Source organism: Rana temporaria, chromosome 8, assembly GCF_905171775.1.
Source record: "Rana temporaria chromosome 8, aRanTem1.1, whole genome shotgun sequence".
NCBI classification, from domain to species: Eukaryota; Metazoa; Chordata; class Amphibia; order Anura; family Ranidae; genus Rana; species Rana temporaria.
The window spans coordinates 99,363,356-99,435,444 of record NC_053496.1 but is presented as its reverse complement, the minus strand read 5'-3'; the positions used below and the strand labels follow the sequence as shown (position 1 = coordinate 99,435,444).

Sequence of the window (72,089 nt, the reverse complement as noted above, 5' to 3'; positions counted from 1 at the left end):
GTACACTCTTGGTGGACCTGAAAGTCATTGCATACAATGCAGACTAATCCATCTGATATGCATTTAGCATAAGTGATACAGGTAACACATGTATTCTACTCTAAAACGTTTTTCCACACAAAGTAATTCTAAGTATGTTACTGAATCTTAAAATCAATGTAATGCCTGCATCACAATTTAACCTTAACCAGTTCCCGACCGGTTTATGCCGATATATGTCAGCAGAATGGCACGTGTGCACAAAACCACATACCCGTACGTCGCTCGGGCCCACAGGCAGGGGGTGCGCACACCCCTGCCGTGCCCGCAGCAATCGGATTCATTGCAAAACTGATCAGTCTTCAGGTCAAGGCCAATGATTTCTGGACTGGACCTGCTGATCAGTTCTGACCAATGAAATGCCTCCTCTGCCTGTGTAATGTAAACACAGGCAGAGGAAGTGATGTCACCTCCCATCCTGGAATTCTTTTTGATTCCAGACTGCGGGGAGAGGACATCTAAAAGTTCGATCTACCAACTCTACACTGACACAGTCCACGTAGGCACACATTTCACCCCCCGATCGGCCCCCAGTTAACCCCTTCACTCCCTGTCATTGTGTCACCAATTACCGTTTTCAGATTTTTCACTGATCACTGCATTGGTGTCACTTGTGACACTAATCAGCATTAGGGCAGTTAGTAGTAGGCCCAGTTAGGTCTAGGGTACCCTCCTAATAAAGGTTTAACCCCTAGATCATCCCGTCACCAGTGATCACCCTATTAGTGTCACAGGTGACGCTGGTTAAATAGTTACAGATCAATATCTTTGATCTAAACAGATCTATAATAGTGTCCCAAGTAGTTTAGGGTTCCCAAAAATGCAGCATTAGCGGGATCAGCCCAGATACCTGCTAGCACCTCCGTTTATCCCAAGTGCAGTATCAATTGATCACTGTCACTTACAAAAACACAATACACATAACTGCAGCATTCGCAGAGTCAGGCCTGATCCCTGCTAACGCCAACAGTTTTTTGGTAGCGATTGATGCAGTCGCTGACAACCAGTTGCTGTTTTTGCCAGTGAGTCGCACTAGTTGTACCTGTAAATTTAGAGGCCAAAATATCCAGACAGACAGAGGTACACTAGTGAAGAGACCTACACGTTTCTGAGCATGACAGATGAGAATGAAGAGGAAGTCACCCATCTGTCAGATTCAGGCTCAGAATATGAACTAGTAGACAGCAGCAGCACCCTGACAGATAGCAGGGACCACTACTCTGTCGTCAGAGCTAAGGTCAGGCGTACCCAACCCCGTTCTTCTTCTGTTGTTGAGGTGCAAGAACCGCAGGGCTCTAGTATGGAGCAGAGAGCCAGTACTAGTGCTGTTCATCCTTATGGTGAACTGGCAAGCACCAGCGGCCTAGTACACCCTGGTCGTACATCCAGCACTGCAGTATCATGTGGTGACTTGGCGGGTCGTCCTCGGGGTGACCCTGGATAAGATCGGCTCCACAAAATTCAGCCCCTCGTAAATTATTTCAACCAACAGCCTGCAGACTTGTTTACTCCTGATCAAGTTGTTTGCGTTAATGAGTCCCTGATAAAATTTTCTGGCAGCTTGTCTTACAAACAGTATCTTCCCAGCAAGCGTGCCAGATCTGGGGTCAAGATGTATAAGCTCTGTGACAGGGCAACAAGCTATACATATAGTTTTATGGTTTACAGGAGAAAAGATAGTTAGGTGGAGCCTGAGAACTGGGAGAGAGAGCCTGCTTGAGAAGTAATAATTTGCTTGCAGTGAAGTGGAGTAATAATCTGAATGTTTTCATTCTGTCCTCTCTTTACACAGATACGACAGTCCAAATTCCAACAGCGACTTGTGTTGTGGAGAAACCCCTCTGTGCCAATGAATACAGCCTTAATATGGGAGGGGTGAACTTCAATGACCAGTTGATGGCGCTTTACTTAATTGCCCGTAAGGTCAGACGCTGGTACAAAAAAAAAGTGTCTGTATACTTATTCCAATTGGCTTTGCTGAACGCTTATGTGCTATACAAAGGATGAACTGGATCATTCCATAAAATTCCAGGAAGAGATCATCACAGCCCTTCTGTTTCCGGATGGTGCTGTGGCCCAACTTCGCAATCCAAATGCAGTGAGCAGGCTGCATGAGAGGCACTTTACAGAAGTCCTCTGTGGTACCTCAGGCCAAAGATCACCCCAAAGAAGATGTTGTATCTGCAGAAAATGTGGATATAAGCATGACACCCACTATTGTCCCTTCTGTCCTGGCCAACCTGGTCTCTGCATTGCTGAATGTTTTGTTTGCTACCACACACTTGTGGAGTATAGGTTACAGCACTGCACAGTCCTAGGGCACACTAACACAGAAAGATGAGATGACCATCGCATTTTGAGAGACTCTTATCTGCAATGTTTACAGTTAAAATAAAAGTGTAAAAAAAGCCAAAAATTGTTGTTTTATTTTTCTTCTCTATCCATTGTTACTGTATTTTATGCTTAACTGTACTGTTCAATTTTTACTGTGTTTTATTGTATTTGCTTTGTAGGTATGGTATGTCTTACTGTTACTTTATTGTATTGTAAACCATTATTTGCTTTGCAGGTACGCCATTCAGCTGCAGCATGGGTTTATTTATTCTGACAGCAACAGGATTGACTCTCACGATATGTAAAGCTGGGACTCCAGCGCTGTAGCAGGGGATTTCACCACCACAGTTAAAAAAAAAAAAAAGCATATATGCCGAAGCATGTGCGCAGGAGGTGGGGCGATTTGCCCCTATGCTATGGCATATATGTTTTACTCTTTTTTGGCACAGATTGTTGTTGTTTTGAGTTAATGTTTTGTTACCATTGTTTGCTTTTCAGGTACGCCATTCAGCTGCAGCATGGATTTATTTATTTTGGCAGCTGCAAGTTTTGCTCTGACGATACACAAGTCAGGGACTCCAGCGCTGTAGGAAGCGATTTCACCACCACAGTTATAAAAAAAAACAATGCATGTGTGCTCATCATTAGAAGTAGGTGGATGCAGGGCAGTATTCTAATGGTGGGCATACTCACCGATCAATCTCTTTTTTCAGGTAAAAGCAATCCTAGCAGCTAATAAGCCACTAAACTGCTTTTATAAGCAGTGGGAGGGAACGTCCCCCCCTCCGTCTTCCATGGTTTTCTTGGGCTCTCCTGTCCCACCGGAGAACCTAAGAATGCAGCCGGTTGTTCCACCAGCTGACCATAGAACTGATTGAAGACCAGAATGGCTCCAATCATCTCTATGGCATAAGAAACCGGAAGCTACGAGCATTTCATGACTTCGGTTTCGCTGCATATAAGGGTGTTTTGGTACCATTCTTTATTCATGGCTGTGTTTTTGGGCAAAATTGTGAGTGAGCCCACTCCCCTGGATGAGAAGCAACCCCACACATGAATGGTCTCAGGATGCTTTACTGTTGGCATGACACAGGACTGATGGTAGCGCTCACCTTTTCTTCTCCGGACAAGCCTTTTTCCTGATGCCCCAAACAATCGGAAAGAGGCTTCATCTGAGAATATGACTTTGCCCCAGTCCTCAGCAGTCCATTCACCATATTTTCTGCAGAAGATCAATCTGTCCCTGATGTTTTTTTTTGAGAGAAGTGGCTTCTTTGCTGCCCTTCTTGACACCAGGCCATCTTCCAAAAGGCTTCGCCTCACTGTGCGTGCAGATGCGCTCACACCTGCCTGTTGCCATTCCTGAGTAAGCTCTGCACTGGTGGCACTCCGATCCCGCAGCTGAATCCTCTTTAGGAGACGGTCCTGGTGCTTGCTGGACTTTCTTAGGCACCCTGAAGCCTTCTTCACAAATGCAGTGGAAATTTTTTTTGTGGGATTAAGTTAATTTTCATGGCAAAGAGGAACTTTGCAATTAATTGCAATTCGTCTGATCACTCTTCATAACATTCGGGAATATATGCAATTTCCCATCTCAAAAACTGAGGCAGCAGACTTTGTGAAAATTAGTATTTGTGTCATTCTCAAAACTTTTGCCCATGGCTGTACACTCACTACTTTACATTGTAGCAAAGAGTAATTTCTTCAGTGTTGTCATATTCACATGAAAAGATATAATAAAATATCTTGGGGTAAAAAATGTGAGGGGTGTACTCACTTTTGTGAGATACTGTAATTGTATATGGTCTGATAATGTACACATCCTTTATACCCCCATGCAACTTCAGGTGGTTATGCTACAGTGAGTCTATGTCTTTCTTTTTTCTTTAGAGTCTCTTTAAAGGGACTGACTTTTGACCTTCAGCCCTGTGTACAGGATTAGAGGGTCCTGCATACACTTCACAGTGTCAAGTATGGTTGCACTTCACTGATTTTTGGGGGGGGGAATTTTTTAGATTTTTTACCATAAACCCATGTAAATACTCTCCTTGCTGCCCTCTTGTGGTGAAAGGCTATATTACAGAGAGGAATATTTCCACAACCTAAGGAAACACACGGACAGCACTGTAGCAGAAACTGAATTTAAAATGTACTACAAACACAGATTAGCAAATACATTAGGAGGGAATCCTGAAGCTACATGCCACATCTCGAAAGAGAAATTGTGTGTGTGTGGGATGCCCCAGGGATTTTACGGGTATGTAATCAAACAGGATGTTTTTTTATAAAAAAATTAGTACAAGATTTATTGTCATATACAAAAATACACATAAATGTTTCAAACATCAATGGAACAAAAAACATGTAATGGCCCTACAAAATCGGTCAAAAAATCTTATCACAATTAAACCAAGAGATAAAGAAGGAAATATTGTCCTTATAGACAATGTACAATATAGTGGTATATGTGTATCAATATTCTGAGCAATCACAATTGGTATCGTCCAGTAGGCCCTGACATTGTTGAGGCCTTTAATCAGAAATTGTATTTGTATGTGGATGATGCCTTTTCCAATAGGACCAAGTTTATTCGTACCCCATATCCAAGATTGGCTACGTTTTACGCGCTCCCAAAGCTACACAAAAATGCCACTAACCTGCCAGGGAGACCTATACTGTCAGGAAATTGTTCCATTACTGAAAACGTATCTAAACTAATACGGACATATCCGTTCCTTTGTCTTTGCAATACCTTCTTATATCCGTGATACTATCCACCTATTGCAAATTATAGAAGATGTTCAGGTCCCTGCTAACTGTATCCTCGCAACGACTGATGTTGAAGCACACTTTAGCTCCATACCACAACCCTAGAGGGCTTGCCTGTATCCATTGAGTATTATCTCGAAACAGCCACCACAAGGCATCTTTCAACAAATTTATACTTCTTTCTTTAGACTATATTTTGAACCACAATGTATTCTCTTTTGATGGCCGCTTTTTCCTCCAGGTACAGGGCATAGCCAGGGGCACCTGCTGTGCCCTTGGCTACGCCAATCTGTACCTGGGGGAATGGGAAAACGCAATCTTCACCGACAAGGACCTCTCTATGTACCTGTGCCACAATGTCATGTGGCACATGTATATAGATGACATCTTCGTTGTCTGGGAGGGATCTCAATCCCTCCTGGACAAATGCTTAATTGCGTTAAACATTAACAAATTCAATCTTAAATTTATGATGAGTTCTGATACTTCTACAATCAATTTCTTGGATGTTGAAATTTTCAAAAATGATGCCAACTCACTGTGTTGCAAGTTATTTAGGAAGCCCACTGCAAGGAATACAATCCTCCATTCTTCCAGTTTTCATCCAAGACCACTCATCAATTCTATTCCCTATGGCCAATATTTGCACATTAAGCGAAACTGTTAAAATCCTCTTGATTTCAAACATGAGACTAACAACCTCAAAAAACGTCTACAGCCACAGATGTCTCAAAAAAGCATTCCATCGTGCAAAGGCCAGTGACAGTTTTGCTATGCAGTAATTTACCAATCTATATGGTATATACACACTGCGCCAAAAAATTAAAGGAACACTTTTGAATCTGAACTCCTGAGATATTGATCTGGTCAGTTAAGTAGTAGAGGGGGAGGGGTGTATACAGAGGGGGTTGTTAATTTCAATTAACAGCAAAGCAGCTGAAACTGATTAACAACAGGTGCACTAGATGAGCAACAATGAGATGACCTCTAAAACACAAATGGTTTTTCAGGTGGAGGTGTCTGACATTTTTTTCCCTACTCATCTTTTCTGACTGTTTTTCACTAGTTTTGCATTTGGCTAGGGTCAGTGTTACTACTGGTAGCACGAGGCGATACTTGGACCCTGTAAAGGTTGCACAGGCAGAGCAACTCCTCCAGGATGGCACATTAATACGTGTCATTGCCAGAAGATTTGCGGTTTCTCCCAGCACAATCTCAAAAGCATGGAGGAGATTCCAGGAGACAGGCAGTTACTCTAGGAGAGCTGGACAGAGCCGTAGAAGGTCCTTAACCCATCAGCAGGACCGGTATCTGCTCCTTTGTGCAAGGAGGAACAGGATGAGCACTGCCAGAGCCCTACAAAATGACCACCGTCCTCTACTGTGCTCTGTGCTCACTGCCGGACACTGTGGAGCTTGATTGGCATTTTCCATTGAACACCAGAATTGGCAGGTCTGCCACTGGTGCCCCATGCTTTTCACAGATGAGAGCAGGTTCACCCTGAGCATATGTGACAGACGTGAAAGGATCTGGAGAAGCGGCGGAGAACTTTATGCTGCCTGTAACATCGTTCAGCATGACCGGTTTGGTGGTGGGTCAGTGATGGTCTGGGGAGGCATATCCATGGAGGGACACACAGACCTCTGCAGGCTACACAATGGCACCCCGATTGCCAATAGGTATCGGGATGAAATCCTTGGACCCATTGTCAGACCCTACGCTGGTGCAGTGGGTCCTGGGTTCCTCCTTGTGCACGACAATGCCCAGCCTTATGTGGCGAGAGCATGCAGCCAGTTCCTGGAGGATTAGGAAATTGATACCATTGAATGGCCCCCACGCTCACCTGACCTAAATCCAAAAGAACACCTCTGGGACAATATGCTTCGGTCCATATAGTGCCGCCAGGTTGCATCTCAATTTTTTGATTGGTGTATATACTCTGCTGGTTTACCACTACAAATATGGCTCACTTGTTTTTTCTTTGCAGATTTTTGGTTTATGTATATACAAAAGTATCCAACATGTAAAGATGGGACTCTCAGATTCCTCCGGTATCACCTCATTCCAATTCTTTCCTTCCTTGTCCCTGGATTACTATTTATATTCATACAATTTACATCTTTGTATATATTTTAGTATTTATATACACCCTTTTTTTTATATATCCAAACCTGTGATGGGTGGCTGTGGTCCTGTTGTGGCTGGGTGGCGCATCGAGGCTCCCCAGCACTGGGGGGCTTTCGTGACCCCTTCTTATGGGGCTCAAAGGCCATTCCCTACTGTGGGCTGCAGCACACTGTGCCACCGCTATAGGGACCTAGCTGTCCCGCGGATGCGCACCGGCTGTTTCCATCTCGCCAGTAGTTGCCGCCCACTTCAAGTGTCGGCGGCCATGTCGACGTCTGGTGCCATTGCTTCATCGACGCAGTGACGTCAGACGCCGTGTCGGCCGAGGAGTCACTGATGGGTGGGTATGTCCGCCCCAACGTTATGAGGCACAGGTGTGTATACACACCTGTTCACATTAGGTGTTATTGTGGCCCCCTTCTACCAAGTGGCCACACTCTATTAACAGACCCAGGGATTGGTCATAGATTCTAACCACCCCCATCCAGTATTTAAGAGCAAGGTGTGCGGCATATCCTTGCTGCACGGCAATGTTTACCATTCCAGTTGCATGAACTCGAGAGGAGAATCATATGTAAGGTTTGGCAGACACTTAAATGCTGATCACCTTTACTCTCTTTCGCCCCCAGTGTACTTTTTCAATGCACAAATTGCTTTTAGCCCTTTGGGACTTTGGGAGCTATATGTCTACTGTCAAGGGTAAAACTACCTTTATCCTAAACATATATTCACTTCTATGTCCATTAGATCTGTGCCTCTGTGTTGCTACTGGTGACCCCTGCGACAGGAAATAAAGTGGGAGGCTACAAGCTTTAAATTTGTCTAACCTGGCAAAAATTTCCACTGAGATTTGGTGAAACTGCAGGACTGAAAATCCTCTCTAATTATCTGCAATGATGATGTGCAATATTATGCTTGAAAGGAACATCTAACATTAGCACTATAGACTATCACTATGCAGTTTCAGCTATTCTGCAAAATGAATATTAAGTTTGTAATTATGTTGTTAATCTCTTTATATATATATATATATATACACATACATACATACATATACACATACACATATACACACACACCAGTATATAAAATACTCCCCTTTTTATTTAATCAGAAATACAACAGCATGCTTTTTTTTCTCTTTGGCGTCATCCGAAACATGTTGGTTATTATGATCACAACTCTTGACTTTATGTCCATAAGTTGTTTGTGTCAGTAATTATTCAGCAGCTGTAAATTACATGTTTTTTGTTCCATTGAGGTTTTAAACATTTATGTGTATTGTTGTACATGACAATAAATCTTGTACTAATTTTTATTAGAAAAAACATCATGTTTGATTACCTACCCGTAAAATTCCTGGGGCATCCCCCACACACAATTCTGTAGAGATAGGGGTACAGGGACTGAGAGAACTGAGGTTTTAAAATTTAGTAAGGATAGTCCATAGCTGAGCCAGTACCAGGCAAATTTATTCAGTGTGGTGGTCTTGGGTCTCTGCCACCTCTTGGTAAGCTGCTGTGTGCTCATTAACTATTTTTTTAAGTTCATCTGTGCGTTCCTCCAAGTGGTCTACCCTGGAGTGTACAGAAGAAATGGAGTTCATTGCGTAGGTCTTTCTGTAGGGAAAGTAGCATGAGCTTCAGTGTGTGCTCTGAGGCAGGCTGGTCACTGGCAGGGTGTGCAGCAAGGGAGTCAGTGTCATGGTCCCCATGAGGTGGGACATCAGGGTTATCCCAGTGCTGTTTTTTATATGAGGGGGTTTTGGAGGAAGAGAGCACAGGGGATTGAGCAGCCCTCTTACCTCTATCTGTGGGTGAGCCTCGAGGGGGAGCCACTGTGGGCTCGGAGCTGTCCCATTTCCTCCTGATTATTATTGGAGTCCCGTGTGTCAGCCTCTGTAAGTGAGGAGGAAGGAGGGGGAGGAGGCGCTGTGTCAGCTCCATCTTGAGAGTGCTGCATTGTGGGTTGAGGGTAATAGTCCGTGATGCGGCGCGAGTTGTGTGGCTGGTCATTATTCTTTCTGGACATACTGTCAAGGTGCCGTATGTGCTGGATCCCCTCTGGTCTAGGAGAGAGGGGATAGAAGCCACTGTGACAGGCAGGAGGTTGTTGGATGTCCATGTCCGGCGGCTAAGCGGAGCTGGTGGATTAAGCAGCCATCTTACTCCGCGGCCAGCCACGCCTCCCCAGAATGGCGACAAACTTTTACCCTTAAAAATCTCGATATGCATTAAAAAAAATTCTACAGGTTGCATGTTTGGAGTTACAGAGGAAGTTATTGCTCTCTCTTTAACGATCGCGGCGATACTACATGTGTGGTTTGACCACCATTTTCATATGAGGGTGCTACTCACATATGCGTTAGCTTTTGCACGCAAGCTCGACGGGACGCGTTTAAAAAAAAAAATCGTATTTATTTTACCTTTTCTTTTTTTACTGTTCTTTAAAAAAAAAAAAAAAAAATTGTGTCACTATTACATGCTGTGTGTTAGAAATATTGTATAAAAACATTTTTTTTTCACATTTTCCAAAAACTTTTAGAAAAAAAATTACATGTTCAAAAGACTCATTATGCCTCAGATTATACATTGGGGTGTTTTATTTTCAAAACAGGGTCATTTTTTGGGGCGTTTTCATTGTCCTAGTGCTCCAGGGCCTTGAAAAGTTCAAGAGGTAGTCATGAAATGAGATGTGTAATTTATGCTCCTAGAACACCTGAAGGTGCTCCCCTGCATGTTGGGCCTCTGTATGTGGCCACACCGTGTATAAGTCTCACACATGTGGTATCGCCATACTCGGGAGTAACAGCAGAAAGTGTTTTGGGGTGTAATTTGTGGTATGCATATGCTGTGTGTGAGAAATAACCTGCTAATATGACAATTTTGTGAAAAAATAAATAAAAAAAATAGATTTTGCAAAGAATTGTGGGGAAAAATACAACTTCAAAAAACTCACCATGCCTCTTACTAAATACCTTGGAATGTCTACTTTCCAAAAAGGGGTCATTTATACTTTCCTGGCATGTTAGGGTCTCAAGGAATGAGATAGGCCATCAGTACTTAAGATCAATTTTCAGAGATTGGCACCATAGTTGTGGACTCTATAACTTTCACAAAGACTAAATAATATACACAGATTTGGGTTATTTTCTTTACCAAAGATATGTAGCAGTATAAATTTTGTCCAAAATTTATGAAGAAAAAATAGGATTTTTTGTACTCACACAGCTCCTTAAATCTTGACATGTGGGACGTCCCCAAGCAGTGTCAGAAAACGAGGGGTTGGGAACGGTAATCAAAAGACTTAACTTCAACCCAAACTCCTCAACGGAGGAGTTGCAACTTTAAACAGTCGCCTGCAAAACCTTGCGGCCAAAGGAAGCATCCGAAGATGCACTCACAACAACCTTGTAAAACTTTGAGAAAGTGTGAACAGACGACCAGGTCGCCGCCTTACACACCTGTTAGACAGATGCTTGATGTCGGAAAGTCCAGGAGGCACCAATTTCCCTGGACGAATGCGCCATGACAGTAAAGGGAGGCGCCCGCCCCTTAAGGGTATAAGCCTGGATGACGGTTTGCCTGATCCACCTTCGAAGGAAAGGAAGGTTGCGGGCGTAGCACTGCCTTATCCTTATGGAGGACCAAGTATGGTGACTTGCAAGACAAGGCAGCCAGCTCAGACATACGTCTGACAGATGTAATGGCCACTAGAAAGGCCACCTTCCGAGACAGTGTCAATTTCTCTGATGTTCTCAAAGGGAGGTTCCTGAAGAGCCGAGAGCACCAGATTCAAATCCCATGGAGGAGGTGGTTTAATTGGGGGAATCACATGTCGAACCCCCCCTGTACAAACGTAGCCACCAGTGAATGGGTCGCCAAGGGACATTGAAAGAAAACAGCCAAGGCTGAAATCTGACCCTTAATGGTACCTAAGGCAAGTTTCTGATCCACTCCACGCTGTAAAAATAGGATTTTTTTGTACTCACCGTAAAATCCTCTCTCTGTCGTCCATGGACAGACACAGCCTTCTCAAGTCTTGACAAGTGGGTTATGTTCCTGTTCATAGGAAAGGACTAGGCAGAACATGTTAGAAATTTAAATACGTTAATTTAACAGAGTTGAACAGCCCCGCCCAGGGGGCGGTCCCTCCGGACATAACCCTCCTCCCTGCAGCATGCAGCCTCAGTTCGTAAAACAAGCAGTACAAACCTAAAAAAGGAGGGGTGGGTGCTGTGTCCGTCCATGGACGACAGAGAAAAGGATTTTACGGTGAGTACAAAAAATCCTATTTTCTATTATCGTCCATGGACGGACACAGCCTTCTCAAGTCTTGACAAGTGGGACGTCCCCAAGCAGTGTCAAAAAACGAGGGGTGGGAACAGTATCAGTAAAAAACAAACAACTTCACCCCAAACAAGCAGACCTCCTCAATGGAGGAGGTACAACTTTAAACAGCCGCCTGCAAAACTTTGCTGCCGAAGGAAGCATCTGAAGATGCACTCACATCAACCTTGTAAAATTTGGAAAAGGTGTGAACGGACGACCAGGTCGCCGCCTTGCACACCTGTGAGACAGGCGCTTGATGTCGGAAAGCCCAGGAAGCACCAATTGCCCTGGTCGAATGTGCCGTGACCGGAAAGGGTGGCGTCTGCCCACTAAGAGCATAGGCCTGTATGACGGTCTGCCTGATCCACCAAGAAATGGTGGCCGACGAGACCGCCAGACCCTTTTGTGGACCAGACACCGACAAAAAGTGAGTCAGACCTCCGAAACTGAGCCGTAGCAGACAGGTACACCCGCAAAGCACGTACCACGTACAAAGTATGAAGCGCAACCTCCTTAGGATGCGCTGGCCGAGGTCACAAGGATGGAAGTACACAGTCCATGTTAAGGTGAAAGGCTAAAACCACCTTCGAAAGAAAGGAAGGAAGGTTGCAGGCACAACACCGCCTTATCCTTATGGAGGACCAAGTATGGCGACTTGCAAGACAAGGCCACCAATTCAGAAACACGTCTGACAGAAGTAATGGCCACTAAAAAGGTCACCTTCTGACACAGTGTCAAGAGAGGAATCTCTGTGATGTTTTCAAAGGGAGGTTCCTGAAGAACCGAGAGCACCAGATTCAAATCCCATGGAGGAAGAGGTGGTTTAAGAGGGGGAGGTATATGACGAACCCCCTGCACAAAGGTACCCACCAGAGAATGAGCCACCAAAGGCCGCTGAAAGAACACAGCCAAGGCTGAAATCTGTCCCTTAATGGTGCTTAAGGCAAGTTTCTGATCTACTCCACGCTGTAAAAACAGCAGGACCCTAGAAACCGAATACTTTCGTGGATGCCACCCCAACTCTTCACACAAAGAGATGTAGGCCTTTCAGGTGCGATGGTAGATCTTCCTAGAAGAGTTTCTGTGCCCTCAACATAGTTGAGATGACCGAGTCGGAAAGACCTCGGTCCCTCAACCCTGGCTTTCAATAGCCATGCCGTTAAAGCCAGCGACTGTAAAGCAGGATGAAGTATGGGACCTTGAGACAGAAGGTCCTCCCGTATCGGCAGCCGACAGGGTGCATCCGCCACCAGGCGCACGAGATCTGTGTACCAAGGACGCCGGGGCCAATCCAGAGCAATTAGAATCATTGGTATCCCTTCGGCCTCCATTCTGCGGAGAAGCCGAGGAAGCAACTTCAACGGGGAAAGGTATAAATTAGCCGATACTGACCCCACGGGGTATCCAACGCGTCTGGCCAGGGATCTCTGGACCTGGCCACGAACCTCGACACTTAGCGGTTGAGGCCAGGAGATCCACGTCCGGTGTGCCCCACCTCCTGCAAATGAGTTGAAACACCTCCGGATGCAATGACCATTCTCCCTGGTCCAGCATCTGGCGACTCAGGAAGTTTGCATGTCAGCCGGAATGTAGACAGCCGACACGCTTCTTTCCACCCACTGCAGGATGGGAGCGACCTCGGACGCTGCAGCCGAGCTCAGTGTTTCGCCCTGATGGTTAACATAAGTCACCGCCGTGTCGTTGTCCGACTGGATCCTGATTGGACGTCCTTGTAGCCTCTGCGACCATGAGGAGAGGCACAGCCTGATCGCTCAAAGTTCTAGTACATTGATCGGCAGGCGGGATTCGTCCAGAGTACAGCGACCCTCGGCCGACTGGACCCCCCAGACTCCCCCCAACCTGTGAGGCTGGCGTCCGTCGTGATCACAGTCCAATGGAAGGTAGGGAACGACTTCCTAGACTGAAGAGCCGGGGATTTCATCCACCAACTCAGGGAAGACCTGACCAGGTGACTTACCTGAACCTGACGATCCAGAGACAATGGAGATCTGTTCCATTTGGACAGGATCTCCTTCTGCAAGACTCGAGTGTGGAATTGAGCATACAGTACTGCCTCGAAGGAGGCTACCATGAGGCCCAGAACTCGCATGCAAAAACAGAGAAACCACCATTTGCGGGATGTAAACAATCTCACCACCAACTGGAGTGTCTGCAACTTTTCCAAAGGAAGGAAGACCTTCGCCTCCGAGGAGTCCAGAATTAATCCCAGGTACTCCAGACGTTAAGTCGGTACTAAGACCGACTTCTGAACATTCAGCACCCAACCAACCCAACCCGGAGGGTCTGACTGGCTATAGACACGTCATCCAGCAAGGTACCAAAAAACCTTCCACCTTTGAAGGGTAAATCACCCAAAGCTTTCTTGGAGGCTTGATCAGCGGACCAGCATTTCAGGCAAAGCAGGCGGCGTAATACCACCGCCGATACAGAGGCTCTGGAGATCAAGGGAGTCGCATCCAGAGTGGCATCACAGACATACACAAGGCCCTGTACCAACTGGTCGGCCAGTCTCACACACTCAGTGGGGAGCCGATGCTCCTCCACTGTCTGGCGCGAAATCTTTGCCCATTCAGTAAGTGTCTGAGACACCAAAGTTGCAGCCAAGGTAGGCCGCAACGCAGACCCCAGCATGGTGAACATGAAACAGGTCACTGCTTCGAACCTCCTATCAGTAGGGTCCTTAAAGGCAGGGGCTCCTACTACAGGGAGCATGGTTACATTATTTAGCCGAGAGACTGGGGGGTCCACGACCGGAGAAGAGGACCATTTTTTCAAAAGGCTCTCCCCAAAAGGATAACGAACCGCGATGCGCTGAGGGACCACAAAAAGGACTTCTGCGGCCATTCCCATTCCTTTTCTATGAACTTTTTAAAGAAAGTAACATAAGAAAAAACATTAACAGAGCGGTTTGATTTGTGTGACCCGAAAGAGACAGACCCCTCTGTGGAAGTCACAGCTGTATCCTCCAGCTTCAGAGAGTCCCTCACAGCATCAATAAGTGCACAGCAGGGCATGTTTGGGGAAGAAAGGCCAGGTACTGACTCCATAATCATCCACCGACAGCCCTCAGGGACCAAGTGAAAACACTCAATAAGTCCACCCTCCTTGCTGCCCAGGGGACTCACTACCCAGAGGGAGACCGCTCAGCGGCACTGCTCGCCTTCCGTCTGTATACAGCGTGTGACGGAGGAAAACTGAGGTGAATTGTGCTGCGTGCCGTTCAGGAAGCCAGTGCTAAAGGCCAAAACCCACTCCAAAATGGCCGCCAGATGCCTCAGAGAAAAGGGCACGGACCACAAGAAAATGGCCGACCTGTGTCAGCGCGGCCACGGCAAAATGGTCGCCAATAGAATATTCAATAGAGAAAGCAGGCACCTAAAAATGGCGTTGTGGCTGCAAAAAATGGCTCCTGAGCACCGCGATGTGGACGACAAGGCCGTGGCAGAGACTTCCCAGGAGACAGACCACCCCCCACAGAAAGCGGAACCCTACACCCCACAGTCCCCCCACAGGTACGCCCCGGTCGCAGCGGCCCCAAAAGCAGGAGGGGAAAGGGTGACAGAGCAGGGAAAGGGAGGACAGGAGAACCCCTTAATCCCGGGAATGCCCAGCTGTTCCATCCTGTTGAGACAGGAGGATCCATACTTACCCGTCCTTGAGAGGACTTGCTGGCGCGTCCCTGACAGGCCTACAACCGAGTGGAACGGAGTAGCTGTCGGCCCGGTCCACTGTGAGTGAGACAGCAGCAGCCCAGTCATATGTGGACCCCGGAGCATATGTTCACCAGCCACCCCTGGAGCCATGGGGCATGTCGTGGCCAACCCAGCGCGTAGCTAAGGTCTGCTCACGCTCGATAGCCGGACTGGGGGGGGACTACAAGGATCTATAATATCCAGCCTGTCAACCAGCCGGCAGTTGATAGAAGAATCACAAAAAAATAAAAATTCTTCAGGACTCTGGGCAAAACGGGAGCCAGGTCCGTCTCCTCTGCTAGGCAGTAACAAACTGAGCTGAGCTGCATGCTGCAGGGTGAGGGGTTATGACCGGAGGGACTGACCCCTCGGCGGGGGTGTTTAAATCTGTTAAAATTACATGTTTTAGGATAACTAACATGTTCTGCCTAGTCCTCTCCTATGAACAGGAACATAACCCACATGTCAAGATTTAAGGAGCTGTGTCCGTCCATGGCAAAAAGAGAAACTAACTTCACCCCAAACAAACAGAGCTTCTCAACTGAGGAGTTGCAACCTCAAACAGCCGCCTGCAAAACTTTGCGGCCAAGGTAAGCATCCAAACATGCCACACATCAACCTCATAAAAATTGGAGAAAGTGTGAACGGACGACCAGGTCGCCGCTTTACATACCTGTGAGACAGATGCATGATGTCGGAAGCCCAGACACCAATTACCCTGGTCGAATGCGCCATAACAGGAAAGGGAGGCACCCACCCTTTAAGGGCATAGACCTGGATGACGGTCTGCCTGATCCACGAGAAATGGTGGCCAGACAGCCAGGCCCTTTTGTGGACCAGTCAGCGACACAAACAGTGAGTCTGACCTCCGAAACTGAGCCGTAGCAGACAGGTACATCCGCAGAGTACGTACCAGATCTAAAGTATGTAGCGCAGCCTCTCTGGGATGCGACGGCCGAGGACACAAGGATGGAAGTACAATGTCCTCATTTAGGTGAAAAACTGAAACTACCTTCAGAAGGAAGGAAGGCAGCGGGCGTAGCACCACTTAATCCTTATGGAGGACCAAGTATGGAGACTTGCAAGACAAGGCTGCCAATTCAGAAATCCTTCTGACCGATGTAATGGCAACTAGAAAGGCAATTTTCTGAGAGAGTGTCAAGAGAGGAATCTCCCTGATATTCTCAAAGGGAGGTTCCTGAAGTACCGAGAGCACCAGATTCAAACCCCACGGAGGAAGTTGGTGGTTTAAATCGGGGGAACCATATGTTGGACCCCCTGCAAAAACGTACTTACCAGTGAATGAGCCCCCAAGGGTCTTTGGAAGAAAACAGCCAAGGCTGAAATATGCCCCTTAATAGTGCTGAAGGCAAGCTTCTGATCTACTCCACGCTGAAAAAACAGCAGGATCCGAGAAACCGAATATGTCCTCGGGCGCCAATCCATCTCTTCACACATAGAGATGTAGGCCTTACAAGTGCGATGGTAGATCTTCCGCCCTCAGCATGGTGGAGATTACTGAATCCGACAGACCATGGTCCCTTTAGTACCTGGCTTTCAAAGCCATGCCATTAAAGCCAGTGACTGTAAAGCAGGATGAAGTATGGGACTTTGCAACAGAAGGTCCTCCCGCATTGGAAGACACCAGGCGCACAAGGTCGGCGTACCAGTGATGCTGGGGCCAGTCTGGGGCTATTAGGATCACCGGAATCCCCTCGGCATCCAAACAGCGGAGCAGACGAGGAAGCAACTTCAGTGGGGGAAAGGCATAAATTGGCCGCTACTGACCCAATGGAGTCACCAACGCGACTGCCCAGGGATCTCTGGGCCTTGCCACAAACCATCACACCTTGCGATTAAGTCGAGAAGCCAGGAGATCCACATCTGGCGTGCCCCATCTCCAGCAAAGGGTTGAAACACTTCTGGGTATAGCGACCATTTCCCTTGGTCCAGCATCTGGCGACTTAGATAGTCCTCCTGACAGTCTTCTATGCCCAGAATGTAAACATCCGTTGTTAGAGCCGGCACGCTCCCTTCGGCCCACCTTAGGATGTGAGCGACCCCGGACACTGCAGCCGAGCTCCTTGTTGTTTGACATACACCACCGTCGTAGCGTTGTCTGACTGGGTCCTGACTGGACGCCCTTGTAGCTTCAGTGGCCACGTGAAGAGGCACAGACTGATCGCCCGAAGTTCAAGGACATTGATCTGTAGAAGGGATTCTTCCGGGGTCCAGCGACCCTGGGCCGACTGAACCCCCCAGACTCCCCTCCAACCGGTCAGGCTGGCTTCCACCGTAATCACAGTCCAGTGGAAAGGAAGGAACGACTTCCCGGACTGAAGGGCCGGGGATCCCAGCCACCAACTCAGGGAGGCCCTGACTAGGTGACTCACCCGAATCTGATGATCCAGAGACAATGGAGAATTGTTCCCTTTGGACAGAATCTCCTTCTGCAAGACTCAAGTGTGTAATTGGGTATACGGTACTGCCTCGGAGTCTACCATGAGGCTCAGGACCCGCATGCAGAAACGGAGACGACCATCTGCAGGATGTTGACAACCTTACCGCGGTCTGGAGCATCTGCAACTTCTCCAGAGGAAGAAAAAAACTCTTGCCTCCGAGGAATCCAGAATCAACCCCAGGTATTCCAGGTGCTGAGTCGGTACTAACACCGATTTCTGGAGGTTCAGCACCCAACCAAATTCCCGGACTGACTGACTGACTGGTTAGAGACACGTCCTCCTCCAATTCTGAGCTTGAAACAGCTCTCAGAAGAAGAGCATCTAAGTAGCCCACGATAGCAATGCCTCGGAGTCTCAGCAAAGCCAGAATCGGGGCGAGCACCATGGTGAAAACTCTTGGTGCCGGCGCTAGACCAAAGGGGAGAGCCACAAATTGAAAGTGGTATTCCCCGACCACAAAACGCAGGAGCCTCCGATGTCCGTCGCAGATGAGGACATCCAAGTATGCGTCCTTGATGTCCAAGGACACCAGAAAGTCCCCCGGATGGAGAGCAGCGACCATCGAGCAAACCCATTCCCATCCTGAATTTCCAAACCTTCACAATGCATTGAGGTCTAGGATTGGACGATTGTACCGCCCCCGTTAGGGCATTCCGACGAGCCGGAAGGAGAGGAAGATGTGAGTGAAAGAATCTGTTTGGTGGACAAGAAATAAACTCGATCTTGTACTCTCAGGTGACCACTTCGCAAATCCACTGGTCGGAAGGCAGGGAGGTCCACCGAGCTGCAAACTCACGAGGACGCCCCCCCCACCCAAGAATCGGGTGGGGGCAAAACTTCATGCGGTAGCAGACTTGTCAGCGAGCTTGGTTTGCTTACACACCCAGGGATGCTTCCATCCCCCAGCTGGTTCTTTGTCGGCTTGGGAGGGTCTGCCACGGGCCCTGACTGACGAAAATACAAATTTTGTGTGGAAAAGGAGGACCCCGTCTTATGGCGCGGGTGCTTACTTTTAGTGGACTGAGGGAAAAGTGTGCTCTTACCTCCAGTGACAACCTTAATATGTCCTCCAGCGAGGCACCAAAGAGTCTCCCACCTTTGAAAGATAAATCCGTCAGAGCCTTCCTGGAAGTTTCGGTCCACGGACCAGCATTTTAGTCATATCAGGTGGCGCAAAACCACCGCAGAAACAGAGGCCCTGGAGATTAAAGGGGGCCACATCCAGGGTTGCATCACGGACGTACACAAGGCCCTGCACCAGCTTGTCAGCTAGTGTCACACATTCTGGGGGAGCTAATGCTCCTCCACTGCCTGGTACAACATTTTAGCCCATTCAGTGAGTGTCTGAGACACCAAAGTCGCAGCCATTATTGGCCACAACACTCTAGCATGGTGAACATGGAACGACTCACCGCTTTGGACCTCCTATCAGTAGGGTCCTTAAAAGCAGGGGTCCCCTCTACCGGACTAGTGTTACCTTGTGCTGGCTCACTGATAGCCCTAGGGACAAGTCAAGGCACTTTTCACAAAAAAAATTCCACCCTCCTTGCTGCACTGACCAGGAGGGTTACCCAGGAAACTCGCCACCCAGCAAGAGACTGCTCAGCGCTGTTGTCCACTCTGCAATTTACACACAGCGTGTGACTGCGGTGCTCTGTGGGGTGATATGCGCTATTCACGTCATACAGGAAGCCATCCAGCGCTAGAGACCAAGCCATACAGAGGAAAACCACTCCAAAATGGCCGCCGGGCACCTCAGAGGAAAGGGTGCGGGCTACAAGAAAATGGCTGCCTGCAATGAAATTTCAATGCTGAAAAAAAAAAACGGTGCAGGCGCTACCCAAAATGGCGCCCAAGCACACTGAGGTGGACGAGAAGGCTCCAGAGACCCCGAACGGAGGCTTCCAAGTGACATACCACCCCCCACAGAGAGCGGACCCGGACACCCCCACAGCCCCCAAATAATAAAAAAAAAAAACTCAGCCGTGATTAAATACCACTAAAAGAAAGCTCTATTTGTGGGGGGAAAAAAAAGGACAAAAATTACAGTGCATGACTGAGTAATTGTCATTTAAAATGTGAGCACTGAAAGCTGAAAATTGGTCTGGTTAGGAAGGGGGTTTAGGTGCCCAGTGGTTAATGTGTAAGCCACAGACAACAAAGGTACACCCCTACATAAAAAAAAATCCAAATTGGGCCCAAAGTGTCACTATTTTGTGTGGCCACCATTATTTTCCAGCAGAGTGACAGGAGAGGCGCTTTTTTTATCGCTATATCGCCTGTAAAGTGTCTCAGTGTGAAAGTAGCCTAAAACACTAATAAGTTCCTGTACTGAATACACCCAGCTAGTTAGTCTACTCTACTTCCAGGAAATCCCACTAGGAAGCATCCATGCACGTTAACCGGTTAAGACCCGGACCAATATGGACCTGGCCCCTTTTTGCGATTCGGCACTGCGTCGTTTTAACTGACAATTGCGTGGTCGTGCGACGTGGCTCCCAAACAAAATTGGCGTCCTTTTTTCCCCACAAATAGAGCTTTCTTTTGGTGGCATTTGATCACCTCTGTGTTTTTTATTCTTTGTGCTATAAACAAAAATAGAGCGACAATTTTGAAAAAAATTCAATATTTTTAACTTTTTGCTATAATAAATATCCACAAAAAAAAAAGATATAAAAAAATCATTTTTATTCCCCCAGTTTAGGCCGATACATATTCTTCTACCTATTTTTGGTATAAAAAAAAAAAATATGTCAATAAGCGTTTATTGGTTTGCGCAAAATTTATAGCGTTTACAAAATAGGGGATAGTTGTATGTCATTTTTATAATTTTCTTTTTCTTTTACTAGTAATGGCGGCGATCAGCGATTTTTTTCGTGACTGCGACGTTATGACGGACACATTTTTGGGACTATTGTCATTTTCACAGAGAAAAGTGCTATAAAAATGCACTGATTACTGTGAAAATGACAATGGCAGAAAAGGGGTTAACCACTAGGGGGCGCTAAAAGGGTTAAGTGTGTACTAATGTGTTTTTTCTAACTAGAGGGGGGCGTTGCCTGGACGTGTGACGTCACTGATCGTCGTTCCCTATGACAGGGAACAGACAATCAGTGACAAGCCACAGAGAAGGAAGGGGAAGGTTCGTTTACACTCACCTCTCCCCGTTCTTCAGCTCCTGTGACCCGATCGCAGGACACCAGCGGCGATCGGGTCCGCGGTTACGGAGCTGTACCTGTACGTCTATGTGCCCAGCCGTGCCATTCTGTCGACGTATATCGTCGTTGCGGCGGTCCTTAAGCGGTTGTATACCCGCAATGATTTTTTATTTATTTTTTTTCGCCTGAAAGGCAAAAGCCAAAATGAGCTAGTATGCACTGCATACTAGCTCATCATGAAATACTTACCTCGGAACGAGGTGTAGAGAACTACCTGGTCCCACGCCGAGCGAGATGTCATCTTGCCTTGGCGTGTCTTCCGGGTATCGCCGCTCCAGCGCTGTGATTGGCTGGAGACGGCGATGTCATCACTTCCACGCATGCGCGGCCCTTTAGCCAAGGCTCCCCGCTGCGCATGCGCCGCTGCAATCAGCGGCGCATTGCGAGGGGAATATCTCCTAAAACCGTACAGGTTTAAGAGATATTCTTTATACCTACAGGTAAGCCTTATTATAGGCTTACCTGTAGGTAAAAGTGGTAGTAAGACTTTACTACCACTTTAAGTGGTTAAAAGGTAGACAAACCCACAAAAACCCCTGCTGTTTGCCACATCCGAATCAAGTGTGACCCAGCCTAAAAGTTTATGAGCTATATCCAGCAAAATGGGAAATGCTTGGTAAATACCCATATACCACCTGTCTAACCATCAATTTACAAAAAAATAAATAAATAAGTATTTAACCACTTCATTACTGGGCACCCTAAACCCCCTTCCTGCCCAGACCAATTTTCAGCTCTTTCAGCGCTGATGCATTTTGAATGACAATTGCGCGGTCATACAACACTGTACCCAAATTATATTTTTATCATTTTTTCCCCACAAATAAGATATTTCTTTTTGGTGGTATTTTGATCACCTCTGCGGTTTTATTTTTTGCCGCTATAAACGAAAAAGACAGAAAATTTGAAAAAAACACAATATTTTTTACTTTGTTATAATAATCCCTATTTAAAAAAAATAATCCACCATACACGGACAATACAGAACTCAGGGACACGACAGCTAGGTCCCAGTCTGACAGAGCAGTCCCTAGGGCAGGGATAAGCAATTAGCGGACCTCCAGCTGTTGCCAAACTACAAGTCCCATCATGCCTCTGCCCTCTGGGAGTCATGCTTGATGCTCTCAGAGTCTCGCTATGCCTCATGGGACTTGTAGTTTGGCAACATCTGGAGGTCCGCCTAATTGCTCTATCCCTGCCCTAGGAGATGGTGGGAGAAGGGGGCACTATTTAACCCCCCTTAACACCCACATTGCCGCTCTAACAAAGTGTCCATGAACCGACATGCGGAGCTCCAGCAGCCACCTTCTGGCATATTTTGAGAGGAAGAACCAGACATTGACTCCAACTATAACAGCTCTCAGGGACCCATTTCAGACCTGAAGAAATCCCACCCTCCTTGCTGCGGTGACCGGGGGTTACCCAGGGGACTCAATCACCGGAGGAGACCGTTCAGCGCCACTGCCTACCCTCAGAACACAGCATGCTTGTGAGGAGAAATGCTGTGAGGTAAAGCTGCTCAAAACATCATGAGGATTTTTGTGCTGCGCACTTAGAAGCTTAGCACTAGAGGCAAAATCACCTCCAAAAATGGCCACCGGGACGCCTCAGAGCAGGAACGGCTACAAAATGGTTGCCAATGGGAATCTCTAATGGAAGCAGCAGGCTACAAAAAAACTGCGCGCGGTGCCGAGTAAATGGCAGAAAAATGCCGCGACATGACTGAGAAGGCCTAAGGAGGCCCTCCCAAGCAAATACACCCCCACAGAAAGAAAAAAAAAAACACAGGCCAGACACTCCACAGCCCCCTGGTGGGAATATGAGCCCCCCCACAAGTCCACCCCCGCAGTAATAGACAGCAGAAGGAAATATGACAGAGAGCAGGGAAGGGAGAACAGGAGGACCCCGAACCCCAGAATGCGCAGCTGTGTACCAACCTGCCTAAGCAGGAGGGACTGTACTTACTCGTCCATGCGAGGACCCACTGACGCATTTCTGACAGGCATACAACCGCGTTGGAGGTAGCTGTTGAGTGAGACAACACCACAGCCCAGTCATATGAGGACCTCGGAGCAGAAGCTCATGGCAACCCCAGGAGTCATGGGGTATGTCGTGGCAGACCCAGCCTCTTTGCAAAGGTGTGCTCACGCTCGAAGGCCAGACTGAGTAGACTACAAGGATCTATTATATCCAGTCTGTCTCTCAGCTGACAGTTGATAGAAGATTCTTTCATGAAAAAAATAAAATAAAAACAAAATAAAATTCTCCACAGGGCGCTGGGCCCAAGGGAGCCATACGTCCTTCTCCTTGCTAGGCAGAAAGAAACTGAGGCTGCATGCTGCAGGGAGGAGGGTTATGTCCGGAGGGACCGCCCCCTGGGCGGGGCTGTTCAACTCTGTTAAAGTAACATGTATTTAATTATCTAACATGTTTCTGTCTAGTCCTCTCCTGTGAACAGGAACATAACCCACTTGTCAAGATTTAAGGAGCTGTGTCCGTCCATGGACGATAAGAGAAACAAGATTTTATAACAGAAACAAAAGAAAAACTTTTTTTTCCCCAAATTTTTTTTTTTTTTTTTTAGTTTAGCAAAAAAAAAAACCCAGAGGTGATTAAATAGCACTATTTGTGGGGGAAGAAATTATAAAAATGTAGTTTGGTTACAGCGTTGCACGACAATTGTCATTCAAAGTTCAACAGTGCTGAAAGCTCAAAATTGTCCTGGGCAGGAAGGAGCAAAAGTGCCTGGTATTGACGTGGTTAAAGGAGCTGCAGGAATATCTGGCAAGTACTGGCTGTATGGTACAGGTGACAACAGTCTCCTGTATTCTTTATATGTATGGGCTATGGGGTAGAGTGGCAAGACGGAAGCCTTTTCTTACGAAGAAAAACATCCAGCTTCACTTCCCGATTCCCTTACTGAAGAGGCTGGTGCCTCCACCTGGAGCGGAGGGACGGGTCGGCTTTGGGAGAGGACATCGCAGGCACCCTGGGCAGGTAAGAGGCCTCATTGAAAAAATTGTCAGGCTTTAAGTGGTTAAATAAGTTGTGGTCTAGCCACAGGCTATTTAACGAATACTAGCTGGTTAAAGCAGAGGTCCACACAAAAAGTAAACCTCCGCTTTTCGGAACCCTATAATATATTGTATATATCAGTGGTCATCAACCCTGTCCTCAGGGCCCACTAACAGGCCAGGTTTTATGTATTACCTTGGGGAGATGCATACTAGAATACTGCAATCACTGAGCAGCAAATGATATCACCTCTGATGTATTTCAGTTATCTTGCAAACCTTGCCTGTTAGTGGGCCCTGAGGACAGGGTTGATGACTACTGGTATATATTATAGGTATTTAATGTATAATACAGGTATTTGATTCAAGCACTTTTATCACTGTTTCACATATTATCGCATATTATTGTATTTTTTTTTTTTTTTATTAGGGATAGTAATTTAGGCATATTTGTGTTTATGCTATTCAGCTTCTTGAATTAGTGCACTTTATGGCCCCTTTCACACGGTCTGACCGTTTCAGGTCCGCCTGTCAGGTTTGTCGGCGGACCTGAAGGCCCGCTTCATACATCTCTATGGAAGCATCGGATCGTCAGCGGGACATGTCCGCTGACATGCGACCCCGACCTGCTACAATCAGACGATAGAAAGCGATACATCGCCATCCGTCCATGGCGGATCGGATGAGATCTGATAAAAACAGACATGCTGTTTTCATCAGATCTCTCCATAGGAGACAGCAGCGCTAGACAAGCCCCTCCCCGCTCAGTGAGTAGAGAGGGACTTGTCATCTGCCGGCTCAGCGGAGATCTGCGGAGAGATCTCCAGATGAGCTGGCGCACCGCTGAAAGCAGATCCGTCCCGTGTGAAAGAAGGGCCTTTACTGTTTCACATATCGCATATTATTGCAATTTTTTATTATTGTATAATTTTAGTGTGAACCGGGCTCCTAACTGTACACATGTAAAATGCATTCAATCCAACAATCATATATAATGATAAACTCTGTGTCATTGCATAAAATAATTCAACCAATCATACAAAACTATGTGTTTATATGAAACAAACCAAGTGCAAATGCTGTTTAAAAAAAAGTGCAAAAGAAAAAACTGTGTGCTGACACAGTGAACAAAAAGCTGTTTAGTGCAAGAAACAATCAATTCATTAGTAAAGTGCATGCATCAAATATTCATGTGTTCGAAGTACATTTTGCAATCCGGAAGGAATCCAAGAAAGTGATAATAATAATCTTGGATTTTCCCTGGGATTACTCAAAACTGGAACTGCAAATATTTTGAACACATATGAATTTTGATGAATGCACTTTACTAATGAATGACATTTTCTTGCACTAAGCAGTTTTTGTTCACTGTGTCAGCACACCATTTTTCTTTTGCCCTTTTTTAAACAGCATTTGCACTTTAATTGTTTTCATAGAAAACAAATAATTTTGTATGACTGAACTTTTTTTATGCAATGGGTTTCGCACGTGTACGGGAGTATTAGATTAATTAGGGATGGGTTCACTATCACCAGATTGTAGATTTGCGCTGCTTGCTTTTTTTTTCTTGCCAAAAATGGAGACTTGCATGGCTCTTGCTGTAGACTCTAACACAAGCAAATTTGCTTTTGCTAGAGACGAATTTGCTACAAATTGGAAAAGTGTCAACTAGAACTTGTGCTTCAATTGCTCTGCAAGTGTACAACTTGCCAGGGAAGATGTGCAGCAAGTTCACAAGACTTCCAAATTCAATACTGCCACAAATGTGTGGCAAGTTATCCTTTCTAGCTAGGCAAGGATGAGTATTAAGCTGTTAGGATGCTGGCAAATGCAGACTCCTTAACCACTTAAGACCCGGACCATTATGCAGACCTGGCCCCTTTTTGCGATTCGGCACTGCGTCGCTTTAACTGACAATTGCGCGGTTGTGCAACGTGGCTCCAAACAAAATTGGCGTCCTTTTTTCCCCAAATAGAGCTTTCTTTTGGTGTATTCGATTCTGTTTTATTTTTTGCTCTATAAAACAAAAATAGAGCGACAATTTTGAAAAATGCAATATTGTTTACTTTTTTGCTATAATAAATATCCCCCAAAAAAATATATAATTTTTTTTTTTTCTCAGTTTAGGCCGATACGTATTCTTCTACTTATATTTGGTAAAAAAAAAATTGCAATAAGCGTTTATTGCAGGGCTGTGGAGTCGGTAGATAAATGTTCCGACTCCTCAGATTTTTGTACTTCGACTCCTCTGTATTAATATGCGAATGTATTTTATCCATTCCTTGAAGGAAAAGAAAGGCAACATACATGTCATTACCACAGGACTACTGGCTGTGAAGCCAACACTCTACTGTATTGAACAGTTTAAGCAAAAGACAAAAGACAAAATTTTTTTTTTATAATTAATCAAGTGGCTGGATAGTAGCAGCAGGCATAAACATCAGGAACAGGAACTTTACCAGTTCAAAATACAAACCACATTATTTGGTTGTTTTAGAACAAAAACAAAGCTTATCTATATGAACCAAAACAAAATCTGTAAAACCTAGAAATGGTTTATATTAATCTTGAAATGTAGTTATAGGCTTAGCAAATGCAAATCAATTCAATGTAGAGTTTCTAAGGAAGAGAATTGCCTCTGCCAGATCCTCTTTCATAGAGGCTCTTAAGTCAGACTTTATTATTTTTAGGCTGAAAATAATCTTTCGACACTGACTTGGGTGGGTGGCATTACAGTAACTATTCTGGCCACATCACTAACGATCTCTGGATAAACAAGGATGGCTTCTTCAACAGTAAGTTTTGATGAGCGATCATACTTTTCAACTTCTTTTAGTGCTTTATAAAACTCCTGTTGGAATTTTTTTATTTGGACATTTACTGGTTCTGTAACGCTTATGCGACGTCACTTTCCTTTAGCAATAGCAACTTCCATTTTGTCTAAGAAGGAATCAAAGATGATCCTGAGTTACCACTATTGCTTAAAAGAACTTCATCCTGTGGAGGTATTTCAGGTCGTAATCCCTTCATGCGAACTGCTACATCATAGAGGGCCTTTTTCCCAGTAGCAGTCTGTTCGTTGTTCAACAAAAGTCGGCTCATTGGGTCGACAAATAGCCGCTAACAAGATTTCATTTTCCAGCAAAAGACTCTCTCTTTTCATCATTGAAGATGCAATGCCCTCAGCTATTAACCCTCCATTTTTGTTCAGGCGATATAACAGGCTCTTCCATTCAAAGAGGAATTTACCCGAGGGTTAGATTGTCACATTGCAACCTCTTGGTGAAGGTTCTCCAGCTCTTTTGTTTGTGTCCACTGGCTTTCAGTTAATGGCAAGATTTTCATTGTCCATTCTTCTATGAAGTCTTTAAGTTCAAGCAAACGCTTCACCATTAAATAAGTGCTTCCCCAGCGAGTTGTTTAATCCAAATGGCTCCTTTTCCTGCACGTCTTTTCAAAATTGCATCTCGTTTTCGGGGCCCTGGCTGCAACAGTTACTTGCCGAAATTTGCCAATTAGTGTAGCTGCATGGCGATCTTTTAATCCATCTCTTATGGCAAGTTGCAGTGTATGAACAGCACATCGCATATGATGAATAGTAGCAAGCTTCAATGCTTCTTCAACAAAGTTGTCAGCATTCTCTTCAGTTTCTAAAACTTTCCCCAATACTTGCAGAGCTGTCTTCCTCTAACTCTAATATCTGTTTGTTACCTTCTTCATCTGCGTTCATCTTCTCAATTGTGCTCAACATGTTAGAAGCGTTATCTGTCACAACACATAAAGATAACACATAAAATCTGTTGCTTTTTAACCTCCTGAGGCCCGCGCTATAGCCGAATGACGGCTACAGCGCGGACCTGAAAATCCAAGTTGACGTCAATTGACGTCCGCCCCTTTGCTCGCTCCCGAGCGCGCAGTGGGGAAACTCTGTGCTGGCCGTGTCCCTTGGACACAGCCAATCACAGATCGCCGTGAACGGCCAATCGGATTGGCCGTTCGGTAGGCGATCTGTGCGGCCAATGAGAGATGATCTCATATGTAAACATATGAGATCATTTCTCATTGACGGCTCTCACAGACAGCGTGCTGTCAGGGAGAGAGACTGATCGGTGTCTCTTGTACATAGGGACACAGATCGGTCACCTCCCCCAGTCACCCCCTTCCCCCACAGTTAGAACACTAAGCAGTATACACATTTAACCCCTTCCTCACCCCTAGTGTTATCCCCTCCAATTCCAGTCACATTTATACAGTAATTAGTGCATATTTATTGCACTGATCGCAGTAATAAATGTGAATGGTGCCAAAAATGTGTCAAAAGTGTCTGTTGTTACCGCCATAATGTCGCCGTCCCAATAAAAAAATCGCAGATCGCCGCCATTACTAGTAAAAAAAAAATAATAAAAAATAATAATTCTGTCCCCTATTTTGTAGGCCGCTATAAAATTATCGCAAAACCAGTCGCTTATTGCGTGTTTTTTTTTTTTTTACCAAAAATAAGTAGTGAGAATACGTATCGGACTAGGACTGAAAAATTGTTTTATTTTTTAAAACAATTGGGATATTTATCTTAGCAAAAGTAAAAAATATTGTATTTTTTTTCAAAATTGTCGTGCTTTTTTGTTTATAGCGCAAAAAAATAAAAACCGCAGAGGTGATCAAATACCACCAAAGAAAGCTCTACTTGTGGGGAAAAAGGACGTCAATTTTGTTTGGGGACCACGTCGCACGACCGCGCAATTGTCAGTTAAAGCGACGCAAGTGCCGGAAGCTGAAAATTCACCTGGGCAGGAGGGGGGTATATGTGCCCAGTAAGCAAGTGGTTAATTTCAAAATCTCTAGAACACCCACCACTAACTTCTGAAGGTAATTACTGGTGTGATGTGCCTAAGTGTCTTTTAATCCGAGGGTCCGTGTTATTGTTTTGTTATTTTCATCCACAAATCTAACATTAATAGCGAAATAATTGACTCTGTGACGTGTGCATGCATCCATTTTAAAGGAGTTCTCCAAGCTAAAACTTTTAACCCCCGCTGCTGCCCGGGCTGTAAAACTATACAAAATAAACTCACACTCTACCTGCCTACAATCCCCCGTTGTTTCGATATCGCCGTCCCGTTCTCCGGTCCCGGTCTGTTCCACTTCCTGCGGGTCGGTGGACTCACAGTGCGCTCAGCCTATCAGCGGCCGCAGCAATGTCCCGTCGAGGCCGCTGATAGGCTAAGTGCACTGTGAGTCACCGACCCGCAGGAAGTGGAAAGAGACGGGACCGGAGAACGGGACGGCGATATCGGAAAACAACGGGGGATCGTTAGGCAGGTAAGTGAAAGTTTATTTTGTATAGTTTTACAGCCCGGGCACAGCGGGGGTTAAAAGTTTTAGCTTAGAGAACTCCTTTAAGGAAGACAAAACATCCTTTCAGAACTTTCTGTAGTTCTTCCTTTTTACATTTGGCCTCCTCAATTATAAGTTTCCTTATACTATCCTCTTTCCAGAGAAACACCAATAGCTAGATTCAGTAAGAGTTAGGCCGGCATATCAGTAGATACGCCGACCTAACTCGGAATCTGCGCCAACCTAAGTTTAAGTGTATTCTCAAACAGAGATACACTTAAACCTCTCTAAGATACGACGGCTTGCGCCGTCCTATCTTAGGGTGCAATATTTAGGCTGGACGCTAGGTGGCGCTTCCATTGCGGTCGGCGTAGAATATGTAAATCACTAGATACGCCTATTCACGAATGTACGCCCGGCCGACGCAGTACAGATACGCTGTTTACGTAACGCATTAGCAGGCCTAAAGATATTCCATCAAATAGCTAGAATAGTAATGTTAAAGTATGGCCGCCGTTCCCGTGTCGAAATTCGAAAATTTTACTTAGTTTGCGTAAGTCGTCCGTGAATAGGGTTTTACGTCCACGTCAAAATCAATAGGACCGCGCGGCGTACTTAGCCGCAATGCACACTGGGAAATGTAGGCGGACGGCGCATGCGACATTCCAAAAAAATGTCAATCACGTCAGGTCAAACCAAATTATCATAAAACACGCCCCCTCAGCCTATTTTGAATTAGGCGCGCTTGCGCCCACCGCATTTACGCTACGCCGCCGTAACATAGCAGGCAAGTACTTTGTGAATCATGTACTTGCCTCGCTAACTTACGGCGGTGTAGTGTAAACACGATACACTACGCCACCGCAAAGTTAGGGCGGCCTACCTGAATCTAGCTAGAAGTTTTTTTTTGCCATTTCTCCATTTAGGCCTAAAAAGGCTGTCTGTGAAAAGAAGGATAGTGGTAAACTATTCTTTACTACCATTTCAATAATGTGGTGTTTGAATTTTTCTGGTGTAATCCTTTTGGTAACTTTGTCAGATATAAAAAAATTTCTTATTTGTGATTGTTCTCCAGTAGATATCTGAACGTTTTTTGTCACAGAAGTAGATGCAATGTTTTCATTGCTATCCTTCTCATTCACAGCTTCTAACATTTTGGGATGAAAACGCTGTAAGTGTCTTTTCAAATTTGATGTTCTTGTAGGTGCATTTTTATTAGGCCCACTGAAACTGATAATTTTTGCATCACATTGTTTTTCACCATCATCATCTTTTCTAATACATTGGCACACGTAATGTTTTCCATCACTTGATAATGCAAAGTGCTCATAAACAGTAGACTTTGTCATGTTTGTTGTTGGCAGTCTTTTTGCCATTGTTTAGGATGCCTCTTTCCCTAAAATATAAAATATGTTATACTAACTGGCATATAATTAGATTTTTTAATATCCACATACACAGTCTTGTAAGTTGTACGTACATAATGGCTTTATACAAACAAATAACCTGACAGGAACAATAGATCCATGACATGAAGAACAGATCCACTTACAACAGTAGATACCCAACAGGAACACTAGTTCCCAAGACAACAACAGTAGATCTCTGACAGGAACAATAGATACCCTGACAACAACAGTAGATCCCTGACAACAGTAGATCCCTAACAGGAACACTAGTTCCCCTGACAACAACAATAGATCACTGACAACAGTAGATCCCTAACAGGAACAATAGTTCCTGTGACAACAACAATAGATCCCTGACAACTAGGGTTGCCAACTCATCCCTTTAAAAAAAAACACATATGAATTACACAGGTTCTGAGGCTAATTTAATGCAAATAAGGCACCAAGTGAGTTTAATTACCTCCTTAATCAGCCACAGAACCTGTGTAATTAATAAGTGTTCTGTTTTAAAGGGATGAGTTGGCAACCCTACTGACAACAGTAGATCCCTAACAGGAACAATAGCTCCTGTGACAACAACAATAGATCCCTGACAACAGTAGATCCCTGACAGGAACACTAGTTCCCCTGACAACAACAATAGATCCCTAACAGTATATCCCTGGCAGGATCAATAGATCCCTTACAGGAACAATAGATCCCCTGTCAACAATAGATTGCGGACAGTAACAATAGATCGCCTTATAACAACAGTAGATCACTGACAGGAACAATAGTTCATGTGACAACAACAATAGATTCCTCACAACAGTAGATCCCTAACAGGAACACCAGTTCCCCTAACAAAAATAGATCCCCTTAAAACAACAGTAGATCCCTAACGACAACAATAGATCCCTGACAGGAACAATAGTTCCTGTGACAATAGATCCCTAACAAAAACACTAGTTCCCCTGACAACAGTAGATTCCTAACAGGAACACTCGTTCCCCTGACGACAATAGATCCCTGACAGGAACAATAGTTCCTGTGACAACAATAGATCCCTAACAAAAACACTAGTTCCCCTGACAACAACAATAGATCCCTAACAACAGTATATATCTGGCAGGATCAATAGATCCTTATTGATCAATACTGCCAAACCAGCTGCTATGACAGCTGATATTACTTAACGCACAGGGAGCATTTTGGACAAAGAAAAACAGGAAACAGGGAAGAAGAAATGAAACAGGAAGAATAATGATGTCAAAAGAGCTTAGAAGCTCTGATTGGCCACTTCTAAAATTCCCTGTCCTGGAGGCGACTTCAAGTCCTGTTGTAAATCGCCCCAGGTCGCCCTTTGGTTCATGCTGAAGTCATTTTGAGTTGCCTCTGAAAGTCGTGTCGCCCTAGTGTGAACCGACTCTCCAAGAAGCTGTTCCACCAAGTTCTTCTAAGCTCTTCTAGCAGAGAGAGGTAGTTGGGCAGAAGCTGCTGCCTTCTTTTTTTGTGCTGATCTGCTGCTGAAGATAGGGCAGTGGGAGGATCCAGGAAGGGGCATTGATTATAAAACATTATTTCCCTAGTAGAATCCTATAGTCATGTTTAAAGCGGGGGTTCACCCAAAACATTTTTTTTAACATTACATCTAGCATACTAAGGACATTTACTTTCTGCAGGTCATTTTTTTTTTCTCCGTACATACCTTTATATTCTGATTTTGTCCAGGGCTTCCGGGTTCTGACGACTGCGGGACTGGGCGTTCCTTTCCTTGGATTAGATGATTGACGGCTTGTGAAACAGTTCCCCTGTCGCACAACGCGCATCACCAGATTTCCGGAAATAGCCGAGCTGCGAGTCGGCTCTACACGGCGGGCGCAGGCGCCGTATAGTGTCGACTCGCAACTCGGCTATTTCCGGGAAAATCTGTTGACGCGTGTTGTGCGACAGGGGAACTGTTTCACAAGCCGTCAATCATCTAACCGAAGGATAGGAACGCCCAGTCCGCAGTCATCAGAACCCTGAGGCAGTGATAGGAACGCCCACTCTCGCAGTCATCAGAACACGTAAGCCATGGACAAAATCAGAATATAAAAGGTATGTACGGAGAAAAAAAATGACCTGCAGAAAGTAAATGTCCTTAGTATGCTGGCTCTAAGGTTAGAAATTTGTTTTTAGGGTGAACCCCCGCTTTAAAGTAAACTCTGATTGTTAGCTTAAACAAGTTTTTATAGCCTTAGCTGAATGACAGCAGTTTTTCCAACGGTTTACAGCTTCAGTCTTGAACTATTGGCCCTCCATTCCCTTCACTTATACAAGTGTCTCTAGTCCTGCAAAAAACATATTTACTTAATCCCTTATCAGTGAGAGGCTAGGTTACCCATGGGCGCTGCGTTCCCTGTAACAGCAGAACACAACACTATGGAAAGTATAAGTATTGCAGCTCCTAATTGTGCGTTGCGTGCCATATAGTGAAGCACATGAAAAGCATGCTTCTTCACGGTCACTTAACGTGTTCGTTTTGCGGTTACGTGAGGCACTGCATGCATTGGTCTTTATTCTTACAGTAGAGAAGTCATTAATTATAACTTTTTGAATTGGGACATTTAAACTTGCTTTTTTTTAATTCCAATCTAAATTTAGTAGGAGTTGGAGTCGGTGCATTGCTTGCCGACTCCAGATACCCAAAAATTCCTCCGACTCCTCGTTTCCGACTCCACAGCACCGGTTTATTGATTGGTTTGCGCAAAAGATATAGCGTTTACAATATAGGGGATAGCTTTATGGCATATCAATTAATATTTTTTTTTTACTAGTAATGGCAGCAAACAGCGATTTTTTTCCTGACTGCGACAATATGGCGGACACAGGGCTCAAAATTTCAAGTCCTGAGCTACTAGCAAGGCTTCAAGAGTTACTCGCCACCAGTTGCCCTACCCAATTCATACACTGCCCTGCGCCTAATTGCACCCGTAAACACGCCCTCATAGATTATCTCATGGAACGACAATGTTTTATGCAGAATCAAGTTACAAAATTAAATATTACCAACAACAACTTTAACAAAATGGGACAGGGCACTGGGGGCAGACCAGAGGGACAGGGCACTAGAACTGGGTCTCTTCCCCCATACTCTTGCTGTCTCCTCTGCAACTCCCATCCATCCTCTCTCTCTCTCCCATTCATCTCATCATCAGGAGCCTGTGTGTGCGGCTCCACGCTTGCATGTCCCCACTTCCCCCTTTTATTCAGGCTGGCAGTGAGGAGAGGAGCTGCAGCACAGCGGGAGGGAGTACAATACAGCGCTGAGATCCACACAACTGTTCAGCCATTGACACCATAGCACAGCGCACACTGACAGCGCACAGCACACATTGAGACCAGTCTGTTCACAGTGCTCAGGCTAAACTGTTGGACACTTACATAGAGCACAAGGAGAAGAAAACTGCACAAACTAGAAGGCTGCTGCTCTCATGTCAGGGCAACTTTCAGTGAGCGCTGCACCGGAGTGGTAATCTTTGCAATCCTCCACCTCACTCATTACTTTCTGCTCTCCAGCTACATTGGTCGGGGCCCGGGGGAGGGGGGCAGGCTCAGAGAGGTCATACTGTTGGGTCCCATGGCTTAATGAGAATTGTAAGGAGAGCACCTGTGTACTGCTCTGCCTGTGTGCGGCTCACCAGACTACTTTTCCCGAGCATGCACCTTTCCTCTTCGGTCACCAATCTCATTGAGACTCTAAGTGTAGGCACAGATTGGAGGGAGATTGGTCATGCAGCCCTGTCATCACTCGCCCCCAGCTTAAATCCACTCGCCAAATGCTAGTGGGCGAGTGGAAATTTTGAGGGCTGGGCGGACACATCGGACACCTTTGACACATTTTTGGGACCATTGTCATTTTCACAGCGAAAAGTGCAATAAAAATGCACTGTTTACTGTGAAAATGACAATGGCAGTGAAGGGGTTAACCACTAGGGAGCGCTAAGGGGTTAAGTGTGCTTTAAGGGAGTGATTCTTACTGTAGGGTGCGTGGCTGGACGTGTGACGTCACTGATTGTCATTCCCTATACCAGGGAACAGACGATCAGTGTCAAGCCACAGAGAAGAACGGGGAAGTGTGTTTACACTCACCTCTCCCCGTTCTTCAGCTCCTGTGACCCGATCGCAGGACACCATGGTGATCGGGTCCGCGGGTGCGGTCATGGAGCTTCGTACTGGGCACTTAAAGGGCAACGTACCTGTATGTGCATAGCGTGCCATTCTGCTGACGTATATCGGCGTTAGGCGGTCCTTAAGTGGTTGTAAACCCCCAATTATTTTTTTTTAAACCTGTAAGACAAAGGCATAATGAGCTAGTATGACTAGCTCATTATGAATTACTTACCTTCGATCGAAGACCCCGCAGCGGTCACATCTCTTTCGGAGGTTACTTCCGGGTATCGCCGCTCCGGCACTGTGATTGGCCAGAGCGGCAATGACGTCACTTCGTGCATGCGCACGGGAGCCGCTTTTCACGGCTGTTCAGTGTTGAAGCCGCTGAGGATCTTGGCGGGCCGACTTTCCTCATTGAACAACGAGGAAATAGAGAACATGTTCTCTATTTGGCCCGACGAGATCCTCATCGGCTTCCTCGCTGAAAAGTGTACACACGACCGAGTTTCTCGGCAGAAATCCAGCTCTGATCGAGTTTCTGGTCGTGTGTACCGGGGCCTCAGAGATATTGTTAGCACCTACAGGAAAGCCGTAATCTAGGCTTACTGTGGGTGTAACTTCCCCTGAAGAGGTTTACAACCACTTTAACAACCTGCAGCCATGAGCTGAATTTTCACATTTAGCAGTGGTACATAGATTTTTCTAGCATATGTGTTCATACTGTATTTAAAAATGTATTGATATGCATGTAGTGTAAACGAGCCTCAAGTCTGCATTCACACCTGAGCAGATTGCATTCCTGTAATTTTGAGGAGTTTTTGCATGTGTATTAAAGGAGAAGTTCACTTTTTTTTAAAACAATAAGAAATACAATTTTGTTTGAAGGTAACAAAAATATGCATTTACTTTTATTGTAGGAGCCTGGAAAGCAGATTGTGGGTGTCGTGCAGGACTCTTACTGGCTTTCAGTGTAAACTGTCTATCTGTACATTGTACGGGCAAGCAGTTTTACAAAGACAGAAAGACTCAATGAACTACCACAGCGCTCTGGTAGTTCATTGAGAACCACATGCTGACAGCTGCAAAGGATCTGTAAACCAATGAAGCAGCCATGTGGGCGGAGCCCTGCAAGGCCACACTCTTTTCAAATAGTGACAGCAGACATAAGGAGAAGCTCCCTGGCCGCCTGTCACAGGGAGTTTGGGGATTGGTTGCAGGATCGGGAATATGTTACACCCTAGAAAACGAGGCAAACCTGTAACATGTTCCTGAAAGTGAGCTTATTCTTTAGGCTTCAGGTGTTTGTTTCCTGGGTTGGGCAAGGGTAGAACAGGTCCAGAGGAGGAGCTTTTCAGGAGCAAAAACGCACATGTTCTGCATTTACAGGAGCTCCCATTAAAGTCTATGGGTTCAAAAATGCCTTAATCCATGCAATTAAAAAAAAAAGGTTTGTGTATATTTTTTTTAGTGTTGGGTGACTGCGCATACAAGTGTGAACAATTAAGCCTTGTACACACGCTTAGATTTTCAGACGACCTGATGTCCGTTTTTTTGTGGCATGCCAGTCTCACGTGGAAAGTGGTTACTCACAATATGAAAATTTTCATAAGATAGAATACAACGTCAGAAGTGACATAATGTGTTGAATAGTTTTGCATGTATTCTTTCGTATGAGCATGCGTAGTCTTGCTCTTATGATTTTTTCTGTACGAAAACCGTACTAATGAAAATTAATGTTGAGTTCACATCCGACAATTTTTTATAGTCTGCACATCCAGCTTTTGTCTGAAGAAAAAACGAAATTGGCTGTCGAAAGCACCGTACTAATGATCTGAAAATCGTCAGACAGCTCCTCTTACGAATTTTTCAATCCAATTTTCACATCGCATGTACGGGCCTTTAGAAAGAATGGGATTCTACATGTTGAGCATAGCCAGGCCAAAGAAAACAAGCTGAAATATACTCACATGTGAATGGGGGCTAGAGTAGAGCTGCACGATTAATCGCGGAGAGAATCGCGATCTCGATTCTCCCCGCCTACGATCTCCCCGCGGGATGACCCGCGATTCTTATATGTCACCGCCATTCCACGTAACCAGCGTGGAATGCAAATCACAGTTCAATACAACTCTAGTGTGTATCCATGCGCCACCCAGTGGTTCCCGGCGGTACTGCTTTTGATGTATTTATCTTTCTCACAGTTCTGTACAACTGTGTGTATCCATGCGCCGCCCAGTGGTTGCCGGCGTTACTGCTTCTGATCTATAAAAAACAGACCAGTGATATGTCTATATTGTTAAAGACCATATAACACCTATGAAAAAAGCAAAATCAAAGTTTGATTCTGCTTTTTTCAAAGGAGTTATATGGTCTTTAACATTATAGACATATCACTGGTCTGATTTATATATATATTCGTATTTTCAAATAAATCACAGGTTTATTTATTTGGGTGGGGGGTTCTGGCAATCAATTTTTGAGAAACGTGATCTTTAGTCTAAGCAAAAGAATCGCGATTCTTATTTTGACCAGAATCGTGCAGCCCTAGGCTAGAGCCACATGCACACTGGGCGTTAGACCGCGTGCACCCAATCCTGGCGTTTTCATGCACCAGGAGGCAAAGGTACAGCATCCAGCCCCACTGCCTTCAGCCTTTTAAAGTCTACATCTGGCTGAAACATGTTGCTGCTGGAAGCTGTACTGGGCAGTATTTGAGCTTAGTGATGTATGCCTGGAACGCAAGTATTCTGAGAAGACATCCCTAAGGGCCAGTTCACACCAGATGCAGTTCCGTGTGCATTTTTTCTGCACTAAAAATGCATGCACAGTGTTTTCCATGTATTCCAATGGCTCTAGTTCACACCATGCAGTTTCCGGTGCAGAAATTGACTGGAAACTGACTGCATGTTGTGAACTAGAGCCATTGAAATACATGGAAACCACTGTGCATGCATTTTGTGCAGAAAAAAAAAGCACACTGAACGGAACTGCGTCTGGTTTGAACTGGCCCCAAATGTGAGTACATGAAAATAGTGGGATTGAACGCACACAGGCTAAAAGCCCAGTGGGTATGCAGGCTAAAGCAGGAAAAAATGTACTTGGAAACATAAGGCCTTTCACACAGACGCTTGTTGATTGGCCATTTGTTTATGTAGCTGAAGCAACCAGGAGCTGCGTGCATTTGGCGATGAACAGCTGTCTGTACAGCCACTCCGTCCTCATAAACTTAGGTTATTATGGGTCCCTCCCGCGTGCTGCATTTGCGTGAGCACAGAAGCCCATTTTTTTTTAATAACTTGCTTTACCTGCGGGAAACGGTTCTTGACTTTTTCCAAAACAAACCGTGTGGTTTCATGCACCTGAAATCATGCTGTGTTTTCAAATGCATGGGGGGGGTGTCATTTGGAATACTTTGCACCCCCAGCACATCTCCTAAAGAGCAGTGCATTATGGGTGTGGGAATTGGGGTTGCCACTTTTTCTTCAAGCCAAACCCCAACACTTGGGACACCTTTGGGCGCTCCAAAGACACTAGTAATGTGGCGTGCATAGTACCTCGTCACCCTCCTATCAGGCCCTGTTCTGAGCCACATTCCTGTCTCAATATTGTTTCCGGGCGGTCTGAAACCCAGACACATTATTCTAAACCCAAACTGTCTGGGTGATTTCTAGACAGGTGGCAACCTAACCTTTACACATGAATCCAACATCGGCTGTCGGTGTTCTGACAATCAGGACACTTGCACACGGCTCCTGGTGCCTCTAACCGCATAAACAAATAGCCGTATGGTCTACACCACCCCATGGGAATGAGGCCTAAGCTTGTTTATATTTCCCACAGGACGTCCATGTTTAGAAAACCTAAAGGCAGGCGTTCCAATATTAATGTAATGCAACTACCAGAACCTCATGTGAAACAAGTGACTATTTCTGAATATTACATATTTACACAACTTTTGTATTTAATAAACTCTTACAACACTCAGTTGTAGTCCTAGTCCCTCTAAATCGCCTCACATCGGCCCGACGGCTACCACAGACAAGTCACTTAGAATTCCCGCGCTGACATCACTTCCGCCTCCACCAGCATGGAGGAGAGTCCGTACGTGACGTCTAAGTTGTGCGACAGGCAGCTGGATGCGTCACTTGCGGTTGCCATTGGAAACCGGCAGATTTGACAGGAGGCTTGGAGACCGGGCAGCCATCGGTGGGAGGAGGCGATCGCTGTATGTATGTAGTGACAGGCCGAGAGCAGATTCGGAATGAGAGTTTGGCTGCATTGCATTCACGATTGTGTGTGGAAATGTCACCTGACCTTTGCCTCATTGCAGTCAGTCGTTGTTGTCGTCCTACATCCTCTCCGGTCATTTCTAGTCATGGATCGGTATTGTGTGTAAGGCGGAGCGCTTGTCTCCCAACATCCGATTTTAGTGAAATTATCGGAAAATATTACAAAAAAAAATCTCCCAGGGACACTTTGGTGCGCAGGTGATGATGATGTCATACAGCATCCTGCCATCTCTTCTCTGCAGCTTGATATCCTCCTGTACATAGACCTGCATGGACCATTCCATCAATGGGGATCCACTGTTCAGTCTTCTATTTCAGGGACACAATGTCTGCTGACAGATCTCCAGATATCTCAGGATGAAATACTAGTACTGGCCAATCCATACAATCTGATCATACAATCTCTGGCCATACACTGTACAGTCTGATCATACAATCTCTGGTTATACACTGTACAGTCTGATCATACAATCTCTGGCTATACAATCTGATCATACAATCTCTGGTCATACACTGTACATTCTGATCATACAATCTCTGGCCATACAGTCTGATCATACAATCTCTGGCCATACAATCTGATCATACAATCTCTGGCCATATACTGTACAGTCTGATCATACAATCTCTGGCCATACAGTCTGATCATACAATCTGATCATACAATCTCTGGCCATACACTGTACAGTCTGATCATACAATCTCTGGCCATACAGTCTGATCATACAATCTCTGGCCATACAATCTGATCATACAATCTCTGGTCATACACTGTACATTCTGATCATACAATCTCCTGTAGATTTACTATAGCTTTGTAATATATGAGGACAAATCTAAATCCTCCATTCATATGGTATCAAATCAGACCACTCCCCTGCACTACATAGCTGATGATACTAGATCTAAAGCTGGACATACATTATACAATCTGAATGTAATCTCCTTTATCAGGACTTTGTCAATGTAGACAATCCTAAACAACCCATTCAGTTTATGTCCAATCAGGCAGTTCCCTAGCACTATACAGTTGATGGTAGATCTAAAGAAGGTTGTACATATCAGAAGATTGTATCAGTTTGTACAGCGTATGGTCAACTTAAAGCGGAGCTCCGCCGTACAAAAGATAATAAATGCCAGCAGCTACAAATGCTGCAGCTGCTGACTTTTAATATTAGGACAGTTACCTGTCCTGGAGTCCAGGGATGTCGGCAGCAGAAAACGAGCGATGCTGCCCCCACCACCATCATCGATGAGGGAACCAGGAAGTGAAGCATTGCAGCTTCACTGCCCGGTTCCCTACAACGCTTCCGTGAGTCGCATGTTTTGACAGGTACCCTTTCCACCTCCCTGCAATCTTCTAAGACACATTACAGGTCCCAAATTGCATGACCATTGAGAAGGCACAGTACGACTCGCGCATGCGCAGTGTGCACCCGGCTGTGAAGCCGCAAGCTGTCATAGGCGGGTGCCCACACGTGTGATGACGTCGGAGAGAACCGAAGGGCGGGCGACCGCATCGCTAGATCCTGGGACAAGTGAATGCGTTTATTAAAAATCAGCACCTACACTTTTTGTAACTGTTGACATTTAATAAACACAAACCCGAGTGGAAGTCCACTTTAAGAGCTAAAACCAACCGTGTTGTCCAAAGGCCTGCCAGATTGGATTGAATGGATAGTTAAAGCGGTGGTTCACCCTGCTGAACAACATTTCAGCATACAATTCGGCATCGTAGCGCGAGCTACAGTATGCCGGTCTTACATTTTTTATCCCCGTACTCACTGTTTAATCGTACCTAGACGATTCCGTCTGCCGCGGGGAATGGGCGTTCCTAGCAAGAGGGAGGATGATTGACGGCCGACTCTGGCACGTCACGCTCCCCGAAGACAGCCGGAGTAGGTCTCGGCTCTTCACGGCGCCTGCGCACAGGCTATGCGCAGGCGCCGTGAAGAGCCAAGCCTATTTCGGCTATTTCCGGAGAAGCGTGGCGCGCCAGAGCCGGCCGTCAATCACTTTCCGTCTGGATTGGAACGCCCATTCCCCGTGGGCAGTCGGAATCGTCTAGGTAGGATTAAACAGTGAGTACGGGGATAAAAAAATGTAAGACCGGCATACTGTAGCTCGCGCTACGATGCCGAATTTTATGCTAGAATAAAAATTTTTTTTTTTTTTTAATAGGGTGAACCCCCGCTTTAAGGTACAGTATCTCACAAAAGTGAGTACACCCCTCACATTTTTGTAAATATTTTGTTATATCTTTTAGTGGTGCAACAGATCACAGTTGATCCGTGATCCGAACGGGTCACCCCCTTCGGATCGGCACACACTGGGGGAGATTTACTAAAACTGGAGCACTTAGAATCTGTGCAGCTGTGCATGGTAGCCAATCGGCTTCTAACTTCAGCTTGTTCAATTGGGCTTTGACAATAAAACCTAGAAGCCAATTGGTTTCTATGCACAGCTGCATCAGATTTTGCACACTCAAGTTTTAGTAAATCAACCCCACTGTGATCCGCGGCTCCGGAGCTTGGCTGAAGCCGGGGCCTTTCCTAATGTTATGGCCGCGGCTCCGGAGCTAGGCCGAAGCCGCGGCCTTTCCTAATGTTATGGCTTCGGCTTAGCCCGGGAGCCGCAGCCATAACATTAGGAAAGGCCGCGGCTTCGGCCAAGCTCCGGAGCCGCGTCCATCTTGGTACACCCGGCGGCGGCCCTCCTCTCTGTTTACACCCACAGAGGAGGAGGAGCCCGCACTCATGGGACACACCGCTGGGAGTCATACTACTGGGCGTGTCTGTCTGTACTACCTGGGGGGGGTCTGTCTGTACTACCAGGGGGGGGGTCTCTCTGTACTAACTAGGGGGGAGTCTGTCTGTACTAACTTGGGGGGGGGTCTGTCCGTACTACCTGGGGGGGGGGGTGTCTGCACCGAGAGGGGTGTGTCTGCACCGAGGGGGTTCTTTACTGAGGGGGGACTATAGTTGGTGGGAGGGGGGCAGCGGCTCCGGAGCTTGGTCGAAGCCGTGGCCTTTCCTAATTTTATGGCTGCGGCTCCGGAGCTAAGCCGAAGCCACGGCCATAACATTAGGAAAGGCCCCGGCTTCAGCCTAGCTCTGGAGCCTTGGATCACAGTGTGTACCGATCCGAAGGGGGTGACCCGTTCGGATCACGGATCAACTGTGATCTGTTGCACCACTAAAAGATATAATAAAATATTTACAAAAATGTGAAGGGTGTACTCACTTTTGTGAGATACTGTACCTTAACTATCCATTCAATCCAATCTGGCAGGCCTTTGGACAACACAGTTGGTTTTAGGCCCGCCCGATTTAGGCTACGCCGCCGTATATTAGCAGGCAAGTACATTGAGAATCATGTACCGTATTTATCGGGGTATAGCGCGCTCCCGCGTATAGCGCGCACCCCTAAAGTTGCCCGAATTCCTGTGGAAAAAAGATGTTTTGTACTTACAGTTTTGGTGTCTTGCGCAGCGGCCTCGTTGGGTCCGGCGTCCGTCTGCGGCTTCGGGTGTCCTCTTCGTCGGGTCCGGAGTCCTTCTGCGGCTTCGGGTGTCCTCTTCGTCGGGTCCGGAGTCCTTCTGCGGCTTCGGGTGTCCTCTTCGTCGGGTCCGGCGTCCGTCTGCGGCTTCGGGTGTCCTCTTCGTCGGGTGTGGCGTCCTCGCGTCCTCCCCGCTCGTTTCCCGCGCCGAGTTTGAATACTGCGCCGACATATACCGAGCGCAGTACACTCGTGTATCGTCGGGCAGGCTCGGCAACTCTCGCGCTGACGTCCTGTACGCTCAGGACGTCAGCGCGAGAGGTGCCGAGACTGCCCGAAGATACACGAGTTTCCTGCGCTCGGTATATGCCGGCGCAGTATTCAAACTCGTGGCGGGAAAGCGGGTATCGGCGTATACCACGCACCCACGATTTTGCCCTGATTTTCAGGGCAAAATAGTGCGCGGTATACGCCGATAAATACGGTACTTGCCTAGCTAACTTACGGCGGCGTAGCCTAAACAGGCTAAGCTACGCCGCCGCAAGTTTAAGCCTTTCTCTGTGAATCTACCTAAATATTTTCATAGTATATAATGTAGTATACCATTTTTTATGATCTGTAACTACTTATTGTTATCCACATATATATACTAAAAAAAATTGTCTTCCCTTATTGTTACAGTTTAATTAAAAAAAAAGTGTAAAAAAATAAAAATAAAGCCGTATACAGAGGTGCAGACAAGATTGTAACCCTGGAAACATATACTTTGATATTCATGAAGGTCTTTGTTAGGCAGTTTTGTAAATACTAAACTCACCTTTTCTGAAAGTTTCATAATTACTGTATAAAGTCAAAGAATTAAACTTGACGTTGGTCACATAATTGTCACCTTTAGTTCTTTGTAATTTATTCCAGAATACGTATGAAAGCTTTCCATGTTTTTTTTACAACAGACACCTGACCATATGTGCCAGAAATCGCATGTATTCTTTTGACAATTTAGTTCCGGAATCACATTTATATTGAATTAGCGTTGTCTAGAAACACACATTGATGTAAACAGCTGATGTCCCTGGAAATTAAATTATTCGGTGCATTATCAGAGCAGGCTTTTACTCTGCTTGTGGTACTACTACATCTTTAATAATATAATGCAAAGTATTCATTTTTCTATGTTTACGGAAAGGTAAGTACTTTTGCAGCTTCAGACATTTCCAATGTTGGTACATATTGTTAGATTACTTAAGCCTTTTCTTTATGTTTTTAAAGATGTTTCTTGTTATTTGGATCAGCAACTGCTAAGATTTTGGCACAGAATAGTAGATTGTTGTGTTGATGGTCCAGATGCCTGATTAAGTAATTGTCAAATTAAGGCTAGGGTTAAAGGGGTTGTAAAGGATTTTTTTCATAATAAGCATCCTTTACCTGCAGACATTGCTCTTTTCACTTCCTCATTGTTCGTTTTTGCTCAGAAGTTGCTCTATTTCTTCTCTGTTCTGTTCACTTCCTGCTTGTCTGATTTTACTGACCGCCGTGATGGGAGGCTTTACTGCGGTGGTCAGTAACGTGCTCACCCCCTCCTGGGAACTACATCTGTGTGGCAGGACGCTCTACGTGTTAGAGACTTCAAGGAGGTGTGAATTACTGGGCGTGCCACAATTCATACTGGGAAATGTAGTTCTTACATGAACGAGCACAGCAAACCAGGATGTGGATGAGAGAACAGAAACTAGAATGCCGGAGGTGATATAGATGAAGTAATTTAATAGGTATTCTTTTTTTTAACAGAATCATTACACTATTCTGTCTGTCTACCTTGCAAACATTAATTTTAGGCAAAATGTGTTTTTCCTTTACAACTCCTTTAAGGCAGGGGTGCTCTTCAAAAGGTTGGGCACCCCTGGGTTAAGGGTTCAGCATGTTAGTTAAAAAAATAGGGAAGGGGAACAAAAAAGCACTCACATTTGCCAACATCCGAAATATTGAATAGAGAAAAGGTTACTACTAAGGGCAGTGACAAGGCAGACTTTTAAGGCAAAACAGGGACATAAGGTTTAGAAAAATATAAACTTTTAATTACAAAAATACAATAAAATACATAGAAAAAAATACAGAGTATACGTTCACAAGCAAAAATTCCTTTTCGTCTCGTCTATGCGTTTCGCCTTTTAGCTTCATCAGGACGAGGTTAGGAGAATTTGACAGTAAGATATTACTTATTTCATTAATCGGAATGATCATTAGCCATCCAATTGCACCGGGGACATTTAAGGTCGCAAGTGTGCCAGTGGTCTGCAGTTTATAGGAGAGCTCAGTACAGCCGAACAGAGAAGAATTCCTCTAAATGACATCAGACCCATATATAGTCCGTCGACAGGAATAGGATCTAACAGGTAGCCAAAACCACAAACAAAGCCGGCACCAGAAGGGCAGGGGGCGAGACCAGGATGGGAAATATATCCAAAGTGGGCAGCCACACGGCAGTATCCATTATAGGACAAACCAGCAGGTTAAGGGTCTCTCAAATGTCATATGTCCCGGGGGGATAGCCTGTGCTAAACGCCGCTTTAGCACAGGCTATCCCCCCGGGACATATGACATCTTTTCATTTAAGAGACCCTTAACCTGCTGGTTTGTCCTATAACGGATACTGCAGTGTGGCTGCCCACTTTGGATATATTTCCCATCCTGGTCTCGCCCCCTGCCCTTCTGGTCCCGGCTTTGTTTGTGGTTTTGGCTACCTGCTATTTATTTGTGTTTTGTATTGTATGTGTGTCTATACATGGGAAAGTTAATTGATGTAATCATATTTGTTTTTCGTAGGTGTTTTCGATAGTCCTATTGAACATTTAAAGCTGCCTTTATGATGTCTACAAACAAGAACATTAGCAGGTAAATTATAACATATAGTATATTGTGCCAGATATCTAGTAAATGTGTTGATGAAGTGTACAGCTTGTATAAGACCCATTTTACATAAAGGCGGTTTTCAGGCGTTTTAGCGATAAAATTAGCACCTGAAAACTGCCTCTCATGCCCTCCCCAGTGTAAAAGCCTGAGTGCTTTTACACTGGGGCGGAGCACTTGCGGGACGAGAAAAAAAGTCCTGCAAGTAGCATCTTTGGGGCGGTGTAGAAGAGCTGTATACAGCGCTCCTACACCACCTCTGCGCATTGGAATGAATGGGCAGCCCTTCAGAAGTATGGATTTGTTTTGTTTTTTCCTCCTAGGTGGATGCATCATTGGTCCAATGCTACATCTGTCCCTCTGGTGCTTCTACAGTGAGAACTAAGCGATCGAACATCGCTGATGGCTTGGTTCTTACAACTCCCCGAGCAGAGAGCTGCTGACTGTCAATCAGCAGTTCTCCAGTCTGCTCCTCCCCCTTCTCACTGGAGCGGCTCGCTGAGAGGCTGAGATGGGTGTCAGTCCAGGCACCTGGCAGATCCAGACTTTATTGTCGCGATGACTGGACTGATCCCTGTGACGTTGACAGAGAGCGGACACAGGAGTGCAAAACAAATTGCATTCCTGTGACCCAGAGGAGAAGCCCAGCCAAACAAGATCAGTCTGGACTCCTTTAACATCTATGGGCAATCAAGGAGTTAAATGTGTGCCTAACTATGTGTAATGTGTAAAGTGTGTTGGTTTTACTAACCTTGGATTACGAGCATAATCCATTCCAGGAGAACGCTCGTAATCCAAAGTACTTGCATATCGAAGCGAGTTTCCCCATTGAAGTCAATGGAAACAAAAATAATTTGTTTCACATTGACTTCAATGGCATGCAATACTGCACGCGGCCAGAGGTTGGGGGGGGGGGGGCACCGGAGAGCCTCGGAAAGGCTCGGGAACTGAGTTTTTCCGAACGGCGCCGCTCGGCTCCGGCGCCCCCCACCTCAGGCCAAACGCGGTATAGCACACTGCTTTGGCTTGAATCCTGCTCGTTTTGCGAGACAACACTCGCAAACCGAGTCAGGATTTTTTCAAATACAGTGCTTGTAATGCGAAACACTCGTTAACCGCGTTACTCGCAATCCAAGGTTCCACTGTAAATCTCTAAGTTTCTCGAAAAACATAGAGATCGTTCCCTGTGTATGGAGCTCTATGTTGAATGTCAACACAGAGTTCTGGGCGGTGAATGTAAATGATTCATCAGCAGGTACCTGCCGTGAATCATTGGCCAGGACTTGCTGACAGGCTACCGCTGTGTACAATCACAGCGGGTGCCGCCAGCGGGCACGCACGCATGCATGCACACGATACCCGGAAGTAGGCAGTGATGTTACGAGTATATCGCTTTGCCTACAATGCAGTACATTGCGGGAGGGCAGTTGTTAAGTAGTTAAATGATATTCCCACCACACTCTCATGAAGAATAAGGGTTGGATACATATTAGGCACACCACAACGCTTTCAGATGATGTTGAAATAATTTATTAAAGTGATAACATCACCGTGGCAAAGTGCAGTGTTTGTGGGCCATGCAGGGCCCTTTTGTTACGTGGACATTATCTTGATCCATGGTGTGCTGGCCATATATGGTTTGACCTGTGTTCCTGTTGCTAGTACAGTTGTTTGAACTCCTAGGCCTATATTCACGTAGGGCGGCATAACGTTGTGCGGGCGTAGCGTATCTTATTTACGCTACACTGCCGCAACTTTGAGAGGCAAGTGCTGTATTCACAAAGCACTTGCGTCCTAAGTTACGGCGGCGTAGCGTAAATCGGCCGGCGTAAGCGCACGTAATTCAAAGTAGGCAGGTCATGGGCGTGTTGTATTTAAATTAAGCGTGACCCCATGTAGATGCATGGCCAAACGAACGGCGCATGCGCGCGCATGCTCAGTATCACGTCGTATTTAAGCCCAAAGATACCCTGGCTCAATGCCTGTGACGTGAACGTACCCTACGCACAGCCCCATTCACGTACGACTTACGTAAACGACGTAAAAAGATACGCTTGTTCCGACGTCCGTACCTTGCATGGGCTGCGCCACCTAGAGACCAGCTTTATCTTTACGCCGGCGTATGTCTTACGTAAACGATGTAACTAATTGCGACGGGCGTACGTACGTACGTACGTTCGTGAATCGGCGTATCTTGCTCATTTACATATTCAACTCGGAAATCAACGGAAGCGCCACCTAGCGGCCAGCGTAAATATGCACCCCAAGATACGACGGTGTAGGAGACTTACGCCGCTCGTATCTTGGCCAAATCTATGCATAACTGATTCTATGAATCAGGCGCATAGATACGACGGCGGCCATTCGGACTTACGACGGCGTATCTGGAGATACGCCGTCGTAAGTCTTATAATCTGGGCCTTAAAGTAGATGTAAACCTAATTCATGAAATTTGAGCTGGGCACATATATCTGCAGTATTTTGTTATCTCTTTTCAATTAGCCAAGTCTTATAGCTCTCTTCTGAACGGTTCCTCTGTTATCAGCCTGAGAACATCTGACATATTTTTAGACTTTTTAGACAAAAGCAGCCTGAATCTTTTGTTCTGGGAGGTTGCTAAAATAGAGTAGCAGAGAGCAGCTCCTATTACAAAACAGCTCTGAGAGTCTCTGCCTATGATGAGAGGGGGTGTGTGCCTTTCCTCCAATCAGCCATGTTAGCTATCTTGGCTGTATGCCCAGACATCACACTCTGTGTTAACCAGGAAGAGAAAATCTCCTAACACGATCTCAACTTTCTAAACAGTATATAAATGTGAACACAGCAGATATACATATAAAACCTATGTAGAGAGATTTGGTTAATCTCTGTGTATCATCTGGGGCTGTTCACTTCACTGTGTGTATGGGGGGGTTACATCCACTTTAAGGCCACTTTATGTTTCCTCATGGATAAATACAGGTAACTGCAATGACACACAGAAAAAAAATAGTTTTCTATGCGACATGTTCACACCAAAAAGCAGTGTTTCTCTGTGTTTTAGAGCTTTTTGCATCATATCGCACCTCTCTGGATGACCCCGCGTGTCAGCGCACAGGAAGCTGAGCGCACCGTGCTGCTGTGCAGTGACATGAATGAAGTGGCTCTTTGTGCAAGTCTTATAAAGTAAAAAAAAAAAGCTGTTTAATGCGATAAAATGCACATCACACCACCCTCTTCCGCACAGCAGCCCAAACCATCTGCTGCACGCACACTAAACCGCTGTCGTTTAGCACGCGGTCTCGTGTGATCGGCCCCTAATAGTTTATTACAGAATACATAAAAATGGTTTACTAGCAAATAATTCTAGCCAACATTAACATTACCATGGAAAATTAGCATTTCCTGATTTATTTTTCTGATACGTTTTTTAAACATTCTATTTTTGTTTTGTACACACACTGACTAAAATTTGAAATGTTTGGAATATTCATGATGTTCTGTTCTGGATCATGGACAGTAGGCAAAGCGCTCATCATGAATTATGTTTTTCTAGCTCATTAAATAAAAGCAATTAATCTAATTAGAGCTTGAGGAACAGTTTCACTGTAAGATATTTCAAAGTCTTATATAAATAGACTAATTAATAAATTGCCCACTGAATTATTCTTGGTGAGAACAAGACTTGGAGACTTACTGACATATGAATATTTTTTGCTTTCGGCATTAGGTTCCCATTATGCAGTTTTGTAAAATGAATTCTCATAGGCGATAGCTACACTTGGGTAATTGTGGATTTGGTGTCTTGTCTTGGCTTCCTTCGTTCTACAGAGCTCTGCTAGTCACGGCACTGGCTGATCAAATACCACCAAAAGAAAGCTCTGTTTGTAGGAAAAAAATACATTAATTTTATTTGGGTACAGTGTCGCACGACTGCGCAATTGTCAGTTAAAGCAACGCAGTGCAGTATTGCAAAAAATGGCCTGGTCTGGAACGGGGTTGAACCTTCTGGAGCTGAAGTGGGTAAAATGGAAAATTCCTATCACTTTGGGAAATTTCATTTAATTTCCTGCTACATCTCTGGGACAGGACGTTTAGGTAAATTTCCCCAATGGTACAAATAAGGCAATACATTTACGCTTTTAAAGTGAGATTATAGTTGTAGTCGCACGACCACGCTATTGTCCGTTAAAGTGACGCAGTCCCGAATCGCAAAAAATGGCCCGGTCATTGGGCAGCCAAATCCTCCGGGCTGAAGTGGTTAATAATTATGCTACCACAATTTATGTTTGCTGTAAATTGCCTCCAGCATTGTTTATTTTATTTTTTTACTGGAGGCTGGCATTTTGCTAAATCCCAGAGCCCACTGAACAGCAGTAATTCATAAAGCGGAACTAAACCCATCGGGTTACATTCCTGGAATGCCAGGATTGCTAACTGTCACAATTGCTTGTGTTCTCAACCAAACTGTCAAACCATCAAATGGCTGGTGTCATAACTAATCACATATGCAGCACCACAGCAGTTGCAGTTCAAACAGAAGCAGCTTCCTTGGCTGTAAAGGATAGGAGGGTTTAATTTCACTTTAAGTCTGTCAGCAGATTGGTCCCTACCAACGCAGCAGTGCCTAAAAATTGAGAGCAACTGAGCATGTGCAGAGGATTTTAAAGAGGAAGTAAACCCTGATGGGTGTTGCTTCTTCTTTGTTTCCCTGTAAAGGTAAAGCATAATGGGCTACTATGCATCGCATAGTAGCCCATTATGTGACACTTACCTGCAGGAGAAGCCCGCGATGTCCCCGTCTTCTTAGCTAGTAGCGAGCGGCCATTCTTCACCCCTCTTCCTTCCGGGGCCGTGAACTCCAGCACTGTGACTGGCCGAAGTCGCATTACGTCACTCCCGCGCATGCGCCGCCTTTAATGGCATGACCCCAGATAGAAATAGCATGACCCGAGATAGAACTGTCAATGATCGCTCAGTTCTCAGTACTCCGTGAGCAGAGAGCTGGTGACTGTCAGTCACCGTCTCTCTGCTCATCGCAGGTCTGATATAAATAAAAAAAAATGGCTTGAGCCCACCCCAAATGTATACCAGACCATTATCCATGCCTGCCGCCTCCCCCACCCCCCCCTTCCATGTTGATGAGGACAAGGGTCTCTTCTCTGCAACCACTGCTAAATATTTTACTTCCTGTTGCAGCCAGAAGGAACGGTCTGCGGTAAAATAAGGTGCGAAAAAGCACAGTAGTGAATTGAGCCCCTAATCTACTTCCGTTACATAAAAAACATGAAGCATAAAAAAAAAAAAAAACGCATGTTGTCACACTACAAAGGGCAGTAGTGTGAACCAAGGCAATAGGGTTAGTGGACGGAAGGTGATATTATCTGTATTATGTACAAGCTGCATGTGTAATTCATGTATTTTATATGGTGGGCTGCTTGGTCTTTTCAGTCCATATTGCAGGGCAATATAAATAATAAATGCATTGTTCTACTTCTTATTGTTATATTGTTTATCTCTAGTCTCCATCTGTTGGATCTGCCTTGGGAAGATGTGTTGGTCCCTCATATCCTGTCCTATTTACCACTACGACACATCATAACTCTGCAGAGGGCCAGCAAAGCTTTTCAGTCCTTAGTGCAGCTCTATCTGGCTAACTGCCGTAGCTTTGACTCCACACAGGTATTGTTTGTGTTCAGTTTTGAGGGATTGAATGTCCTGTAAATATTTCTTAAAGTGATATTAAAGGCTGTATATTTTCTGGTAAAATAAAAAGGGGTTTTACTTACTCACTATAATATTACATAGAGCAGTCCCTTACATTCTCTTTGGCAGTCCCTCACCAGCGTTGGGTACTTCCATAGCAAGATGGGTGCTAAGGAGGCACCTGTACGCCCACACTCCTGATCCAGGCTGTGTGCATCCATAGACACACATAGTTTACTCTCAAATGATTTAATCACATCTAAAGGGGGTGTAGACCCTGTCACTTTCCTTATTAGACCCCTGCAAGTGCAGCAGCTGATTGAGAATTATAAAATCACTCCCATTCACATGCACTATTTCTTTAAAATAACAAAAGGTAGGAATCTGCAACAGCATTTGTTAAAATACTTACTTAATGTAACTTAATGTATGTAGATCACCCAGAGGGGAATGTTTTTCTTTTCCTCAACAAGCGTGAAATTACTTTTCAAAGTGGTTTTATAGTCGAATTTATTTTATCCTAATGCATTCTTGACAATAAAGTATACAGTGCCTTGAAAAAGTATTCATACCCCTTGATATTTTCCACATTTTTTCGTGTCACCACCCAAAAAACGTATGTGATAGACCAACACAAAGTGACACATAATTATTGAAGTGGAAGGAAAATTATATAGGGTTTCCCAATTTTTTACAAATAAATATCTGAAAGTGTGGCCTGCATTTTTATTCAGCCCCCTTTACTCTGATACCCATAACTAAAATCTAGTGGAACCAATTGCCATTAGAAGTCACCTAATTAGTAAATAGAGTCCACCTGTGTGTAATTTAATCTCAGTATAAATACAGCTGTCCTGTGAAGCCCTCAGAGGTTTGTTAGAGAACCTTAGCGGACAAACACCATCATGAAGGCCAAGGAACACCTCAGACAGGTCAGGGATACAATTGTGGAGAAGTTTAAAGCAGGGTTGGGGTATAAAAAAAATATCCCAAGCTTTCAACATCTCATGGAGCACTGTTCAATCCATCATCTGAAAATGGAAAGAGTATGGCACAACTGCAAACATACCAAGACATGGCCGTCCACCTAAACTGACAGGCTGGGCAAGGAGAGCATTAGACCCCTTTCACACTGAAGCTTTTTTTATAGGGTTTTAGCGTTAAAAATGGCGCTATTAAAACGCTCATAAAACGCTCTCCATGCATCTCAATGGACCCTTTCACACTGAGTCCTGCAAGCAGCATCTTTGGAGCAGCTTTTGGGCACTGAAAAAAAACGCTCAAAAAACGCCCCTCTCCATTGAAATGAATTGAAAGCGCTGTAAAAACGCCTTACCCTTTCACACTGAGGCACTGCAAAAACGCCCTAAAACGTTAGCGGTGCTTTACCAGCACATTGGGATTGCAGATGAGGCTTCGCTCAAATAACGCTCGAATAACGCTTGAAAAACACCCCAGTGTGAAAGGGGCCTTGATCAGAGAAGCAGCCAAGAGGCCCATGGTAAATCTGGAGGAGCTGCAGAGATCCACAGCTTTGGTGGGAGATCTGTCCACAGGACAACTATTACTCATGCACTCCACAAATCTGACCTTTATAGAAGAGTGGCAAGAAGAAAGCCATTGTTGAAAGAAAGCCATAACTTCCCCTCTTTACCCCTCTCTTCCCCCTCCTTATATTGACTTATATTGATTTTTGAAGCTCATTGTTTATTAATATAATATCTCATCCACGATATGAACTATTATGGTAGGAATAGCTAGACATCCTCTTAGGCCCCGTACACACGACCAAACATGTATGCTGAAACTGGTCCGCGGGCCAGTTTCAGCATACATGTTTGGTCGTGTGTAGGCGCGAGCGGGCCGAATTCCAGCAAACATTTGCCCGCCGGGCCTTTTCCCAGCGGGCAAATATTCCTGGACGTGTTTTAAAACCGTCCGCTGGAATCCTGCCCGCTCGGACATGTACAGTCGTCAGTACAGACCTACCGTACATGTCCGAGCGCCCGCCGTCCCTCGCATGCGTCGAATGACTTCGACGCATGCGTGGAAGCCTTTAAATGGCAGGACCGCCCACGTCTCCGCGTCATCGCCGCGGCGACGACGCGGACGCGCCCCGCGTATTGTTTACGCGCGGACTTCTGTACGATGGTTAGTACAACCATCGTACAGAAGCCCTCTGGCAGACATGTACGGTGAAAACGGTCCGACGGACCGCTTTCACCGTACATGTTTGCTCGTGTGTACCGGGCCTTACAGTCTCTTTCAGCTTTAAAATCTTTTCACCAATATTCCAACCTGTATAACATAATTATATGCCTTGTATTCCTACTTTTGTAATTAACAAGCTTCATTCCGTATGTTAACACATTCATTAACATGTATGTTAAGCTTATTACTGGGAACTTAATAAAATCTTTTGACAAGGAAAGAAAGCCATGAGAAGTCCTGTTTGAAGTTTGCAAGAAGCCATGTGGGGGGACACAGAAAACATGTTAAAGAAGGTGCTCTGGTCAGAGGAGACCAAAATTTAACTTTTTGGCCTAAAAGCAAAACGCTATGTGTGGTGGAAAACTAACATCACACATCACCCTGAACATACCATCCCCACTGTGAAACACGGTGGTGGCAGCATCATGTTGTGGGGATGGTTTTCTTCAGCAGAGACAGGGAAGCTGGTCAGAGTTGATGGGAAGATGGATGGAGCCAAATACGGGAGAAGAAAACCTGTTATGCCTTGTACACACAATCGGTTTTCGTGACAGGAAAAGTGCGATGTGAGGTTTTTGTCAGGAAAACCGACCGTGTGTATGTTCCATCACACTTTTTTTGTCAGTTTTCCTGACAAGAAAAGATTGAGAGCAGGATCTCAATTTTTGTGACAGGAAAAATTCCTATCGCATTCGTCTGTATGCAATTACGACGCTCAAAAAAACGTGCGTGCTCAGAATCAAGCAGAAGAGCCGAACTGCCTATTGAACTTCATTAATCTCGGCTCGTCGTATGTGTTGTACATCACCGTGTTCTTGACGTTCAAAATTTCAGCCAAGATTAGTGTGACCGTGTGTATGCAAGACAAATTTTAGCCGTTTTCGTGTGTACGAGGCATTAGAGTCTGCAAAAGACTTGACTGGGGCGGAGGTTTACCTTCAAGCAGGACAATGGCCCTAAACATACAGCCAGAGCTACAATGGAATGCTTTAGATCAAAGCATATTCATGTGTTAGAATGGCCCAAAGTCCAGACCTAAATCCAATTGAGAATCTGTGGCAAAACTTGAAAATTGCTGTTCACAGACACTCTCCATCCAATCTGACAGAGCTTGAGCGATTTTGCAAATAAGAATGGGTAAAATTGTCACTCTCTAGATGTGCAAAGCTCGTAAAGACATCCCCAAAAAGACTTGCAGTGAAAGGTGGTTCTACAAAGTATTGACCATTTATCATTTTCCTTTCGCTTCAGAATTATGTGCCACTTTGTGTTGGTCTATCACATAAAATCCCAATAAAATACATTTATGTTTTTGGTTGTAACATGATATAATGTGTAAAACTTTCAAGGCACTGTAGTACTAGTACATGCCATTTATCACGTCTGACTGGGTATGGTTTAGTCATCTAAATTATTTATTTATTTTTCTTTAGGCTGCGTTCACACTGCTGCGCTGTCGGACATCGGATGTGATTCGTACCGCACTACAGTGCAAATCAAATGCGATGTCTGTGCGATGCAAACTCAACCATAAAGATTGTATGGCTGAATTTGCATCGTATTCAAACCAAACTCACACAGGATCCTTTTATTGGTCCGCACCAGAATCAGATCGCATAGGTGTTCACACCCATGCAATTAAATTCCTGTCTGAATTGACAGTTCACATTGCGATATGCAGACTGATTTGGGGGTGTCATTAACTTTCTATTGACACTCCCAGCAGTTCGCATATGGCAGTGTGAACTGCCTGCGATCCGGGAAACCGCAGTGGATTTGCAGGGTTCCAATGTAAACCGATCCTAAGGGTATGGTCTTACCTTGGTAATGAAGATACTGCCTCTCAGTTTGTGTGTTACAGTGCAGTAATGAAGAACCATTCACTTACTTCATAATGTTTACTGTATTGTTCAGCAAAATAAACTCTTCTGTATACCTTTTTTAAATGCCACAAATGGGTTGAACTTACTTTGAGCCTCCCTGGCTTTCTACCTGTGCTAAAAGTAATGGGCCAGTTTCAGGTAGGAGATACGACGGCGTATCTCCAGATACGCCGTCGTATCTCTGAGTGTGAGGCGTCGTATCTTGGCGCCTGATTCAAAGAACCAGATACGCCAGAATTTGTCTAAGATACGACCACCATAAGTCTCCTACGCTGTCGTATCTTAACTGCATATTTACGCTGGCCGCTAGGGGTGTGTACGCTGATTTACGCCTAGAATATGTAAATCAGGTAGATACGCCTATTCACGAACGTACGCCCGGCCGTCGCAGTACAGATACGCCGTTTACGTAAGGCTTTTTCCGGCGTAAAGTTACCCCTGCTATATGAGGCGCAGCCAATGTTAAGTATGGACGTTGGGCCAGCGTCGTATTTTCCTGTCGATTACGTCGTTGGCGTAAGTCGTTGGCGAATAGGGCCGGACGTAATTTACGTTCACGTCGAAAGTATTGGCTTTTTGCGGGTTAATTTGGAGCATGCGCACTGAAATACTTTCACGGACGGCGCATGCGCCGTTCGGAAAAAGCGTCATTTACGTGGGGTCACAATAAATTTACATAAAACACGCCCACATCTTCTACATTTGAATTAGGCGGGCTTACGCCGGCCTATTTACGCTACGCCGCCGCAACTTTGCTTTGTGAATACTGCACTTGCCTGTCAAAGTTGCGAAGGCGTAGCGTAAATAGGATACGTTACGCCCGCACACAAATACGCGCTCCCTACCTGAATCTACCCCAAAGTATTAAAAAAAAAAAAAAAATAGCCTTCTGACAGTACAGTATAAAAATATTAACATGTCTTGATGTATACTTTTATGGAGAGGATCATGTAGGCTACCATTGTAGACCTCCTCCTCTCACTGTCTTCAGTACTTACTAAAGGTAAATAGGCTGTTCATGTTGCAAGAGAAGTTGCTCTTTGGAAGGGAATTTGCCCCAGAGCTTCGTGAATGTGGTGATATTTCACGTTAGTAAAAATATTCAATCACGTGCAAGTAAGAAAAAAAGAACACCACAGGGGCACAGAAGGGTGATGTATGAAGATTTGAAATGTGTTTGCTGGTAATTGAAGGTGCTCACTTCTTTGCTTTGTTTTCTTTGTTCAGTGATAGAAAAGGTTATAATTAATGTTACATTCGAGATTTTGGAAGACCGAGCCAACCTTTCTTCACAAGTCTGTGGGAATGATCACATGCAGTATCACAGGACTGTCGGCCTACGCCAAGAGTTTATGTAAACTATGCCTATTACCATTATGGCATGGGCTGGCAGCGCAGTGCTATACATAAAGCGTTGCATGATCTCCACCTTACTTAGCAGGGAGGTTTCTCTGATTTCCATCAAGGAAGCTATGGGGAACATTTGTAAAACTACAGCTTGCTGAAGATCAGGACATTTTCTTCACATTGCCTATATTTTCAAGAAGTGCTTGTTAATTTGTACCATGCGATTGAATGATTTTTACTGTGAACGCCGTAATTAGCAAAATTGCCATTGCCATATTTAGCAACACTCACAAATGTCCCAGATTTCAGCACATGTATTTTGTTCTGAATGTACTTTGCAGAAAAAAAACTTTTCCTTTGGCAGCTTTTTTTTTTAACAGCTGCCCATATATGTATAGATTTCTTCCATTTGGCCAGCAGACTGAATAAAAAAAATCAAACAGATTCCTGAATCCACTCTAGCTTTTGGACTGTATTTTGGCAGAAAATATAATAAATGTGTGCCACGCTACCAGTCTCAAACTTATAAATGTGCAATTCCAAGCTTAACAACTAAGTACCAACTAAATAATAATAACATTATTCTTCATATACATCAAGTGTTAGATAATAAATCAGTTCATAAATGTCACGTCTACCCCAACTCAGGTGGTCTGATGCTATAGCTGGCTACTGTGTTCTTCACCTATAGCAGCCCCCTTTCCCATAAGGCAAGAAGGCCTACCGGTACTGGGTTGTCCCCAGGACTTATACACAATACTATAGTGCCTGGCCCCCACGCCAGGGCAGGTGCAAACTGAGCAAAGCAAACAGATACTTGCAGTTAGCAGATGAATAGCATGGTTCTATGACAGTCCAGGTAAAAAGCAGGCTAAGTTCAGGAAATAGTGCAAAATTCGGTCCAAAGTCATACACAGGGAAATCCAAACAAGCAGGGCAGACAAGACAGGGGGCTTGATCAGGAAAAACACACGTATCACTTTCTATTACAAGCATCCAAATGAGAGTTTAGCTGGCTTATAACAGTTTCCACCCAGAGACTGACCACATCAATGAGCTTGCAGGTGGCCAAAGACCGGGAGAATGCCATAGCCAAAACCTGGATGCTGGAATGTTGAACAGGACACTTCTGAAAATAATAATGACCATGGGACAATGAGTGGGAGGTTACACTAAGGCTGCGTACACACGGTCGGTCCAAACCGATGAAAATGGCCTGAAGTCCAGTTTCATCGGTCCAAACCGACCGTGTGTACGGCCCATCGGTCTGTTGTCCTTTGGACAAAAATGATAGAACTTGCTTTAAAATCGAACCGATGGACGGCTGACCATCGGTCAAAACCGATGGTTAGTACACAAAAGCATGCTCAAAATCAAGTCGACGCATGCTTGGAAGCATTGAACTTAGTTTTTTTCAACACGTCATTGTGTTTTACGTCACCGCGTTCTGACCCGATCGGGTTTTGAACTGATGGTGTGTACGCACATCAGACCATCGGTCTGCTTCAGCGGTGAACCGATGAAAACGGTCCATCGGACCATTCTCATCAGATAGATCGACCGTGTGTACGCGGCCTAAAGGTTCATGGAGAACCCTGGTACATGATGTTGACTGGAGAGAACCAAGCTGGATGTGATTTTTACATGTGTTTTATATCACATCATTAAGATGAGGACACTGTGAGCACAGTGGTGATCGGGGAGAAGTGGTTTAAAATCTTATGAAGATATTTTATTTTTTAATCTCACATTATGCACTTTTTCTGAACTGTCTTTATTATGAACTGATTTATCCAACACTTGATGTATATGAAGGATATTATTATTGTTAAATTGGAACTGTTGTTTTGCATGGTATTGCACATTTATAAGCTTGAGACTGATAGTGCGGCACACATTTATTATATTTTATTAATGAATTGTGCAAACACAATATTGTGCATGCAGCAACCCACAGATTATTGTTTCATTTATTAGGCCTATTCTTATTATCTGAGGGTATCACTTGGTAGCACAGGAGTTATTCACCAACACGTATTTTGGCATACCCAGATACTGTTCGGACAATGGTTTACTTAAAGGCTCCTTTGAACAGAGCAGTGATGGCAGGGCTCTACACTGCTATCCTGTTAAGCCAGAAGTAATCAGAGAAACTTTGAGTAGTGTATGTCATTTCTAGACATGTAATAAAACTGTGTGGCTGCTATAGTTCTATGCTATAGTAAATTTTACTATATATGAAGTCCCACTACGGCCAATGGATTAAAAATTTTCATAACACTAGTGCATGGTAGAAAAAAAATTAAGCTGCTTAGTAGCTGTCAGCAGCTACAACACTCCACCTTGTTCCTTTTTTTTTTTTATATATATATTGCTTTGTTTAATAAGAATGCAAGTAGCAAACATTAGGCCATGGCCCATGACATTTGGCCATTGAAAACCATAGAGCAGAAGACAATGGAAAGGTCACAACATCTGGCCAATCCCCAAATTTTACAGCTAAGACTGTTCATAGACATAAATTTTCACCCAATCTAGCTGATTATCATTTTCATGTGATTGTGTATATATAAGAAGGCCAGTATGCTGGCCTGAATTTATGGGAGTAGTCCAGGGGGTATTTAAGCGGCCCGCATATCTCGCGTCTTCGTCGGTTCCCTGTGCGCGATTCGTTGCGTCACTAGGCCGACTCTTCCAACTCATTCGGTGTTTCATGAATTGCCTGTCTGAAACTTCCAGAGACTCTCAGTTCTCCTTCGTGGTTTTCGTAGATCGTGTCTTGCTCGACTGTCGCAGGTAGGATTCGTATGGCATTTCTTTATTTCACGCATCGTTGTTAGCTAGATACCCCGTGTTTCCGGACTGTCGCCTCGGAACTTACGAATCGTTCGTAAGTCTCCGCAGGTAGCCTTATTCTGCCTTGTGCAATCCCCTCGCCTTAGTTCGAACCCAGCCGTATTAGTTTGTTTAGTCTTTTTATTTCATGTCGTGCTATGCCCCGATTGTTGTCAGTCACTATTTTTACTTGTTTGTTTCACGCACCCGTCGCCCGATTCAAATCCAGTCGCACTTACGACGCTCAGATTCGTACCGGCTTGTTTTAGTTATTTTTCTCATTTCATTTCATACCATGCTCACAGTCCAGGTCGTTGTCAGTCACAATCGCAGCACATCGATCCATGCCTCTGTCATGGTAAAGCATTTCGATTGTTTCATTTCACGTACCAGTTACTCCGATTCGAGTACAGTCGCATCCGTGACGCACCGATTTGTACCAGGTCGTTCCAGTCAGTCTATCCCATTTCATCCCATGCTCCACAGTCTGGGTTGTTGCCAGTCCTAAGCGTGGCACACCGATTCGTGCCTCTGTCATGACAAATCATTTCAATCGTGTAATTTCATGTCCCACTTTCGTACTGGCTCGTTCTAGTCATTTGATCTCATTTCATTCTATACTCCACAGTCTGGGTTGTTGGCAGTCACAACCGCGGCACACCGATTCGTGCCTCTGTCATGGCAATTTCTTTTCAATAGTTTCATTTCACGTACCAGTCACTCAGATTCGAGTACAGTCGCATTTGCGACTCACCGATTCGTACCGGCTCGTTCTAGTCATTTCATCTCATTTTATGCCATGCTCCACAGTTTGGGTCGTTTGGCACACCGATTTGTGCCTCTGTCATGGCAATCATTTCAATAGTTTCATTTTACTGGCCAGTCATTCCGATTCGAGTAGTCGCATTCACGACGCACCGATTCGTACTGGCTTGGTTTAGTAATTTCATCTAATTTCATTCCATGCTTCACAGGCCGGGTCATTATCAGTCGCAAGCACAGCACACCGATTTGTGCCTCTGTTATGGCAAATCCTTTAATTTTAGTACCAGCCACTTCGAATCACATACACTCATATTTTAAACTGATCACATTTGTGGCGCACCGATTAGTACCGGCGCATTTTTGTCAATCCATTTCATTGCATTTTAGGCATCACAGCCCAGTTCGATGTCAGTCGCAACCGAGGCACACCGATCCGTGCCACTGTCACAACAAAAGTTTCATCCGTTCATTTCATATAACCCTCGCATGAACGGTACTTAGTCCCATCTACGATCCTCTAAATCCATCGATATCTGTTGCGTCACGCCGATTCATGCCTTTTGTCATAGCAACCATTTCGCTCAATTCGTATTGTTTGTGCCTTCTCTGTTTTTCCATCGTAGATCTGCTACTTTTCGATGCCGCTCGCCTCAGCCATGTTACGGTTCACCTTATAGTTTGATAACTGCATAGACCTACCACATCGTAAAACGAATGGTTTTGAGTTGTTCGTTCAAACCTTCGCTCACCACACATGCAGGTTCCCATTGTAATCACACAACACGCTTTGAAGTCACGGAAATCGGCTACTCAGTCACCTCCTAAATCGCATGTAACCAAGCCACTCACCATTGTCCGTCTGTCATTTCTCCTCTAGGTCAGTCTAGTTTAGGTAGTTCCATCCTTCACCAGGTTGGATGTTATTCCCCCAGGTACAACAAAAAAAGAAGGGAAGTAGTATTTATAGATAAAAAAAAAAACTGGACTTTTATGTCACCCCCCCTTACAGGTTTCGGTTGACTGTGCTTCGACCCCAGAGTCTAGGACTTTGCGTCTAGGGCACAAGTCAGCCAGAGCCATGTCACAGGTCGGCAGTGAAGACCTCACACCTGCCCCTCTGTTACCCTCTCCGGTCTCAGAGAGTGGCAGCATGCAGTCCCTCAGGGGATGGACCATCCCCAAGTTAACAGCGGAACTAAGACGCAGGGGCGTCCCCTTCCCTGCTACAGCCAGGAAAGCCTAGCTTTTCAGGCTCCTCTTCCCTCCGCCAGGGACAGGTGGGCCCATTACCCAGCAGGCATCCCTTCAATCCATATCCTTGGCCTCAGCTACACGCCATATTTTTGTCATTGTCCTCCACAGTCACTGACATCCAAGCCAGAGTCACACTCCTGGAGGGGCACCTGGACTCGGCCATTCCAGACTCAGGCGCAGTCCTAGCCCTGACACCCCCTCCTGCAGGTACGACAGGGAAGGAAGGTGGCCACTCCCTCACTGTTCACCTTCCTTATCCAAGGGTTTACAGTAGGCTTCCATACTGGCCTCATCACACTGCCCCACACGACTCACGAGTGCAGGAACCTCCGCTTAACTGCCACCGACGAACAGGCCATAGACCAGCTGTTACAGGCCAAACTTAACCGAGGCTTCATCATCAGCCCCCTTACAACATCTGGAGAGTTAGCTCTATTGAGCTTGTCAAGGGCAAGTTCGCAAATAAAATTAGCTTGGTGTATGACATGTCTGCGCCTCATTCTTCCCACGTCCCGAGTTTGAATTCCCTAATTCCTTCAGAGGAATTCTCCCTGAAATATGCCTCAGTAGACATGGCGATTCAGGCCATTATCAAAGTAGGCACATGTGCCTGGCTCTCTAAAGCCGACATTTTGGATGCTTTTAGGCCCCTGCCCATCCAGCTGTCCCTCTGGTGCTGGCACGGCATTAAATGGAGAGAGTCGTACTACTTCACCATTAAACTGACCTTCGGCTCTAAAAGTAACCCGTGGCTCTTTGACACCTTTGCACAGTCCCTCACCTGGATCCTGTCACACCAAGCCCATTGCCAGAGGGTTATCCATTACCTGGACGATTTCTTACTAATCAAGCAGCCCGGCGTGCCCCCAGGAGACCTCAATAGGTTAAGAGTAATGTTTGGGAATCACAATGTGCCCATTGCAGAACACAAAGTAGAAGGCCCAGCACACTCCATCACCTTCCTCAGGGTCAACCTGGACACTTGCTCAATGCAGGCCAGCCTTCCCCCAATAAACTAAACCGAATGAGGTTGGTTCTTCAAGACTTCACCCATGCTCAGGGGTGCACTAAAAAGTAGCTTCTATCCCTTTTAGGGATGCTCAACTTCGCAATGAGAATCATTCCCCAGGGTCGGTCTTTCGTTTCACGCCTCCTGGTCTTCCTCTCCCAGACACGGGACCCTGAACAAATCCTCAGGTTAGACACAACGGCAGTAGCGGATTTGGCTATGGGGCCAAAACACGTGTCCAAAAATGGAGCAAGCACCGCAAAAAGCACTGTGGAAACGCTCAAAAGCAACATGCATAGATGTGAATCGAGCCTTATGCCGCGTACACACGATCATTTTTCAGCATGAAAAAAACATTGTTTTTAAAAAAAACGTCATTTAAAATGATCGTGTGTGTGCTGCACATCGTTTTTCAGGTTCTGAAAAATGCCCAAATTTTTTTTCGAACATGCTGCATTTTTTAACATCGTTTTAAACTATGTCGTTTTTCGGGTTGTAAAAAATTATCGTGTGTGGGCTAAAATGACGTAAAAAACCCGTGCATGCTCAGAAGCAAGTTATGAGACGGGAGCGCTCGTTCTGGTAAAACTACCGTTCATAATGGAGTAAGCACATTCATCACGTTGTAACAGACAGAAAAGCGCAAATCGTCTTTTACTAACACTGAATCGGCTAAATCAGCCCAAAGACGAATGGAACTTCCCCTTTATAGTTGTACGTCAGCGCGCTTTGCTAGATCATTTTTTTAAAACGATGGTGTGTGGGCAACGTAGTTTTTAATGATGAAGTTGGGAAAACTTCGTTTTTTGGACATGCTAAAAAACGAAGTTTCTTTCATGCTGAAAAATGATTGTGTGTACGCGGCATTAGACTGTTTCTAAACTGCTAGGAAGCAATAATGGGTACAATAATAAGATTGGTGGTTGGAGGCACCCCTCACATATATACAGATCTTTAGAACACAAGCCAAAAATCTGATCTAAAGAATCATTTTATATTAACCTAATTTTTGTTCCAGTTGTGTAGTTTGAGTAATCCAAGTTTAGAAATGTTGTACATTTTCTAATTGTGCATGTCATGTAAACAAATTAGACTAGGTTTTGTTGGTTATAATAAATTTACACCCAGGTTTTTCGTCTGCTATCTAGCTTGGACACAGTAGTAATATGAATTTGATACCTTGATAAATTTGCTTCATACAATAGTGTTAATTGTGCAATATAAAGCAGTCGGTAATATTTCCGAAGGAATAATTCTCTTAATCAATAACTATTTGGTCAGGTAATTGGATGTCCACACAATAATATTTATCATCTATGTGGTCACAGGATGTGAATGAAGATGTTGTACAAGTCAGACATTTCTCTCAGGGAAGCACTGACCTTTTATATATTGAGCAGTAGGTGGCATGGCTGGCTGAAAAATTATGTGCCAAAGCCAGTTACATACAAATAAAAACTGTTTCCAAGGTAGCCTTAATGTGGCAACATCATTTAAAAAAGTTAAATTTGTGCATGTTAATTGAGCTAGAAACCGCAAAAAAAATCCTAGTACCCATTCAGTTGCATACCTGTTATTTTGAATGCCATCTGTGTTTCTGTTTCTTTGCCATTAGTCCACATGCACAGGGCGGTTTGGCCCTTCATTGCCAATTTCTGGGAGGCACAGGTGCAGCGTCCATCATCCATCTCGGATCTCCACAGCCTATGGTGGCTAGACCCCTCCTGAATCTGTCAAGGCTTTCCACAAACTCAAAACGGGGTTTCTCTTGGCATCTATTCTCATGTGTTCTAACATTTTCCAGCCTTTCTTGTTGGAAGTAGATGCTTCATCCTTGGGCGTGGGGGCCATTCTTCTCCAAGGGCATAATGGCAAGCTCTGCTCTTGTGCCTTCTTTTTTAAGAAGTTTTTGAATGCAGAAAGAAATTACACCATCAGAGATCGAGAACTTCTGGTTATTAAGCTGGTGCTGCAAGAATCTCCAGTACTTGCAATCCACGCTTGACTCCCAGAATCCCAGACAGGCACGATGGGCTCTTTTTTTTTCCAGGTTTAACTTTAACATTACCTTTCGGCCTGGTTCCAAAATGGCCATGCTAATGCCTTGTACAGATCATTTGACATTGCCAACTCTTAGTGTCATGTTAAACCAGAACCGATTATTCCTGCCAATCATATCCTGGCCACTACCCATATTCAGTCTTCACGTATCCCACCCAGAAAAACCTTTGTTGTGCCTGCCCTTCGCTTCAAGCTTCTCAAATGGGAACGTGGCTCCAAATTCTCTGGACATCCTGGTGTACAACATGCCTGTGCTTTCCTGCAGTACCACTACTGGTGGTCCTCTCTTCTAAAAGATGTTGAAGATTATGTTCAGGCTTGCTTCATGTGTGTGCAGTCTAAGGCCTCGTACACACGATAGGTTAACCAGAGGACAATGGTCTGAAGGACCGTTTTCATTGGTCAAAACCGATCCTGTGTGGGCCCCATAGGTTATTTAACCATAGGTTAAAAAAAAGCCAACTTGCTTTAAAATTTCTTGTTACAATGTTAATGTTACAAGATTACTTGATATCCAAATAAAGCTGCTGACTATTATGTGTTGATCTGATTAGTTTTGCATGCGAGCAAGTGAATATTTTTTACATAGGTCTGTAATATATTTCTCTATATATTTACATAAGCCTTTCTATTTTTACAGCTTGGCTCACAATTACCGAAAAATGCTTTTTGCACTATGCTAAAACACAATTCAGTATTACAAAGACTTGACTTACGAAGCTGTTCTGATTGGTTAACTGATAAGGAGCTTCTTCCCATCATTGGACAAAACCATCATCTTCTTCATATCAATCTTAACAGTTGTGTGCAGCTGAGCCGGCAGTCCCTGGTGGCTGTATCAATCAGTTGCCCTCACTTACAGAAAATTTGCCTTGGTCACTGTGAATGGGTAGACTGCCTTTCCCTTCGCAGCCTAGCAGATCACTGTAAACTTATGGAGTCGGTGGATCTGACAGCATGTCGTCAGCTGAAGGATGACGCAATATGTTATTTGGTGCAAAAGAGCAAGCGGATGAAATGTCTTTCACTAGCTGTCAATGCAAACATTAGTGATGTTGCTGTAGAAGAAACTGCTAAAAACTGCCGGGATCTAGAGCATCTTGATTTAACGGGATGTCTGCGGGTGAAGAATGAATCCATTAGGTAACAAGTTTTCCCTGTTGTTCCCTGTAATTGTATGAATATCTTATCAAGGAAGCTGTGTATAGGTTTAGTATATATAACTTTATTTTATAACATACCATAAAAATAGTGAAGCTCAGTAATAAGCCAATCATCCTAGTGTCCCTAAAAATCGAATTTCTAATTGGTTGCCTTCCTTTTTACCAATTTTTGCTTCTCGAAACAAAAGACCTAGTAACCTGTTCTGGAGTCATGGCATTCCTGTGCTTTGCTCACAAATGAATCATGGGTCTCATCTCCCCTAGTAAATTGCCTGACCTCACTATATCCCTTAACCTGCTCAGAATTACATTAAGCGGGTTGACTGCAAGGAGAAAAGGACTGTGGCACGTAGTCGAAGGAACTGCTCTATAATAGTGTCTAGTGATTTATTTCTATGATTTACGTAACAGCTTGAGCAAATAAGCTATAAGCACTAAGCTAAAAAACATTTAATTGCCTTATTACATTTATTAAGCAGTTTCATTTTTGGAGCAGCACAGTAGATGATTTGTAGCCAGTGACAGCCAGCGGGGCGCTGCAGGCATAATCTTTCTTCTTTGCTTACTGTGCAGTTTTGGAATATCATTAAAAAATAATCACAAGGAAGGTAGACACAAAATCCAGTGTTTCTCCCAAGGAGAATTATCTTTTTATATAGCTCATTAGAATGATTAACAATTATTATTAGAGTGTTTCATTTTAATCTGTACTACTGATGTGGGGCCACTGTAATTCTGTACCTGAGAACATCAGTTTATATGTCCACAAGCTGTTTGACCTCACCTCCCTGTAAGTTCCATATATCAAAAGTCCTCAAATGAAGACCCATTGCTTGCTTTTTACTGGCCCCTGAAATAAGAAAGCCCCCACATGCTCACCCTTCTCAATGAATGCCTGATCCACTGCATGCAGAGTTGCAGTAAGTGATGATAACCAGAACACATTGCGTTCGAACAACACCCTAGCTGGCAGTGTTGGATAGAGTCACCTGCCCAAGTGTGCCTGTATACTGTTATTCTCTGGCTGTGGAGTCACCAGGCTAGTAGAGGAGTAGTATAAGACAGTGGTCATCAACCCTGTCCTCAGGGCCCACTAACAGGCCAGGTTTTATATATTACCTTGGGGAGATGCAGACTAGAATACTGCAATCACTGAGCAGCAAATTATATCACCTGTGATGTATTTCAGTTATCTTGCAAACCTGGCCTGTTAGTGGGTCCTGAGGACAGGGTTGATGACCACTGGTATAAGAAACTGAGGGCCAGATTCACCAAAGAGATACGACGGCGTATCTCCTGATACGCCTTTGTATCTCTGTTTCTATCTATGCGACTGATTCATAGAACCAGTTACGCATAGATATCCATAAGATCTGACAGGTGTAATTGTTTTACACTGTCGGATCTTAGGATGCAGTACCGCCGCTGGGGGGAGTTTGCGTCGTAAACCAGCTTCGGGTATGCAAATTAGAAGTTACGGCGATTCCCGACGGATTTTCGTGTTCGCTACGTCGCTGCTAGTCTAGTTTCCCCGTCGCAAAGTTAGTCGTCGTTTGACCTGCCCTAACTTTACACAGCAATCGTATTGCTGTTTAAAGTATGGCCGTCGTTCCCGCGTCGAAATTTAAAATTTAACGTCGTTTGCGTAACACGTCCGGGAATACGGAAGTACGCTACGCGCGTCGCCGTTCAAAAAAATGACGTCACGGCGCGCAAAGCATGGCGGGAATTGCGAAACTGAGCATGCGCAGTAGGTCCGGCGCGGGAGCGCGCCTAATTTAAATGGCACACGCCCATTTGAATTGGCCCGCCTTGCGCCAGAGGCCGCCGGCGTAGGTTTTCATTGCAAGTGCTCTGTGAATCAGGCACTTGCGATGAAAACTTGCGGCGGTGTAAAGTATCTACGATACGTTACGCCGCCGCTCACCTACGTGAATCTGGCCCTTAATTCCTACAGGCCTCTGAACACCTATACTGGGGGCTTTGCAAAATTTCCAGTGATAAGGCATCATTCCATTGACACCAATGAGACACTATTCCTTCCACTGGCACAAATGAAAGGTATCTATTCTTCCCAATGACTCCAAAAATAAGACATTTATTCTCCCAAACATTAACCGTGAGCCACTATTCCTCCAGCAGAAACCAATGACTGAACACTATTCTTCCCACTGGCATCAACAATGGGGCACTATTATTTCCACTGACATCCATATTGGGGCACAATTCCTCCTCTGATACCAATGATGGGGCACTGTTCCTCCCACTGACACCAAATATAGGGTCCTATTCCTCCCACAGACATCAATAATGGGCCATTCGTTATTTTTTCACTGACCCCAATGATTGGGCACAATTCCTCACACTAAAAATGGGGTCCTTTTTCTCCCACTGACACCAACATTGAGGCGCTATTCCTCTCAAAAAACAATGGCAGAACACTATTCTTCCCACTGGCACCAACAAAGGTTTACTATTCCTCCCCATTGACACTAATGAGACATTATTGTTCATACTGATATCAATAATGGGGGGCTAGTCATCCTACTGACACCAACGACAAAACACTTCCTCCCACTGCTCCCAATGATGGAGCACTATTTCTCTCATAGCAACTACAGGATACTATCAGAATTCCTCCCTCTGACACCAACAATGAGGCACTATTCCTCCTACAAACACAAATGGCAAGACACTGTTCCTCCAACTGGCACCAATATTGGAATGTATTCCTCCCCACAGGCACTATTCCTCCTACTGCAAAACACTTCCTCCCACTGCTACCAACAATGGAGCACTAGTTTTCTTCACAGTAATTACAGGATACTAATCCTGCCACTGACACCAATGATGTGGCACTATTTCCCCCCATTGACACTGAAAAAGGGGGAACACCAATGGGGCATTATCTCTTCCACTGACAAAAAAAAGTCTCCTACTGCTTACCTGCTATATCGTTTTCTACTTACAAAGACCACCTAAGTAGGGGCATTTTTACTCCAGACTAGTGATACTAGTCATTTGTTTTTGTTTTTTTAACTCCCACTGATACCTGGGCATTAACACACTTTTTACTTCCCAGATCAGTTCCTCCTGCATTTACAGCATATGCATTTAGCTGCATATAACCATGCTTAAAGGGGTTGTAAAGTTATAAGTTTTTTTTTTTTATCTTAATGCATTCTATATGTGCAGCATATTACTTACCTGAGCGTGAGCATCTTCCAGCGATGTCCACGCGTGTGTCTCGGCTGTCCGGGACTCTCCCTCCTGATTGGCTGAGACACATCAGTGGCACCATTGGTTCCCGCTGCTGTGCTGTCAATCAAGTTCAGTTAGCCAATCAGGAGAGAGGGGCCAGGGCCAAACTGCAGTTCTATGTCTGAATGGACTTACAGAGCTGCAGCTCGGCTTGGGTGCCCCCATAGCAAGCTGCGTGCTGTGGGGGCACTCAACAGGAGGGAGGGGCCCGGAGCACAGAAGAGGGACCTGAGAAGAGGAGGATCTGGGCTGCTCTGTGCAAATCCACTGCACAGACTAGGTAAGTATAACATGTTTGTAAAGTCTTGTTTTTTTTTCTATAAAAATAACAATCACTTTAACCACTTAAGGACCTTGGCTGTTTTTCAGATATGGTGTTTACAAGATTAAAACTGTTTTTTTTGTTGCTAGAAAATAACTTAAAACCCACAAACATTATATATTTTGTTCTAACACCCTAGAGAATAAAATGGCGGTCATTGCAATACTTTTTGTCACACCGTATTTGCGCAGTGGTCTTACAAGCGCACTTTTTTTGAAAAAAAAATCACTTTTTTGAATTAAAAAATAAGACAACAGTAAAGTTAGCCCAATTTTTTTTATATATTGTGAAAGATAATGTTACGCCAAGTAAAATGATACCCAACATGTCACGCTTCAAAATTGCGCCCGCTCGTGGAATGGCGTCAAACTTTTACCCTTAAAAATCTCCACAGGCGACGTTTTAAAAATTCTATAGGTTGCATCTTTTGAGCTACAGAGGAGGTCTAGGGCTAGAATTATTGCTCTCGCTCTAATGATTGCGGTGATGCCTTACTTGTGTGGTTTGAACACCATTTTCATATGCGGGCGCAACTCACGTATGCGTTCGCTTCTGCGCGCGAGGTCATAGGGATGGGGCGTTTTAAAAAAAATAATTTTGTTTTCTTATTTATTTGTATTTATTTTATAGATTTTTACACTGAAAAAAAAAAAAAAATTTGATCACTTTTATTCCTATTACAAGGAATGTAAACATCCCTTGTAATAGAAAAAAGCATGACAGGTCCTCTTAAATATAAGATCCGGGGTCAAAAAAACCTCAGATGCCATATTTAGACTAAAATGCAAAAAAATTAAAAAATTGTCATTTGAATAAATGACAATAAGAAAATATTGTTTTATTCTTGACGTCGTTTAGTTTTGACGTTGCTTCCGCCCTGCTATGCTATGGGGACGGGTGGGGGCCATCTTGCCCTCACTCGCATCCACAGCAAGCAGGAGAGAGGACCCGATCGCCTCCGCCGCTGCCGACGGCTCCTGCCCTCTCCGCCGCCGATAATGGTGATCTCGCGGCGAATCCGTTATCGTTTACAGGACCTCTCAAAGAAAAGATGGATATCTCGGTTGTGGCAGCAGCTGCTGCCGTTACCGAGATATCCATCTTTAAAAACAGGACGTATATAATATATACATCAGCGGGGTCCTTAAGTGGTTAATAGTTCCCAGATGCACAAATTTTATATGTAAACGCAACTACACAGAATAGATCTAAATGCTGATGAATGTCTAAGTGCATTCAGCCATAGAAAGGCACTGCTTTCAGAAATTGGCTGCAAACATCTCTGGACACTTGTATTTTGATGCTTGTGTCAATGAGGAAATCCTATAGCTTTCTCCAGCTATTTGTGCTCACAATGCAGTTTACCTACAAACCAGCTATGATTTTCTTTAAAAATTATATTGAGATAAACTTTCTCTTTTCTCCTGCAGAACCTTAGCTGAGTACTGTACAAAGCTGAAATCCCTCAAAGTGAAGCACTGCCACAATGTGACAGAATCCAGTCTAGGAATACTACGGAAGAGAGATGTAACATTGGACGTAGAGCCTCCATTACAACGAGCATTGGTTCTCTTACAGGATGTTGTTGGATTTGCACCGTTTATTAACCTTCAAATATAGCAGTATTTCCAGAGCCCCGTTTAGCTGCCATGATCACATTCTCTACCACTGCCAAAAAGAAAGCAGTCATGCCCCATAACACTACCACACGGGCACGCTGCAGCCAGACTTTACAGCCGCTGTAAACGTTTTAAAAGGTGCTGTGAGGACGGAGGACATTACTTTGTGTCTGGAGGCAGCCCGGTTTTACTGCCATAATTCAACAGGAGGTTGATGGTGATTATTAGCACATCAGGATCTTTGATTTGTTGACCTTTTTTTACAGAGCGCAAAGCGGCAGGCTGCCCCGCTGGTGACACTACAGATGGGTTTATTTATTACTGCAGAACCAGATAAGACATATTTATATTGTATCTTGCACTCTAGCTAACATCATGCTGTGAATGAAACCTGGCTCACTCGGAGCCAAGACACAAGAATAAACCTGTGTTGTGCGTGTGTGTATATATATATATATATATATATACACACACACATAAAATATGAACTAACAACTTTGTGTTCTGTGGAGTTATATATTTGCTCATAATGTGATTCAATAAATGAAGTAATTGTAATTAAATTTGTAATTTTGTTGTTTTTATTTACATACATTGGATAACTACACATTGAGATCCTAAACCATCACAACACACCAGACACAATGGGCCGATTCATTAATACTGAAGAAAAAGAAGCATTCATTTTGGAGTTTTGCTAGCAGCAACCGGCTATATTAAACACTTGTAGGTAGATTCAGGTAGAGTTAGGCCGACTTATCAGTAGATAAGTCGACCTAACTCAGAATCTACGCCGACTTATGTTTAAGCGTATGCTCAAACAGAGATACGCTTAAACATATCTAAGATACGACGGCTTGCGCCGTCCTATCTTAGATTGCAATATTTTGAATGGCCGATAGGTGGCGCTTTCATTGCGGTCGGCGTAGAATATGTAAATGAGGAGATACGCCGATTCACGTACGCCCGGCCGACGCAGTACTTTTATGCCGTTTACGTAAGAGATAGGCCGCGTAAAGTTAGAGCTAGGCCCTAGTGGAATAGTAATGTCAAGTATGGCCGCCGTTCCCGCGTCGAAATTAATTTTTTTTTACGT

At 44.8% G+C, this 72,089-nt stretch overlaps 1 protein-coding gene across 3 annotated transcripts; it reads left to right on the top strand.

The window, feature by feature from the left end:
• Window positions 1–39,016: 39,016 nt before the first annotated feature.
• Window positions 39,017–71,556, top strand: FBXL15 (F-box and leucine rich repeat protein 15). Of its 3 annotated transcripts, none has more exons than XM_040362359.1 (5): window positions 39,017–39,109; window positions 45,495–45,563; window positions 51,080–51,239; window positions 65,269–65,771; window positions 70,805–71,556. In XM_040362359.1, exons 2-5 carry the CDS (start codon window positions 45,535–45,537, stop codon window positions 70,992–70,994), a joined length of 882 nt encoding a protein of 293 aa, XP_040218293.1. In that variant the 5' UTR covers window positions 39,017–39,109; window positions 45,495–45,534; the 3' UTR covers window positions 70,995–71,556. The 3 variants fall into 3 exon arrangements, with proteins under 3 accessions (XP_040218293.1, XP_040218295.1, XP_040218294.1); XM_040362361.1 differs by having other exon boundaries at window positions 39,024–39,100; XM_040362360.1 differs by having other exon boundaries at window positions 39,033–39,113.
• The last annotated feature ends 533 nt before the right edge of the window (window positions 71,557–72,089 follow it).

Coding starts and splice junctions, on each gene's coding strand:
- FBXL15 (XM_040362359.1), top strand. CDS start 45,535: ATGATGTCTACAAACAAGAACATTAGCAG. Junction 45,564..51,079: donor ACAAACAAGAACATTAGCAG/GTAAATTATAAC, acceptor GTTTATCTCTAG/TCTCCATCTGTTGGATCTGC. Junction 65,772..70,804: donor GTGAAGAATGAATCCATTAG/GTAACAAGTTTT, acceptor TTTCTCCTGCAG/AACCTTAGCTGAGTACTGTA.